Source organism: Notolepis coatsorum, assembly GCF_963971535.1.
Source record: "Notolepis coatsorum genome assembly, chromosome: 4".
NCBI classification, from domain to species: Eukaryota; Metazoa; Chordata; class Actinopteri; order Aulopiformes; family Paralepididae; genus Notolepis; species Notolepis coatsorum.
This window is the reverse complement of record NC_140168.1, coordinates 135,634,429-135,706,517: the sequence shown is the minus strand read 5'-3', so window position 1 is coordinate 135,706,517 and position 72,089 is coordinate 135,634,429. Positions and strand designations below refer to the sequence as shown.

The 72,089-nt window shown below is 46.6% G+C and overlaps 1 protein-coding gene across 1 annotated transcript; it reads left to right on the top strand.

The window, feature by feature from the left end:
* Nucleotides 1-23,411: 23,411 nt before the first annotated feature.
* LOC311226704 (zinc finger protein RFP-like) lies at nt 23,412-54,494 on the top strand (the record flags this gene model as incomplete). Its single annotated transcript, XM_084312116.1, has 4 exons — nt 23,412-23,483; nt 45,440-45,498; nt 52,886-53,037; nt 54,046-54,494. The coding sequence occupies 4 exons, from the start codon at nt 23,412-23,414 to the stop codon at nt 54,492-54,494; spliced, it is 732 nt and encodes a 243-aa protein (XP_084168242.1).
* Nucleotides 54,495-72,089: the final 17,595 nt, after the last annotated feature.

Genomic DNA, 72,089 nt, shown 5'->3' with positions numbered 1-72,089 from the left:
GGAGTAACTTTGCTTTAGCTCTACATTATTTGCATTATTTTATAATACAACAAATCATTACATTTCATAACATGAGACTTTATAAACAGTGAACTTGTGTGCTCATTGTAATCAGCCTTATAAATGCTCCGAATGGCCGCTTTTGCAGTAAGACTATTGGATTTACAGTATTTTTAAATGTCAACCCCCATACTTCCACACAGTGATAATGTAAGGAAGTATAAGTGAGCAGTAAATTATATACAAGGCCTTAGTTTAAGTCGCTTTCACACAGGGGTTTGGTCCGGACTATCGGACCAGAATTCGATAGTCCGGTTTTTCGGGTTTGTGTGAATGCGCGTCGAACTCGGTCCGCGGACCAAACACACGAACTCTGGTCCGCCTGAAAACGTAGGTCTCGGTTCGTTTCATCGGACCAAACGCGGACCAAACGTAGGAAGTCACCTGAGAAACCATCTATTATTACCGCGGCGCGGCATTCACTGCAAAACAAGCACACTGCATCTATCTATCTATCTATCTACTGTGCATCTTGGGGTAGAAGGAAGAAAAAAAACACAGCTGTTATTATTATTAATATTACCGCGGCGCGGCATTCACTGCAAAACAAGCACACTGCATTGTTATGTCATAATAAGAATGAGTAATGGACACTTTAGTACCAGCGTCTGTCTTTATTCACTTCCATACCAAGAGCTAACTTGCTCAGTCATCCACTCCACCTGGTGTGTCACGCCGGGGCACATCCAGCCCGGTGTAACCCATGCTCTAGGTTAGAGCTCCACCTACAGGCCTAATGGAGACACCACATATCCTTCTCAATAAGACAACACTTACATGGCTGGTTATAACAGTAACTTAGAATCCATTAAGGCTAAACAGTAAAGAACATTTCAAAGTGTGTAGGCTACTCTTACCTTTCTTAAGTTATAACTAAGATAGAGTCCATTAAAGCTAAACAGTAAAAAGAACATTTACTCTACCGTTCTTATTCCTGCCTATGAAAAACAGAATAAACATTTGTATACATATTTCAATTCTATGCATTACTAGCATTCAAGTCTGCCACAATTATAATTAACCAGAACTGTTAACTCTTTCACCTTTCAGCATTACTAATATCAATATTACATAACACTTTTCTCAGTGGCTCATCACAAAGTCCTGAGTCCACACAGGTGCTCGTCTCGGCCTGGCCTGTCTTACAGGTTCTGTGTGTGTGTCAGAAGGTGGCACTGCTGTAATGTCACCATCCAAAGGCGACCCCTCGCCGTCCCCCTCTCCTCTCCAAAGAGAGACCGGTGCCAGATGGGAAGCATTCCAACAGCGTCCATCAGCCAGCATGTAGGTGTGCGGCCCTTTCTGTCCCACCACCTTGAGTGGCTTAGAGAACTTGCACTGAGTCTTAGGAAGAATGCCAGGTTTCTTAACCCGAACGTATGAGCCACATGGGAATGACACACTCTTCGCCCCTCGCCTTTGATCCGTGTACGCCTTGCTTCTGTCCTGTTGCACGGCTACTCTGGCGGCTATGTCCTCCGACGAGTGTGGTGTGGCTTGTGGAATCTGAAATCCAGCCACATGGAGTTTGGTGCGCATAGGCTTACCATGCAACAGTTCTGCTGGTGAGTGCTGTGTCGCAGAGTGAGGAGTAGACCGGTAGGCCTGTAAGAAGTCTGTTGTAAACTCCTTCCATTGCTTGCCTTCCAGCGAGGCCGTCTGCAAGCTGTCTTTCAAACTGCGGTTAAAGCGTTCTATTTCCCCATTTGCCCGTGGATAATACACAGATGACTTCCTGTGCACTATGCCCCTGTCTTGGAGAAACGCCTCAAACTCCCGAGACACAAACTGAGAGCCATTGTCAGAGACGAGCTCTTTCGGATTGCCCTCTCTGCTGAAAACTGTAGATAGGAATATTGTCACAGTCCGTGATGTAACCTGTGGCACAAAAGCTATCTCAGGCCACTTACTGTAGTAGTCTATTAGTGTGATTGCAAAGCGACAGTCCAGGGGCGCTTTATCAAAGGGCCCCACCACGTCAATTGCCAGTTTCTCCCAAGCCCCCGTAGGATAGGGCACAGGCTGCAGTGGAGAGGTGCGTGTGACTGCTGACTTGTCATGTGACTGACATGTGTTGCATGCTTTGATAGCCGACTCAACCTGGGCATCCATGCCAGGCCACCAGTATACTTCTCTGAGTCTCTGTTTTGTCCTCACGATTCCCTCGTGAGTGTCGTGAGCCAGGGAGATCAGTTTGGGCTGTAGACTCTCTGGGACGAGCAGTCTATATGGGCCTCGCACGACACAGTCATCGTGTAGAGAGAGTTCGTTCTGTAGTTTGAAGAACATCCGTAGGTCCGGGTCTAGATCCTTTTCGGATTTAGGCCATCTGGAGGTGAGTATCTCACGTAGTTTCAGTTGCACCGGGCAGGCAGTGCATGCAGCTTTGAACTCCGCCGCCGTGATAGCTGAGAGATTAGAGACAAGGGCTACCACTTCCACGTCCTCCTCCTGGCTAGGTTCTGAGCCGGGTAGTGGGAGACGGGACAGGCAGTCCGCAGTGACGTTTTCTCTGCCGGGCTTGTACTGAATATCATAGCAGAATGACATTAGCCTAGCGGACCACCTGGCCACGCGCATGCCCGCTCTACCTCGACCTTTTGAAGAGAGCAGTGTGGTCAGGGGACTGTGGTCTGTCCGTAGTGTGAAGTGTCTTCCCCACAGGTATGTCCTCCACTTTTCCGTTGCCCACACACAGCCCAGCGCCTCTTTTTCCACAGTAGAATATTTTCTCTCTGCCTGGGACAGCGTGCGGGAGGCGAACGCCACAGTCCTTTCTGAGGCGTCCAGATGCATCTGGGTGAGGACGGCGCCCAGACCGTAGTCCGATGTGTCTGTAGTGACGACCGTGGGCAGCTCAGGGTCAAAGAGTGAGAGTGCAGGACTATCAACTATGAGTCCTTTAACTGCCTCAAAACTCTGCTGAGCCTCAGGAGTCCAGTCGAATGTTGCTGACCCTCGGAGCAGCGCTCGCAGCGGCTCCACGACAACGGCGTAGTCTGGGATGAATTTTGAATACCACCCTGTGAGCCCCAGGAATGACCTCAGCCTGATGAGATCTGTAGGTGGGGGTATCTCAGACACAGCAGCAGCGTGAGATGCGTCAGGTTGTAGTCCTTTTGCTGACACTGTGTGCCCCAGGAAAGTCAGCTCTGTTTTCCTGACGTGACACTTGGAGTAGTTGAGCTTGAGCCCCGCGTCGTCTATGCGTCGCAGTTCCTGTCGTGCTCCTCCACTGATGTACCTGTGACAATGATGTCATCGAGATAGCACTGGACCCCCGACAGACCTTTAAGGATTATTGACATCATCCGTTGGAAACAGCTGGGTGCCAATGCCAGTCCGTACGGCACTCTCTTAAAGCGAAACAGTCCATCATGAGTAATGAATGTCGTCAAGCTACGGCTGTCCTCGTGTAGTGTAACCTGGTGATAAGCACTCTGAAGGTCTAATGTCGAAAACAGTGTCGCGCCCCTCAATTCTGTAAACAGTTCCTCCATGTGGGGTAGTGGAAACCCATCTATGACTACTGCCTTATTTGGCTCCATCAGGTCCACACAGAGGCGTAATTCTGCGTTTTTCTTTGTAGTAACGACTATGGGTGAGATCCATTCAGATGCCTCTACAGGCTCGATTATGTCCTGCTCTACCAGTCTCTTTATCTCCTGGGATACAGCTGCTCTAACTGAGAATGGCAACCTACGTAGTGGTTGTTGTACAGGTCTGACCTCTGGACGTATTTTCACCCTATGTGTGAATGCCTTTGCACACCCAAGTGTATTTTTCTCAACACTGGTCGCAACTGAATTTGTCTGGTTGTACTGAGCTGACGTGACCTTGCCGTCTAGTATCTGCATCTGTAACGCAGTAAACAGGTCCCTCCCTAACACTGGAGACCCATTCTGCACAATGTACATTTCTGCATCAGTGCAGCGGTCACCAAAAGCTACACTAGCCTTCAAGCATCCATGAACGGGGATTGCATTACCTCCGTAGCTGACTAGACTTAGCTTTGGTGTTGTAAGAGATGCATTAGGGAATAATTGCATGTAACTCGCTCTGGGCAAAATAGACACAGCTGAACCTGTATCTAGCATGAGCTCAATGTCCTGACCGTCACATTCATCTGTGCTAACCTGCACTGTACACACTATCTTTTCAACCGAACGTGCACCATCTACCATGCACAATACAGTCACTTCAGGTACAGTCTCAGACTCGGTTACCTCACTCACTCTGTTAGAACCCCGACACACTTTTGAAAAATGTCCCTTCTTTTTACACGTGTTGCACAGTGCATCCCTAGCAGGGCATCCATCAAAGCTGGCGATGTGTTGAGGAGAGCCACATCTGTAACATGTCTTACCCTGCATAGACTGTGTAGGCAAGGGTAGCGGTGACGCATTAAAATTACCCCGCTGTGACTTGTACTGTCGCGAGCGTGAAAACTGGACCGTCTCTACCGTGCTCTCCGGCTGTCCCTGAAGCACGACTTTTGCCTCCGACACCGCAGTTTCAATCTGAGCAGCGATCATTACAGCCTTGGTCAGTGTCAGTGGAACTCCCAGTAGTAATCGCTTCCTGATGCGTGCTGAGTTGGTCTTTTCGACCAGCTGGTCCCGGATCATTTCCTCTTCCATCTCCCCGAACTCACAAGTTGTAGCTAGCTCTTTTAGAGAGGCAACGTACTGGTCCGTGCTCTCGCCATTGCGTTGGCTACGTTGACGAAAACGGTAGCGCTCCGCCACTACATTAACTTTCCGTGTAAAGAACTTTCTAATAACTGATAAAGCTGTGGCGTACTTATCATCTGCCACAGTCATTGTATAGAAAAGTCTCTGTCCTTCCACTCCCAAACAATGGACGAGCAGGGCACGCTTGCGCGCGTCAGGTAGCTCCTTCTCGGACATGGCTAGTAGGTAATTATCGAACGAGCGGATCCATGCCGTGAATGGAATGGCTGGCTCTCCGCCGTTTTGAAGAAAAGGTGCCGGTTGGCTGAGGTTCAACATCGGCATCGTCGTCGCCAATATGTTATGTCGTAATAAGAATGAGTAATGGACACTTTAGTACCAGCGTCTGTCTTTATTCACTTCCATACCAAGAGCTAACTTGCTCAGTCATCCACTCCACCTAGTGTGTCACGCCGGGGCACATCCAGCCCGGTGTAACCCATGCTCTAGGTTAGAGCTCCGCCTACAGGCCTAATGGAGACACCACATGCATCTATCTATCTATCTATCTATCTACTGTGCATCTTGGGGTAGAAGGAAGAAAAAAAACACAGCTGTTATTATTATTAATATTACCGCGGCACGGCATTCACTGCAAAACAAGCACACTGTGTAAACATGTCTCGTGGACAGACTTGGGGGGCAGAAGACCAAATAAAACAGCTGCTTGTGGGGAATGTGGGCACTCACAAAAACAACGAGGTGTACAAGTTGTTTAGCGAGAGGATGGCGGTAATGGGAATTATAATCGAACGATGGATCAATGCCACGTCTCTGCTACTATCACGCTTCACGCAGTTTGTGTTGACGCGCATTTCACTTCCTGAAAGGGAGGGATATTCACTCTCCATTGTGTCCAATAGCCGAGCGCCCTTTTCGACCGCGTGACATTGTTCAGAAAGTTCGGTGCGCCTGACAAATTGCTATGTGAACGCAGGCGAACCAAATGAAGAATACAACAATGTTGCAACTTCACCACCAGAACCGCACAGAGTCCACCAAAACTATATGTGAAAGTATATCCTTACATTTATACAGAATGTATGAAGAACTGCATGGTTTGTTCTGAGAAAGGACTGATCGACAACGTTCTCATCCTTTAGGACATATAGACGTCTTGTACGTGTGACTAATCAGTGTGTCAAATATCACTGCTCTCCAGTGAAAACCTCTTATCTCCAAAAGGAGTCAACTTTTCAAAGAATTAAGTCAAACAGAACGACAGCAAGGTATTTCTGAAGTTCAACAGTGGATTCTGAAAGCATTCCAAGGTACCTGGGGTCATGAAACTCACTTACAACACAGAGAACCTCGTAAAGAAAAAAAAGCAAACATGACCTAAATTGGAGACTCAAGGTTTTCGCCCCGACAGCAGCAATATTCATGTTCTTTCCTAAAGCATCAGTCCGCTGAGTATAACCGGCTGACCGACCCCTCCGCAGAGCGCCAGAGAGGCAGCCATGCGCTGAGGCATCACCAGAGAGCACAGGGTGGTAAGGGCCCTGTCAGCATTCTAACTTAGCTCCAGCTTTTATTTATCTTTACAGCTTTAAGAGTGAGACCTCTTGACTCAGTGTTTAGCAGCAGTGCGCTGAACTGTCTCTTTACAGCTTTAAGAGTGAGGCCCGGGCGCGTGTAGTCTTTTACCAACAAACTTGCAGTTCCGCGTTCGGGTTCTGCAATTTGATTGGCCACTGACGTCGGGTTATGCGATCTGATTGGCCACTGACGTAAGCTCTCTACGCCCAAACAGCGCGTTACACTAGTTCTGCCTCCTCTAACCTCTAACAGCCTGCAAGCATTATCCAATTCATATCAATCGAAATAACGTATTGTTTTCATCTCTATATTAACGTGATTCCATCAACACAACATAAATGTTCAAAACACAACAAGACAGTTTGCATCACTTCACCGCACTACCGGTAGAATAAGTGCCGAGAACCGTGGGAAGTGATGCAAACTGTCTTGTTGTGTTTTGAACATTTATGTTGTGTTGATGGAATCACGTTAATATAGAGATGAAAACGTTATTTCGATTGATATGAATTGGATAATGCTTGCAGGCTGTTAGAGGTTAGAGGAGGCAGAACTAGCATAACGCGCTGTTTGGGCGTAGAGAGAGCGTACGTCAGTGGCCAATCAGATCGCAGAACCCGAACGCGGAACTGCAAGTTTGTTGGTAAAAGACTACACGCGGCCCGGGCGCGTCTATTCGAATACCAACCGGTTCATGCTTCCGCGTTCGCGTTTTGCGAATCTGATTGGCCACTACTGTTTCTGGTGCGATCTGATTGGCCACGGACGTTTCTGGTCATGTGACATGTGCGCCCAATCGCGTGACATGCCCATTTCCGCCTCGACCAGCAGCAAACTACCTAACGCCTAGTTTATCACTGGTTAAGCTTAGCCGACTCTTTCGAATTTAATTTTAAATTTTTTTATTATCTTTTTCCCCCTCTTTTTCCGATTTTTCTCCCATCCCACTGTTAGTCGTTATGCCAATTCCCAACCCCCTTCCTGGTTGTTGCGCACCCCCCCCCTACTGTTGGTCCGAGAGGCCGGAGACTGTCACATGCTTTCCTCCGACACATGTGCAACAAGCCGGCAGCCAGCCTGGCAGCGCAGATTCTCACTAGGAGAGTGTAATGTGTGGAAGGTCGCACTACCTCTCTCCAGATCCTACCCTCGCTGTGCAGGCGCCACGACCGAACTGTAGGGGTCGCTGTCCACAACGCCCAGGACCCACCCACGGCTTCCCTCCCCCTAACTCAGCCAAACGAGTTAGTATAGCGATCAGCCCATGCCAAGGCAATGCTGACTCTCCGGGAGTTGAGACCGCAGCCTCTTGCATTGGTGACGAGCACAATCTCTGCTACGCCACATGACCGCCTTTCGAAGTTGGTTATGGTTAGAGTTTGGAATCAGGGCTGGCGTTCTATCTCCCTGCTCTAAGACAAACTCTAAGCTTAACCAACTTCGAAAGAGTGCCTAAGCTTAACCGGCGAAAGAACTTGCTGTCACACGATTTGTGCTACCAGAAACATCAGTGGCCAATCAGAGCGCAAAACGCGAACGTGGAAGCATGAACCGGTTGGTATTCGAATAGACGCGGCCCGGGCAGACCAGACGCGATTCAAGGCGGACGGACGGGCGACCGCCGCTTCACTTCCGCTCCCACGTTAACGGACGTAGCTGTGCACACTGGCCGCAAGCGGGCGCGCAACTCGCGGGGCGGAATCGATCATTTCCGCTTTGGTTGGATTCGAGGCGGCGCGCAGAGGCATGCGCCAGGCGCATTTTCACTGAAATACACTCACTATCTGCATTATTACCACACATATAGATGTTGTTCAACCAGCTAATGTGTCTGTATCTTTCCCAATACAAATAAACCATATTACTATACTTAGTAGTACCCCGCCCAACCCCCCCTGTCTGTCTGTCTGTTTGTTTGTCTATCTGTCTGTATATCTGCTTGTCTGTCTGTCTGTTTGTTCAAGCCAAACCATTGATAATGTAGTTTTAGTGGCGTAGGAATCCGTCTGAAGAACTATATATATAACTATATACTGATATCAAATAATAACCTACAATGTTGCATAATAATAATAATAATAATAATAATAATAATAGCAGGATATAGCAGTCATTAAGTCAATCCACCTTGTCACCTATATAACCTACTAATAATGACAAACGTTTTATTTACACGTTTTATTTGTTTCCTAACAGCTAATTATGGTAATTATAATTATTATTATTATTATTGAACAGCAACCAGTAGGCTTGATATCAGTGTATTATTGTAGCAGCTAATAGATATATAGGTTAAATAGGTCCTTGTCACAGCTTTTCACAACCTGTCTGATCAGTGGGCCTAGAATCTCTGAAGGAACACTATCATGAAGCAAGTCATCATACAATAACATAACAAATAAACATAAACACACAATCTAGTTTGTTAGAATTCAAGATAGAATTATTAATGCAAAAAAAAGGTGGGCCTACAGAAAACCTGAGCATCTATGTCTATGACTTTGTCTAAATACTTCTGGAAATGATCCCTGCACAAGACTAATTCTCTATGACCACAATCACAAGAATTCACTACAGTATCATATCAGTCCAAATCTGGATAACTTTTATTTATTTATTTTGGTCATGGCCTACTGGCATTTTTTTTTAAATGATAAATAAATAATAATAATTCAATAATTAAAAATAAAATAATAATAATAATAATAATAATAATAATAATAATAATAATAATAATAATAAATATAAATAGCCTGTATTCTATAGGCATGTTGTGTAGGCCCTAACCAAAAATCACAACAACCCCCTCCCCCCCATGCCTGGCCTGACACGTGAAAGTTCAATAGATAGAGAGAGAGAGAGAGAGAGAGAGAGAGAGAGAGGGGGGGGAGATAAAGCGAGAGAGAGAGAGAGAGAGAGAGAGAGAGAGAGAGAGAGAGAGAGAGAGAGAGAGAGAGAGAGAGAGAGCTCGTGCTTCTGCTACTTTGGAATTCCTTATAGGCTCGCGCTGCAGTCTGTGGTCCGCCCGCTCTGAAGTCGGACTCGGTGTGCCAGGCCACGCGCGCGATCTCGCACGGAACCCGTGCGTGACTTCGTGCGCGTCTGGTCTGCCTGCGGCGTGAGACCTCTTGACTCAGTGTTGAGCAGCAGTACACTGAACTGTCTCTTTACAGCTTTAAGAGTGAGACCTCTTGACTCAGTGTTGAGCAGCAGTACGCTGAACTGTCTCTTTACAGCTTTAAGAGTGAGACCTCTTGTTCCACCCAGACGGCCATGTTGGAAGGAGAACTACACAAACATTCCGTGCGAGGCCTCTATTACATTTGAACATGTTCTCCATTTTAAATGGCGGACCTTCAAATCCCAGTTAGGTGTCTTGTGATTGGGCAGCCCACCTGAAAAAGGGGGCAGTATCTACGGAGTAAAATAAACAAAAGGAAAAAAGCTACTAAGCAGCTCCTCAGTCTCCGCCCCCGGTTACGACCCTTTCGGAAATAGTCTCTTGTCATGTTTAGGTTTCCTGTCGACAAACACTGCAACAGAAACAAACTCAGGCCCATTTACAATGTTTATGTTGTCAAGTTTGAAAAGGTCGTTATATATAATGTTGGATTGTGCTTCTGTCCAGAAAAAATAGAGGAATCAATACAGCACAGGGCGCAGTCAAAAGATCAAATGCAATATCGCCCTAGTAATTCATCCATATGGCCAAGTTTTGTCTAACCCAGAACCAGAACCAGATCGGTTCTTGTTTCTATCTGGGGATGGCAGAATATTTAAATGAACACGCCAACATTATAGGAAATGTGTTTACCGTCTTCTCCAGATTCAGACGATGAGATAGATGCCAATTTCCTCTCTGTGTGTTCAGTAGAAAGCTAGCCGACTGCAAGCTAGCCTCTTATCAAGCGGCCAGAAAAGGGGATTTTTTTTTTAAACTTGAGGACTGCATACTTTTTTTGCAAACCAAAATACTATACTTTATATTTATAGCACATGCATGCGCCTGGTCTCACTCAAGTTTTTCTGTAGTAGTTAGTAGTCCAGAGGTAGTATTTCGCCAGAAGGTGGTATGGCTTACAAATTATTTTCCTTTTGAAAGTCCACACATGTGTGTTTTTGATTTATCTGTAAACAAAGACCGAAAATAAAACTATTCATTCATTCACGTAGTACATATCCAAATTTCATAAAGATCCATTCAGAAATGAGTGATTTTCATTCAAATGTAGCACCCTGAATATGTGGCTATTATTCAGAAGTGCTGACTTGCCTTTTATCTCCCCTTGGTGCACCAAGACATATTAACTAGTTTCCATTGATATTCCCTCGAACAATGACGCTGGTTTCTCCTTCTCTCACCGGCTGGAATATGGATTATAAACAGTAAACTGGATCATATTCTATCCACCCAGTGCTTCCTGTGGGGCTAGTTGGCGGTACCAGCAGGGGGCGGCGGTGGCAGGCGGAGCGTACGAGAGAGACGGAGAAGGAAGCAAGTCAACGGGAACGAAGTGAGGAGGGCCAGCCTCTTCGGCATTGAACGTGAACCGAGAAGGACGTGTGTCGTTGAGCCCCGTTGTGGACCACACGGGTGAACGTATTGAACTTGAGTATATTACGGGTTATATCAGAAATATAAGCGTAGTAGCGTGTTGCATGTCCCCACTGAACAACCCTAGTGATACTACGAGTTATTCTAGAAGACAAGCGGTATAGCCAAGTGTTGGCTTATGTTAAATATATCCCCTCCAGTGAGGTGCCCAGCCAGCGTCGCTTGAAGAGGACCGGTGTTTAGAGGCACCCTGCGTCATTGTATGTTGCGGCTAGCAGGAGGGCTGTCTGGGACCCACAGAGTAGCTTCAGTTAAGGTAGGGCCAGATTATTGTTGCGCGTCGACCCAGCACCGGCCGTCAACCGCCTGTCTTCGCCGGCGTTCGGCATCTGCTCTGCACCGGCTGTCTTCAGCCCAGCACGGGAGTTCGTCCCGTCCAGCAGAGGTCGCCATCACCCAGCACGCGCTCTCAGCCCGCTACTGCTCCCTCTGCTCCAGCCCCACTTTCTAGCGCCCGCGACGAGAGCGTTCGACGCCATCTTATCACCCGGACAGTGGTGGTGCGGCGAGGCCGCCATCTTGGTTGAGATTAGAGCTTCGGTGCTCAGGATCTTATTGCACAGTACACAGTGTGATGTGGCCTACGGGTGAAGCTAATGTTGCTAACTACTGTTCATAGGGGTACCCCATAAACATTACATGCCGGCATTAGTATAGGACTTTTGTTTTGGTAAAGTGGGCCCATCTTTTTCATTTCCTTTGAGTGTGATAACGTGTTTGTTCTTTAATAATAATTTCCCATCTAATTAACCCTTCCCCTGCGGGAAGGTTACTGACCAGTGGTATCATAAGTAAAGCCTTAGAGAGGTACTATCCTTACCATATAATTAAAGACTGAGAGAGGTATTATCCCTGGTACTAACCCAGACGTGGGTGATGAGTCAAGCACATTGGTGTATTATATAAGTGTCTAGAAGGTATTGAGTTACAACTTGGGTAATGGTAAGATTCCATTCTATTTAAACCATTGTCATTAAATCTTTGTAACTGAACAGTACAATTAACTATAAAGAATTAGTGGGAGTTCTGTGTGCGTGTCCCTTCCTGAGCCTATAAACAACTGTTTTGGTGTGGGTAACGTAATACCATTAACCCCTTCCTATCCAACTCTTCCCTTTTTACTGTAAGGTTTCTATGTCACTGAGGGAGGGTACTGCTTGCGGGGGGAACTATTTACAATTCAGTCACTAGGTGTGGGAGGGTTAAAGGAGTAATTGGGGGAAGTGAGAGCGAGTTGGGGAGTACTGCTGACCGCCCTGGAAGGGAGAGGAAGACCAGAGTACCAGACCAGGTTGGTAAATCCCGGGCCCCATCCACTCCCACTGCCGGCCTCCAGTTGACGCACCAGACCCAAAGACAAAGGTGCAGTCAGACGGAGCTCTACTGTGTCTCGCTACCCAGTGGCTGTGCACACCCGTTCCCACGAAGCAGGGATAATCCACCCTGCTACATTTGGCGTCACGAACAGGATCAACATCCTACTCCACTCCCTCGTACGTGACGACCAAGAGACCTAAGATGTCGGAGATCGACGCCCCGAAGCCGGAGGTCAGAGCCGGGTCGTCCCAGGCGGAGCGACGAGATGACCCACCGGCCCTTCTCAAGGAGGAAGGAGGGGAAGCTGAGACGATGCGGACCTTGGCCGCACAAGTGGAGTTCCTACGGGGTCAACTCCAAGACCAGGCGGGCGCCCTGGACCACCAGCACGAACACCTGGAGCAGGCCAGACGCCAAGAGTCGCTTGCCTTGGCGCAGGCCATGATCCAACAGCTCCCTCCAGCGCCCCTCCCGGTGGTGTACGTCCAACGAGAGCGGAAGTGCAGCGAGTTTGGAGGTGAAAAAGAGAGGGGGGAACTGCCTGTGGAAGACTGGATCCAGGCAATGAGGACCCATCTCCGTGCCAGTCGAGTGCCCGCGGAGGAACAAGCAGAGGTCGTACAGCTCCACCTCAAAGGCTAGCCGAAGCAGATGGTACGCTTCCTGACGGAGGGAACCGTCCCCGACACGGAAGCCTTGTTCTCGCTACTCGAGGAAACCTATGGGGACAAGGTCCCGGTCAGCGTTCGCCTGGGGGAGTTATTTGACCGAAGACAGGCCGCCGGCGAGACTGTGCGCCAGTTCGCTTATGACCTGCAGGAGAGGATCCGTCGCCAGTGGCGGACTGGCCATCGGGACGTTCGGGACGAATCCCGATGGGCCGGGACCAAAGTGGGCTGGTCCAAAAAAAAAAAAAAAAAAAATATATACTTTTTTTTTTTTTTTTTTTTTTTACTTTTTTACTTTTTTTTTTTGGGCCAGTGTGTGGGCCAGTGTGTGGGCCACTAATGTGGGCCGATGTGTGGGCCAGTGTGTGGGCCAGTGTGTGGGCCAGTGTGTGAGTCGGTGTGTGGGCCACTAATGTGGGCCAGTGTGTGGGCCGGTGTGTGGGCCAGTGTGTGAGTCGGTGTGTGGGCCACTAATGTGGGCCAGTGTGTGGGCCAGTGTGTGGGCCACTAATGTGGGCCGATGTGTGGGCCAGTGTGTGGGCCAGTGTGTGGGCCAGTGTGTGAGTCGGTGTGTGGGCCACTAATGTGGGCCAGTGTGTGGGCCAGTGTGTGGGCCGGTGTGTGGGCCAGTATGTGGGCCAGTGTGTGGGCCGGTGTGTGGGCCAGTATGTGGGCCAGTCTGTGGGCCGGTGTGTGGGCCAGTGTGTGAGTCGGTATGTGGGCCACTAATGTGGGCCAGTGTGTGGGCCGGTGTGTGGGCCAGTATGTGGGCCGGTGTGTGGGCCAGTGTGTGAGTCGGTATGTGGGCCACTAATGTGGGCCAGTGTGTGGGCCGGTGTGTGGGCCAGTATGTGGGCCGGTGTGTGGGCCGGTGTGTGGGCCAGTATGTGGGCCAGTGTGTGGGCCGGTGTGTGGGCCAGTGTGTGGGCCAGTGTGTGGGCCACTAATGTGAGCCGGTGTAGTGTGTGGGCCAGTGTGTGGGCCATATGTGGGCCGGTGTGTGGGCCATTATGTGGGCCGGTGTGTGGGCCGGCAATAAAACAATAAACAAGTTGCATAAACTAAATCAGATTAAAAATGATCACAGTTCTGGTTTGCCTTAAGATGCAGTTTAAGATGGGTCTTGAACATGGAGTATGTAGGGCACTCTATAATCACAACTGGAAGGCTATTCCAGTAGTTACCACTTTTAACAGAGAACACAGTTTTTGCAATGGTAGTATACCGAAAAGGCACCTTACAGTCCCCTCTACTGATGGCCCTGGTGGTAATGCCAGTGTCTGCTTTCTGTTGGATGAACTCATTCAATGGGGGAGGGGCAAGTCCATGCAGAACCTTGTACATGAAGCAAGTATATTTGAAAACTTGGAAATTCTCGAAACTTAGCATGTTATGTTTTTCTAAAACATTACAGTGATGAAATTAAATTGGTTTCCTATCAAATACTTTTATGGCTTTTTTGTAGAGTAATTATATTGGTGTAAGAGTAGTGACATATAAAAGAGACCAGTTGATAAAACAGTAGGCCTACTCGATGTGTGATAAAATCATTGAATGCAGAAACATCCTTGCAGCATTAACTGGCAGGCAGGGCCTGATCTGCCTGAAGTTTTCGATGTTAAACTTGACTGTTTGTCACTTTCTTCACATGACTTTTTGAAGGTCAATGTAGAGTCCAATGTGACCCCAAGATACTTGAATTAATGTACAATGTCCAGCTCCGCCTCTCCCAGAAACACATTAGAGTGAGTGACCTCTACTGGTGACTTTGTGAACATCATACACACTGTTTTCTTGGTGTTAAGTGAAAGACATGCTTTTGTTAGCCAGTCTTGAATGAGACATGAGACATCAGTGAATGAGATTCACGTTTCCTCCCAACCGCGAGTAGGCCTAGAAGCGCAGAAATGGAGAATGCAAAAAAAGAAAGGGTGGAGCTGAAAAAGCTAGAATTAAAAAACTAAAATTGCTAGTAAAAGACGCAGAACAATGTTCTAAAATTACAGACATGTTTACCCGCTGCTGCTGCTAATGATGATGAAGTTCAAGTGGAAGGAACCAACAGTAACATGACAGGTGCATGCAGTAGCCTAGTGCATATTCTACTGTTGGTGTCTGCCGGTTCATGAGGGCTAGCTAGCCTATACTAGCTCTTGCAGTGATTTCAGTCATTCTATTACAAGACAATGTGCTTTCCGTATTCCTGATTCCTTACAGCACGTGGACGTAAATAGTTGTGACTCGTGACGTTTTTTCTCTGACTAAAAGTTTAGTTAGCAATGTTAGGACTAGTGCCCACCACAGCATCAGAAGCTAAAGTGCTAACCTAGAGAGCCAATCAGAACCTAGGACGGGCTGCAAATTAATCGGCTACTAATAGTATAATAGTAAATACTAAAATAAAATACTATTATGTTCCCTTCCAAATTTTCATGTTGATATAATATTGGTAATCTAATTGATTGAATTGATTAGTTGCCATTTTACATGCTTAAATAAGATGTACCTTAGAATTCCCAACTGTTAGCCATGTTCTCGATCTGTATATGATTAGTCTCATCTACATGTTTGTAAATAACCACAGCTAACTAGCTTAAGCTAACAACTAGGTCAACTACTACCCCGTAGTTAAACATATGTGATTGCATATAACAGCTAACTGCTACAGCTAAGTTGGTAGTTAGCCTATTCCATTAATGTTGAATGTATTTATGAAGGTTGTTGATGGTGGTTGGCGCTGATTAGCAGACATGATTCCGTCAGTCTGCCACAGGGCAGCTGTGTTTGCTGATGCTGCTCACAACCACCAGTAGTGTATGACTGTGTGAGTGTGAATGCTTGATGGTTTCTGTGAAGCGCTTTGTGGAACAATGCTGATATACAGTTAAGAATGAGTAATTCGCTTTTGGTTTTTAAGAAAAATTTGTAAAGCTATTTTTGAAAACTACAGGGGTGAATAATACTGTTTTCTTTTGCTATTTTCTTTTAGAATACTGTTTTGGAGTCTTAATTTTTTTAATTTTTGTTTTTTTTTATCCACTTTTTCTCCCATTTTCTACATTTTCTCCCATCCCAATTTCGTATCATCCAATTCAACCCTCCCCTGTCACGAACGCTGTTTCTTGCCTCCCACAAGCCGGCTGCAATGTGGACTAAGTCATACATAGCACAAGTCCCCTCCGGTACTTGAGGTAACAGCAGTCGCATCTTTTCACCTGCGCAGCTCGATCTCTCAGTGGCGAGGAGTAACGCGTGGGAGGCTCACGCTGCCCCCGACACTTCCTGATTCTACTGCGCAGGCACACCAACCGACATGTAGGAGTCGCTGTCCACAACGCCCAATCCCCACCCATCAGTTTCCCACCCCCTAATACGGCCAATGTGTATTAGTATGAACGACCAGCTAAACTGAAAGCAATGTGGGCCCAGCGTCTCCAGTATTTGTGGCGAGCGCCTTGCCCACTACGCCACGTAGCCGCCAATTTTTTAAATTTTTGTTAAGAATATAGGACAGGCATATATAAGCATTATGCTTCAGTCTGTACCTTTTCAGTCACTGTAAAATCAAATATTGTTAAATGATGGGGTATATTGTATTGTGTGAGATGATGACTGAATAAACTACTACTACTACTACTACTACTACTACTACTACTACTACTACTACTACTACTACTACTACTACTACTACTACTACTACTACTACTACTTTGGGTGTTTTTAAAAGGCTGAAAAACGCTGTATGAATTCAAGCCATTATTATTGATTGCTGATGTTCTTCTTATGCAGTTGACTCTGAGGAAAGAGAGAGCGCCCAATCCAGCACAGCTGACCCTGAGGGGAGAGAGAGCGCCCAGTCCAGCACAGCTGACCCTGAGGGGAGAGAGAGAGCCCAGTCCAGACAGACGGACAGACAGACAGACACACAGAGAGAGAGACAGAGAGAGAGAGACACAGAGAGAGAGACACACAGAGAGAGGGAGAGACAGAGAGAGAGAGAGAGAGAGAGAGAGAGAGAGAGAGAGAGAGAGAGAGAGAGAGAGAGAGAGAGAGAGAGAGAGACAGGCTCTTGGAATGGGTGTCTGGGAGGAAGTGGGGGGTCTTTCGATGTTGATTAAACGGCAAGCAACTAATGTCATGAGTGCCAAATTAAAGGACAATAAATCCAATCTAACTGAAATTGTGTAGCACAGACCTTTCTATTAGGGATGCTCGATATTGGCTTTTTTACCGATACCGATATACCGATATTGTCCAACTCTTAATTTCCGATACCGATATCAACCGATATCAACCGATACCGATATATGCAGGGTTTCCCGCCCCAAGAAATGGAATAATTTCAGGTAATTAACATTACATATCTCTTGTTGTGGAATTAACACAACATTATGCATACTTTTGACAATAAATAAAATCAGAATTGGTTCTTACTTGCTTGCCTGGGTAAATAAAGGTTATAGAAATGTAAATAAAATATTATTTCTTTAAAACCGATACCGATATTTTTCGATATCACATTTTAATGCCGATATCGGCCGATAATATCGGTAGGCCGATAATATCGGACATCCCTACTTTCTATGGATCAAAACCTCAATATTATTATGGTGTAGTTAATACTTCATGTATCCTTAATCCCTAGGCTAATGAGGCACTAAGATGTTAGTAAAAAAAAAACATATGCCAATGACGGGAAGTAACGGTATATGTATGTGTGTGTCTGTGTGTGTGTGTGTGTGTGCACTGTGCATGAGTGCACATCTAGGGGCGGTGTGTAGATTTGGTCTCCCTGATGTTGACTCCTTAGCCACAGCCTTGGGTTGTTTAATACTGGACAAGTGTTTCATAACGCCCGTTGTGTGGGCCGGTTTCGGGGGCGGTGCGTGGGCCGGTGCGTGGGCCGGTGTGTGGGCTGGCGCGTCTGAATGTCCCGGGCTGAATTTGTGTCCCAGTCCGCCACTGTCCGTCGCATACAACGTCGGGCGCCTACACAGGTCACCGACGCCGCCGCCCTGCTGCAGGAGCGGTTCGTGGTGGGCCTCAGAGACGAGGCCCTGAGGCGAGAAATGCGGAAGTACATGAGGGAGGACAGGACGCGGCCGTTTCCCCAGGTGCTGAAGGCGGCGATCGATTGGTCGGAGGACGAGCTGGTCCTCCCCTCCGACAAGGGTCCCCCCCGGGGGTTAGTCCACGCCGCGGCCGCGGAGGGACGAGAGGCCCCGCTGAGCGTAGACACGCTGCATGAAGCTATTAAGCAGCTCAAGGCAGGACAGGAGCGGCTGGGTGCGCGCCAGGAGCAACTATTCCAGGCCTTCCAACAGGAGCGCGACGCGCCCCAGAGAGGCGCCACCGGACGGCGACGCCGAGACGACGCGACCGCCGCTACGCGGGAACCACCCCGCCAAGACGAAGAGGGCAGGCTGATCTGCTATGCCTGCAATCAGCCGGGCCACATCAGCAGGGATTGCCCCCGCTCAGCCAGTGGGCCACGCCCAGCCTCTACTCCCACCCCCGAAGCTCCGGGCCCGTCAGGGTACCGATCCGGACCACGAAGGGCAGTCGATGCCGTAGTAACAGGAGCCGCCGACTCAGCCGCGGAGGGCACCGAGACGCAAGACGTGCACAGGGAGTGCCTCACGCTAGACGTCCAGATCGACGGGGTCGAGACCCGCTGCCTCTTCGACACAGGCGCCGAGGTCACCACCATGAACGAGAGCCACTTCCGAAGACACTTCCCGCGGTCGAGGTTGACCCCCTCCAACTGGATCACCCTCATCGCCGCCAACGGGTTGGAGATCCCAGTGGTGGGGGGTCTCTACGCTGAGGTGAAGTGCCTGGATATGACATTTACGGGGAAATGCATATTCATACTAAAAGACGATCCCGCCCGAGTGGCCCCAGGAGACACCGTCCAGGGACTTCTGGGCATGAACGTGCTCGGCGGAGTAGACGGCCTGTTCAAGGGGATCAAGGGGATGCACCTGGCGAGCCGAAGACGCGTTGACGCTAGAAGCATCGCCATCCGCCGTGTGGTCGCCGCCATGGCCCAAGAAGCCCGAGAGTGTACCGCCCCGGGAAGAATGGGGTACGTCAAGGTGGCCGGCAGGGAGCCGGTGGTCATTCCCCCGCACAGCGAAGTGATCGTCTCAGGCCGCTGTGAGACGACGGCGGGGATGCGGCGTCCCGTGATGCTAGAGAACACGCCGAGTGCCAACCTGCCCCCCGGACTACTGGTGGCGAACGTGGTGGCATACGCCCGACAGGGAAGAGTGCCTGTGCGGGTGTTGAACCCGAGCGACGTCGAGATGGTGCTCAGACCCCGGTCCAGGCTGGCGGAGCTCCACTGCCCCCGTCAGGTACGGCCTAAGGAGAGGGTGACCGTGGAGGAAGTAGACGGAGGCGTCCGAGTGATGGCGATTGAGGCTCGAGACAGCCCGCCCTCGGCGGTGGTGGACGGGAGGACCCGAGGACTCGCCGTGCCCGTACAGGCGAACCTTCAGGATCTCACACCGGCCCAAGTGAGCCGACTAAATCAAGTATTGGAGAAACACAAGGCGGTGTTCTCCGTAGACGACGGGGACTATGGTTACACGACCACGGTCACTCACTACGTCCCCACCGGTAACGCACCCCCGGTCAAGCAATGGCACCGCCGAATACCGCCACACGTGTTCCAAGAGGTAAAGCGGCACGTACAAGACCTGATGGACCAGGGTGTTCTGGTAGAGAGCTGCAGTCCGTGGGTGTCTCCAGCCGTGATCGTCATAAAGAAGGACGGCTCCGTGCAGTTCTGCTGTGACTACCGCCACCTCAATAACGTGACGCACCGGGATGCGTACCCCCTACCTCGTATCAAGGAGTCCCTAGACGCCTTGGGGCAGGCCAAGATCTTCTCCTCGCTCGACCTCACCGCCGGCTACTTCCAGGTGGCGGTGAAAGAAGAAGATCAAGAGAAGACGGCCGTCACGACGCCCTTCGGCCTCTACCAGTGGACCCGTATGCCCTTTGGGCTGTGTAACGCACCAGCGACATTCCAGCGGTTGATGACCGCCGTGCTGGGGGACCTGGCCTTCGACGTCCTACTTGTCTATCTAGACCAGTGGTTCCCAAAGTCGGGGTCGCGACCCAAAGGTGGGCCGCGAGCAGCCACGGGTGGGCCGCGAGATGATTAAAAAAAAATAAAAAAATAAAATTAAAATTAAACATTTTTTTTTTTTTTTTTTTTTTTTATGTCACTGAACTTAGAAGCAGGCCAGGACAGTGTTTCTAGTTGTATTCTAAAATTCTATTCTATTGTATTCTAAAATGTGACTATATGGTTTTATATTAACTTAAAGGGGAACTATTTTACTATTTCTTTCACTATTTGGGCACTTTTACACAATTCCTGTGAGTTTATGGAACACCTCTGTAATTATATATTTTTTTTAATTCATTGTTTTGTATTTCTAATCAAGTACTCAAAAACAGCATTTTTCTACCTCAAGATCTCGAGCCGTTTTGAGCCTGGCCACCTAAACCACTGCGCCGCGGCGCCGGCGCCTGAACATTAACATGCAGCGGTGTCTTTCTGACATCACAAATCATCACATTTTCAGATGACTCAGTTCAGTGAGGGTGAATATTGTGAGAGGAGAATTGGAAGAATGCGCCAATATGAGCATTAGAGACATAGATCATATTAATATAAGTCCACATAGCTAGGAAACAATGCTAAACACTGAAAAAGGCCATTTATAAGATAGTTCCCCTTTAATAAATAAACAAAAACGAAAAATCTACTTATTTCAACGAACATTTCAAACTAAATAACAGATTATGCACATAAAACGCTGAAAACAACCGAAGCAACAATAGTATTTTAATGAGGCTATTATTATTATCATTATTATTTTGCAACAAGTTAGCCCTCTCATAAATAGCACATATAAATGAATAACTAACTTGAACTAACTTAATAGGATTGAAGCGATATTTGGCTTGGCAAAAAAATAAAAATAAAAAAGCCCGACGATGTGCATTGGGCCGCGGCTCTCTGACGCCTTATTTTCTGGGCCCTGGCCTGAAAAGTTTGGGAACCCCTGATCTAGACGACGTCTTGGTGTTCGCCAGTGACTTCGAGAGCCACTGTCAGAAGTTGGACCTGGTGTTTGGACGGCTTCGGGAGCATGGGCTCAAACTCAAGCCCCGGAAGTGCTTCCTTCTGAAGACAGAGGTCAAGTTCCTGGGACACATCGTCTCCGCAGCCGGCATACAGGTCGACACCGACAAAGTGAAGGCGTTGGAGGACTGGCCGGCGCCACGCTCAGCGAAGGAAGTGAGGCAGGTCATCGGGACCTGTCCTATTATCGGCGGTTCGTGCCCCGCTTCGCCCAGGTGGCCCAGCCACTGCACGCCCTGATGGGGAAAAAAAAAGGGGTTCGCCAAAAACCGGCCCGAGGCCTTCAAGTGAACTCCGCAGTGTCAGACGGCCTTCGACCATCTGCGGGAGTGCCTCTTGACGCCTCCGGTGCTGGCCTACCCCGACCTCCAGCTCCCCTTCATAGTGACCACGGACGGGACTGGGAGCGGTACTAAGTCAGAAACAAGAGGGCGTGGAGCGAGTCATCGCCTTTGCGAGCCGAGGTCTGCGTGGGTCCGAAAGGAATGACCAAAATTATAGTGCGTTCAAGCTGGAGCTCCTCGCCCTGAAGTGGGCAATCACTGAGAAGTTCAGAGACCTCTTGATGTACTCCCAGTTCACCGTGATCACCGACCACAACCCGCTGAGGTACCTCGGCACGGCCAACCTGGGAGCAGTGGAGCAGCGCTGGAACGCTCAGCTCGCGGAGTACGACTTCGTGGTGCAATACAAACCTGGCCGACTCAACCAGAACGCCGATGCCCTGTCTCGCATGCCGATGCGGTCAGAGCCTGAAGTGGAAGACACCGAGAAAGACTTCCTAACGATACCCGCGACCGGCACTCACACGCGTCAGGGTCTACAGGAGCGGACCGCCCCATTGTGCGCCCCTGCCCCAGTCGCCCGCGATGGCTACGTCGTGGTCCCAGCGGAGGAAGTACGGGCCCTGCTAGGTCCCGAGAGACCGACAGAGACGTGGGAGGTCCCGAGTGTCAGCGCACGACAGATAGCGGCGCAGAAGGGGAACAGCGGGTATGACTGGGCGGAAATGCGGCAGCTGCAGGCGGACAACATGAGGATGGGGGACACTACGGGGGACGAGGGACGGTGGATCTGATGAGGCGAAGTTATTACTGGATCGGAATGGCAGAGGAGGTGAAGAAATGGGTGCAGCAATGCAAGCGATGTGCATTAGCCCGGGACGTTTTCCCTAAAGCCCAGGCCCTGATGACCTGGACGTGACGGCACCCATGGAGGTCCTTGCCATGGACTTTACCGTGTTGGAAAGGTCGGTGGGTGGCTACGAGAACGTACTGGTGCTGACTGATATGTTCACCAGATTCACTATTGCCATACCGACCAAGGATCAGACTGCGAAGACCACCGCCGCCGCCATCATCAAGTACTGGTTCGTGTATTACGGCTGCCCTGCCCGACTCCATGCCGAGCAAGGGTGAAATTTCTAGTCGAGCGTCATCAAGGAGCTCTGCCGACTGTACGGAATTGCCAAGAGCCGCACCACGCCTTACCATCCTCAGGGGAATGGGCAATGTGAGAGGTTCAATCGGACTATGCATGACATGCTGCATAGTCTGCCCGCAGAGAAGAAGCGGGACTGGAAGGAGCACCTACCCGAGTTGGTACTTACGTACAACTGCCACGTGCACTCCTCCACGGGATACTCCCCCTTCTACCTGCTCTTCGGAAGAGACGCTAGGATGCCCCGAGATGTCCTGGGGGGCAGAGACGTCATTGAGGAGGGGGCGGAGGACCTGGACGAGTGGGTACAGGGTCACCACGAGCGACTAAAGGCCGCTGCGGAGGCCGCCGAGGCCACGGCGAAGCAGGCGTCTCATCGACGCAAGAGGATTTACGACAGGAAGAGCAGAGGTGCACTCTTGCGGGCCGGAGACCAGGTCCTGATACGCGACCACCGAATCCGGGGCCATAATAAGATACAGGACAAGTGGGAGCCTACGTCTTATGTGGTGGTTAAGCAGAGCCACGAAGGGACGCCCGTGTTCACGGTCAGGCCCGAAGCAGGGGGTCCAGAAAGGACCGTGCATCGAGACCAGCTCAAGACCTGTCCCTTCCCGGCCTCCGACCCGAAAGTGCGGGCGAGGGCCCCTCGACAGATCCCTGTGGCACCGCGTAGCTCGTCCGAATCAGACATCGGAGATGCTTTCGAGTGCCGTCGGGAACCGCATCCTAGGGCGTGTAACCACCCCAGGCCCTTGCGGGACGCCCCTGAAGAGGCAGCGGACGCCGAGTCAGAGGTGGAGTCGACCCCCTCGGGAGAGGATGGGGAGGACGGCGGAGACGGAGTCGAAGAGGAGGCCGCTGGCGGTCCACCGATGGCCCCAGAGGGCGAGGCTGTGGTCGATGACCCGCCGACGGGCACTGAAGAATCCGACATGGAGTCGGAGGTGGGGGAAGTGGAACCCACCCGGCCCCAGAGGAGCACCAGAGGTCGGCTACCCGCTCTGTATCGCCAGGACTACGTGCTCAAGAGTGTGTTTGTTGAACAGTGTTTCCAATTCATGAAGGAGTGTGTGAAACTGTTGGCATAATGTGTGACTGTCGATCTATGGGTGAAACTGTTGGTCTCAGGACCGTTTTCATGCATGCGTTGGTTGGTGTTTCATTGAATAAACTTACAGAGGACTTAGCAAGTTCAAAGTGGGGGGAAATGTGCTGACTTGCCTTTTATCTCCCCTTGGTGCACCAAGACATATTAACTAGTTTCCATTGATATTCCCTCGAACAATGACGCGGGTTTCTCCTTCTCTTACCGGCTGGAATATGGATTATAAACAGTAAACTGGATCATATTCTATCCACCCAGTGCTTCCTGTGGGGCTAGTTGGCGGTACCAGCAGGGGGCGGCAGTGGCAGGCGGAGCGTACGAGAGAGACGGAGAAGGAAGCAAGTCAACAGGAACGGAAGTGAGGAGGGCCAGCCTCTTTGGCGTTGAACGTGAACCGAGAAGGACGTGTGTCGTTGAGCCCCGTTGTGGACCACACGGGTGAACGTATTGAACTTGAGTATATTACGGGTTATATCAGAAATATAAGCGTAGTAGCGTGTTGCATGTCCCCACTAAACAACCCTAGTGATACTACGAGTTATTCTAGAAGACAAGCGGTATAGCCAAGTGTTGGCTTATGTTAAAGATATCCCCTCCAGTGAGGTGCCCAGCCAGCGTGGCTTGAAGAGGACCGGTGTTTAGAGGCACCCTGCGTCATTGTATGTTGCGGCTAGCAGGAGGGCTGTCTGGGACCCACAGAGTAGCTTCAGTTAAGGTAGGGCCAGATTATTGTCGCGCGTCGACCCAGCACCGGCCGTCAACCGCCTGTCTTCGCCGGCGTTCGGCATCTGCTCTGCACCGGCTGTCTTCAGCCCAGCACGGGAGTTTGTCCCGTCCAGCAGAGGTCGCCATCACCCAGCACGCGCTCTCAGCCCGCTACTGCTCCCTCTGCTCCAGCCCCGCTTGCTAGCGCCCGCAACGAGAGCGTTCAACGCCATCTTATCACCCGGACAGTGGTGGTGCGGCGAGGCCACCATCTTGGTTGAGTACATTAGAGCTTCGGTGCTCAGGATCTTATTGCACAGTACACAGTGTGATGCGGCCTACGGGTGAAGCTAACGTTGCTAACTACAGTTCATAGGGGTACCCCATAAACATTACATGCCGGCATTAGTATAGGACTTTTGTTTTGGTAAAGTGGGCCCACCTTTTTCATTTCCTTTGAGTGTGATAACATGTTTGTTCTTTAATAATAATTTCCCATCTAATTAACCCTTCCCCTGCGGGAAGGTTATTGACCAGTGGTATCATAAGTAAAGCCTTAGAGAGGTACTATCCTTACCATATAATTAAAGCCTGAGAGGGGTATTATCCCTGGTACTAACCCAGACGTGGGTGATGAGTCAAGCACATTGGTGTATTATATAAGTGTCTAGAAGGTATTGAGTTACAACTTGGGTAATGGTAAGATTCCATTCTATTTAAACCATTGCCATTAAATCTTTGTAACTGAACAGTACAATTAACTATAAAGAATTAGTGGGAGTTCTGTGTGCGTGTCCCTTCCTGAGCCTATAAACAACTGTTTTGGTGTGGGTAACATTAATACCATTAACCCCTTCCTATCCAACTCTTCCCTTTTTACTGTAAGGTTTCTAATGTCACTGAGGGAGGGTACTGCTTGCGGGGGGAACTATTTACAATTCAATTTATTTACAATTCAGTCACTAGGTGTGGGAGGGTTAAAGGAGTAATTGGGGGAAGTGAGAGCGAGTTGGGGAGTACTGCTGACCGCCCTGGAAGGGAGAGGAAGACCAGAGTACCAGACCAGGTTGGTAAATCCCGGGCCCCATCCACTCCCACTGCCAGCCTCCAGTTGACGCTCCAGACCCAAAGACGAAGGTGCAGTCAGACAGAGCTCTACTGTGTCTCGCTACCCAGTGGCTGTGCACACCCGTTCCCACGAAGCAGGGATAATCCACCCTGCTACACATACATTCATGATTTTGATTCATACATCCCCACGTGGTGTTTCATTGGAAAGCCACACTCATTGGCTACAACAATCCACAATAATTTTCGAGATCGGATCTAGATTGACGGAGCTACTGCGCCAAGAGTCGAGAGTGGTATTTTGCGCAATACTGTGCACAAGCCTCAAATACCGGCATGTAACTCGAGAACCTCTGAACGGATTTAGTCAGATTTCATCGCTATCGACAGGCAACAAATAAGCCTTCAATTCGATATATATATTGTATTACAAAATATGCACAACCGAGCCACTAGGGGTCACCAAAGTGCCGGTGGGCAAATCGTCCTAAAAACGTCCCATATGCGGGTCGGCGCATGCTAAGAGGCTGGCCTAGCTTGGCACAAATGAATGGAAGCAGATACGGATCAGCTAGCCTAGCTTAAAAGACATTTTTAAGGTGTTTTTGGCCATCAGCGCTAGGCTAGCTGGTCCGTATCCACTACCATTAATTTGTGCTAAGCTAGGCTAGCTTGCAGCCGGATAGCTTTCTACTGAATGCACAGAGAGGAAATTGGTATCTTTGTTTTTGTATGACTCTGGATGAATGAATGAATGAAAACTTTATTTAACAGATTGCAGAATGGGTACAATACAGTACGGCTCAATACATACAATTGTTAAGGGGATGCAGACCTGAGAAAGACGTTAGTCTTGTTTCCATCAGGGTCCCCCATTTTCAATTCATATAGACATTTATGACATACACAACATACATGACATTTATGGCATAGGGACATATAGGTATTTAGTACTGATACATTTGTGACATAAACGGTATTCAAATATACAGTACTGTTACCCCTAGATCCTGACAGAGTATATACATATGATGGGGAGGGGACTGTACATTTGGAGGGGGTGGGTGGGTGGGAGAGAAATATACATACGGCGGGGAGGGGATATATACATGCGGTGGGGAGGAGACTGTCTATTAGGAGGTGGTGGGGGTTTTGGGCATTTACGGTGGCCAGTTTCGAATTGCAGCCTCCCGTAGGTGCTCTTTAAGAGCGGTTTTGAATGTGGGCAGGGATTCACATTCCTTTACAGCTTTGGGTAGGGCGTTCCACATTGTTGTGGCATAATTGCGAAACGTGTTTAGTCCCTTGTTTGAGCCGAATCTGGGTTTAACATGATTTGTTGAGCTTCCTCTGGTGTAGTGGTTGTGGTATTCACTGACCTTTGGGAAGTATTTTGACATGTACATGGGCACCCCGGTCGTATAGTGTATCTTGTAGACCAGGCCCATTGCAAGTTGCTGTACTCTGTCGTCTACTCTAAGCCATCCTAGGTTGTCAAAGTGGGCAGGGGTGAGGTGGGTTCTGGGGTTCAGGTCAAGTAGTAGTCTGACCAGTTTGTTTTGTGATGTTTGTAATTTTGTTTTAAGCGCCTGAAGTATCTTTCTTGGCTTCATTCATCTCTATCTAAATGATCGTATAGTTTTCTATTATCACCCTTCTCCTGCATTGGTTAGGTAGTTCTCAGATGTTCGGTTCAAGTGAGGGGAGACGGACAACGTGGTCAAAATCAACTGCGGTGTTTATTAATACCACAGCTTAGGAATCAACAAGTACATCGTCTCTTTGGTTCAATCTAATTGTCTCTTTCATTCAATCTAATCGTCTCTCGGTGCTGTTCGCTGTCTCAGGTTGTCCATGGCAACAACGAGTCCTCTCTTAGTGGTTTGCTGGTCTGGTTGTCAAGGCAACCTGGTCTCCGTGAGTATCGGTGCTCAGCAGAGAGCGCTCGTTTTTCGTATCGGCGGAGTCTGCTATGAACCTCGGCTCGGTCATCTGGTCTCAAATGGCTCTCTGTGTCATCGGCTCTTCAGTAGCCGGCTTGGCGAGTCTCAGGCTCGGCTCTCGAGTTCTGTGTGGCTCGCCTCTCAGGGGTCCGTCCCCTGTGTGTCTCCGGGTCTGTGTCAGCGCTTCCCCAGGTCCCTTCTGGTGTGAATCGTGTCTCCTTCGTGTTGCCATCAGCCCTTTTTATCAGAGGAAGAGAGAGAGAGAGAGAGAGGGGGAGAGAGAGAGAGAGAGCATCCCTGCCTGCCTATTCACGTCCATACGCTTTCCTTATTTGGCCATATTCCAGCAGGAACTTGTCTGCGGGTCTGGTGACAACACGTTACACAATTTCTTCTGCTGACACAACCGTTTGGGTCTGGTGACAACGGTTTTCACAGTTTGAATCTGCTGACACTTTACTTGATGAGGGGATCCGTTTCACTGAGAAATACATCATCATGCTTGTGACAAAAATGTTTACCTAGTGTAGATAAGAACCAGACTACTTTCAGACAGCCCAGACAACAAACCCTATATATCCGTCCTTTAATAGAACACTTTATTTACTGATTAAATAATGTGACCAATATTTGTATAGTTTTACCTTCTAGTATTTAAGAGTTTCTATTCTTTATTGTGACTAAGTTATTCTAATTGTTCTAAGAGTTATGCCTACATGTAACTTTATTAGTTTTCTCTATAATCTTGAGGTCTAAAAACCGTCTAGTCTAACTATTAGAGTTAATGTGTACCTGGTGGCCTTCTACTGTGTAAGGGGAGATTTCCAAATAGTCTGTGTCACCTTTCTGACCTCTGGGTCTTCGTCAGCAGCTGCCGTGTTGTAACCTGAAATTCCTTCCTTAGGGTAAATATGACCTTTTTTGATCTCAACGGTTATTCTGAGTTTGGTTCCTGTTTCAACGATAATGATTTCCTCTCTTGTCAGTTGGAGGTGGCCTAAACCACAGCTGCTAACCAACCAGTGGAATGTGCATTAACATCATAAACAGTCTTTTGCCCTCCAGATTGTCCTCCATTTGGCTGAGTGCAGGGTGATCTCCCTCTCAAGCCTAGGGTCACAAAAATAACTCACATGGGGATATCTAAATGGCCCTTCTATCAATCAGCATTTTGTCTTTCTAATCATTACCTTGTACATTTCAGTTGGCTATGTTCATGTTTTCATTTAGAAATATACGACAATCCACCCTTAGGGGGTTTAATAACCCACTATACAACCTTAATTTTCTAAATTAAACATGTTAAAAATCATAATCATAATTTTTGCTAATATTTTCTAAAATTTTCAAAAAAAATCCAAAATTGACCCAAATCGAACTACAAAACCCCTTTCCATCTGTACAGTTACAAAATCATCATTTCACCTACCTCTTCTTCTTGCACAGTTATACACATTTATCAGTTATTATTACGACATCCAGTCTAAGAAAGCTGTTCCTGTTTTTACAAGAAACACTCTTTCAATAATAGCTTTGTTGTTTAGACTATTTTTTATCCGTGTAATTAGCTTAAATGTCTATTTTGTGTAATGGACTCTGCAAGAAAAGATTAATACATCACACCACTAAAAGATTAACTCTCTAAACATTTGAGGGAAATTCAAACAAGCAACATAAATTATTTCTTCTCCTTGAAAAGACCACTGAGGCCTCAATTATCCTTCGCTTTCATCCCTGTCAGTTATCCCTATTCCAACCTCCTAAGGCCTTTACTGCTAACTCGTTTTTGACCGTTTTCTTCTTGTTGTATCTTGTGCTAATCACCGCCTCTTCTTCGTTGTATGCAGGTCTCGGTACTGCTCCGATTCTCCACAGAAGGAAACGATTTTCCCTCTGTCCTTTTTGCATTTTGGATTATTATTTACAAAACACACAATAGATTGGAAACATTTATTTTCGCAGATACATTCTCTACTGTTCTGCATTCTGACAATACATTTTTCTCCAAATTATTTATCTATGTATTTCACAGCTTCTTAAGTTATTTATTCAATCAAATCAACTTTGTCTCATTTCTTTTTGTGCTGTACTGTTTTACTAGATATGCAATATCTCAAGATCAACACAACTACCACTTCCACCCTTGACAGTGGAATAACCATTATTTCACTTTCAAATACCTTGTTTCCCGACAGCTCCTCGGTCCGGACAGTCAGCTCTAGACGAGGCCAATCACCAACAGAACCTACGTGCATGGTCAACAAACCACAGTCCCTTTAAACACACATCACACACACTCCGCCAGCTTTCAACAAGCCGGTGCAGAGCCTCCCATAAGTCAATCATCAAATTCACATGTCTGCACTCTACACGAACACTAACTGGCCAAATTGCGACCAAAAACCTACAGAGCTTCCTACAGACAGAGAAATGTTCCCCCAACCCTTACCATAACCCAAAAAGTGACACAACCGCCCAGATTCTACATCTGGACTCTTAATGAGCGGAAAACAAACCATGAACCAGCTCCCGTCCATTCCCAGTTTCCAGCTCATTATCTCAGACCTCCTACCAGTCTCGCTGTGTCACCACCACCTGCTATCCCTGACCGGCGAGAGAACTCCCCCAGCCAGCCAGTTCCTATAACTATTAGAGTACCAAACAAAAACAAACAAATTAACAAACAAAAAATTGTGAGCGCCTACATGCTACACACCCATCAAACAGAACTTAGAAATCCAAAAAGAAATAAAATAAGTAATGAAATAATAATTGTCGTGTTTTATATTTTTTTTTTTTTTTTTTTTTTTTTTCCTTAATTCAACTTTGACCACCCTTTGATCAAGTATTGTAATCACTACTATAAATAGTCCTTTGTTTCTAACTCTGTCTAATATTATATGTTCCATTTTTCCTGTCTAAAACCATAAATTTTGTTAGTTTAGATTAACCCATGCAATTTTCCCAGTTACTTCATCCCTCTATAGCCCCAACTTACCCTGGTTAGTCTTCCAAACCATTTTAGTAACTCGCACACCTAATCAAACCTTATCTATGTATCCTCATCTCTATCCTTATTCTAATCAGTCTCATTTTCCATTTTAATTTATCAATAACTCTATTTACTCGAGCACCCAAAAGGCTGTTTTTCCGCTTTGCTCTTAATTAACCGATGACCTATGCAGACACCTCCTCTGAAAATGTCCCAACTCTCCACATTTCCAGCAACTCTGTTTTCTGATGGACTCTCGCTTCTATCGGACTTTTGCTGAGCCCTCCACCCTTTGTCACATGACCGAGCGAAATGGCCAACCTCCCCACAATCCCAGCACACAGCCGACGCCGGCCATCCCAGGGGTTCCAGTTTACCACGACTCCCACAGTCTCTCTGCTGGCATCCCACAGTCCTCGCCAGGTCCACCCCTCTCCTGTCCTCTGGTCGCATGTCCTGTTGCCTGGAGGAGAGAGGGGCATACCTGTCCTTTTCTGCTGCCTCTCCTCGGGCCTTCTCTTGTTGGGAGGGGCCTGGAAACTCACCCCTCCTGCGGTTCCGTTCACCCTGTCGCGGCCCAGTTCCCTGTCCGGGCAACAGAGCACAGGGCATTCTTTGATCACAGCGGCCTAGGTCAGACGCCCGAAGCATGATCTCAACAGCTGTCGCTTCTAGCAGCGCAGCCTTTCTTGCCAGTTCTCGTTCCAATCTCTGAGTCTCGTGTGCGGCTTGACCGATCTCCAGCTGTGTCTTCATCAGATCCCGATGAACTGCCTCGTGTTGTTCGAACGCTGTCACAAACGCTCTCTGTTGTCTATAGTATGCTGCCTCTTCCCCCATCTCAGCACTGGCGGTTTGACGTCCCATCGCTGGGCTCCGCCTCTCATCTTGGCTTTGGTGCTGAGGGCAGGGTGGACATGGGAAACGGGTGGGCTGTAGAAACTGTTCGTGTATTCCATACCTGCTGTCGGTCTCAGTTCCAGCCATCCGGCCAGAGTGGACTTCGTGGGACTGCTGTAACCTCAGTCTCTTTTTCTGCCCCTTGGTTAAACCGCAGTCGCCTGCAATGGACACTCCAGCTTGAATCGGTTCTGGTTGGAGTAACACCGTTGTCACTGGTTCACTCCCCTGTATTGGAACCAAAGTCAACATTTCAAGTCCTTCTGTCGTACTGGTCACATGAGAGAAGTCCCAATCAATCAGATCATCACTGGTAAAGTCTATCTGGGAAATGTCTGCAGAGGCTCTCGGCCTTCTCCCCCCCAATGGCCTGATCACTAAAGCCCTTTTCCATATTGTCGTTGTTGTTATTCTATTATTATTGCATCTATCGCTTCAGTTATTCCTATTAATGTTCCACTAAGGTGAACTTCCTATGTTACTGTCATTCACTTCACTCTTTCAAACACTCCTGTAACACCGTTTGAAAAAACAAGTTCCTCTGTCTTTCACTATTTCCACTTACTTGAGTTAAAACACTCACACTGTCAAAATTGTACTGTGCAGACAAGGATTGATAACTGGCTTATCATTCATACTTATACCAAGGCTCATTACAGCCGTTTTCCCTAGATGGTTACGGAAGTCGTTAGAGCTCCTGTCCGGCCGAGCACCTGTACAGAAAGAAAGCAAAAACATCCAGACTTAATACAGTGGCATTTCCCTATTATCTCCACTCTTCGTTATGCATTGGAAATGTCGGGCAACACTATACTAAAATATTTAGAGAGACACAGTGTGATTTGTTTGAAAAAATAACGATACAGCTTATCTTGTTTTTTGTCCGTTCCTTCAACAGGAACACTGGAGGTTTCCAATCCCCTGTGTGCTCTCTCCACCTGATTTTCTGGGAAATATAATCATTAGTCCCCTTCCTATCCATTGTCTAATAATCCTTTGTAAACCTGGTCCTTCATCTGATTCTAACCTCTCTTTGCTTGATGAATCTGTTTATCCTAATCTTATTTCTTACTTTAAAATGCCCGATTAGCGTATCGACTAAATGTATTATTCGCTTTTGCTTCACACTCCTCATACAACCTTCGCTTTCATTCACACTCCTCATACAACATCCATTACCCCCCACAACACTTAATAAAAATTAATTAGTGTTGCTACTGCTACCAACCACCAATCAGGGAAAACAATAAACTTTTAGCAACTTAGATCACTAAAACCCTGACCGACACATAGTACAGCTGGCCACGTTAATAAATTCATGGACACTCACACTATGCCACCTGCAATATTCACCCAGTTCCCTGAATACACAAAGAACCGTCAACTCACAGCCCAAAGCGTCCTCCCTTCAGTTTCGAACCTGAACGGAAACACCCCAAGCCTTATCACACCAAGAATATCACAAATCATCCTACCACCACCTGCACCCAGACAGGCCAGCCCCCATCCGGTATCTACTTCACATACACAATAACAACGCAGTTCAAACAAACCTACAAACCCACAACCCACAACATACGCCGCAATCTAGGGATGGAGAAATACAAGGAGAGACAGAGGGGGGGCGAAGGGAAAAGAAAAAAGGAGGGAGGGATACAGGGATACAGGGAATAAGGGGAGGAAGGGGGGGGGGGGGCACACAATGCAACATTAACTATTACCAAACCCGTCTAAATCAACCTTAACTTTAATCAGACCAAAAGAATGACCATGAATATTCTATTCATCCTTATGTAATCCTATTTTAGCAAGTAACATTATTCTAATATAACCAATATAACCAATTTTAATATAACCAATACTCCACGCCCATGATGAATTGAAAATGGGGGACCCTGATGTAAACAAGACGAAAGTCTTTCTCTGGTCTGCATCCCCCTAACAATTGTGTGTACTGAGCTGTACCGTATTGTACCCATTCTACAATCTGTTAATAAAAATGTTCAATCAATCAATCAATCAGGCAATCTATCCTAAACAAAACTCCCTTTGTGCACCCGTCATCTCACAAAGTTAAGCTGGGAGACAGGGATGGAGCGGAGGGGGGCGGGGGTGGAGGAGGGAGGGAGGGAGGGAGGGAAGGAGGGAGAGAGGGAGGGAGGGAGGGAGGGAGAGAGAGAGGGAGGGAGGGAGGGAGGGACAGGGAGGGAGGGAGGGAAGGAGGAAGGGGAGAGTGTGAACGAGGGAGGAAGAGACAGAGGAAAAAAGGGGGGGGGGGGTTTCACGCAACCAAAGTCACAAACAAACTCACACATCTATCCCATACTATCCCACCAGCGCCATTACCCCTGGCCCATAACAAATACAGACCTATAATCAAACCAGTAAACACACCCATCATCAACAACAGAAAAAACCGATAAAAAGAACTCACAAATTCCCACAGATTGCCGCGCTTCAAAACCTATAATAATCACAACTGTTCTCTATTGTTTACTGCACCTCGTTCCACCTGTAAAGGTGAAACTATAAAAGAGGCAACAGCGCCCTCCGCTGGAACGCCTCGTCCATCACCAACGCACCACAGCACTCACCACTTCCTGTAGGAGGCGCCCACGCCTCCCCCGCAAGCGCGTCATTACGTAACCATACCAAGACGCGAACTCGACGTTCCACCTCGACGTTCCACAAAACAACAATTCCCAGAATCCTCTACACCGGAAGTCCCTGTCCTCCGCCCCTCTAAGATCCCGCGCCAGCAAAGAGTAGCAACACGCGAGATCCTCCGAGAGTTCAATCATGCTATATTGTTAGCACAGGTAGCTTAGCATCTTAGCTTCGTTAGCTCAGTACCGCTAGCACCAGCTTAGCCTAGCACCCAACATCACTCATCCCAAACGGCCCCCTCTCCTGTTGATCCGAGCGGCACAACACATCGCAACGTTTACACAACCCCTGCTATACCTCCTAACAACCTTAACCCTATCTAGCCCCCGTTCACAGAACATATATCCTTATCTTTATCCCAGTACGCTCGCCCGATTGGCCCCGCCTGACTGAAATACACAGTATATTAAACGCACCCCAAGCTCCGACGCTCCCAGCGACGTCATCAGCTCCAAAATCCCCGTTTTCTTTGATCGTTACTACATTACTTTTAGACTTCCACACCACCGTTTTGAAAAATTCCAACGCACACTACACATCATCTAGGTTCCATCACACTTGCCATTCATTCAATTCACTCGACAACGCAACACAGCGACTGTAACTGAGGGGTACAATTCCCTGACTGTATTACTAGATATGATACTTACTACCACTACCTTTGTACTTAATATTCGGCCACCCAGTACACGGCATAAATATATTATGATGAACACTGTCACGTAGATGAAACGGATCCAACACAAATGTACGAATTAGAAATAGGTCTTTATTTCTACACAGCGATGGTGTGTAGAGCAAGCACTTAATCAAATCAATCACATTTATGAATGGAAATAGTATGCACTTTTATGGCAAGAGTATTCGTCGGTATATCAATAGAGAATGTCCAATCTCTGAAGGCGCAGGTGGTACATATACGACCTGGAATAGTTTAAGGAATAACAGCAATGATACTTTAATGATTATATACTGGATACACTAGAGGGGGTTAATCCGGTCGCTTGTAAGCCGACAGGAGTAGGAAGGGGGGGGGGGTAGAATCCGACTGCCTCATCCGGCCAAGGGTATCCCAGGTGAACCCACTGTAGTGCCGTTCAATGTGCCGGCGATCCTTGGACCACAGATGAAAGCAGGTGGACTCTTTGTGGGCCGGCGTCATCCGGTCCACGGAGGAGAGACGTGAAGCGACCTCGTCTTGCAGAGCGTCTCCTCACCTTGCGTCCTCTCCAGGGGGGGGGGTTCCAACACACGGCAGTGTCGGGGGTCTTTATCCATGGAATAATCAATGTGTACAAAGCATAATCCGTGCCTGGGAAGGCGGGCTGTCGTCGGTAGAATATACAGGTCCACTCGCTCGTCGGCTCTGGGGCTCCTCGGGTGCAGCTTCACGTAGGGTCAACCACCCTGGGTAAGCAGCCAGTTCTCTGCCCGAAACGATGGGGTACTGACTACGGTAGTATTCTCACCGCACGAAGCACTATATATTAACAGACTATTATTAGCTTAATAGACTACGTCCAACTCGACGATATAGTGCCAAATATGACTATTCAAATATTAATATACACGATGTCTCAATACCGATGGTAGACGAACTTGGCCTTACTCCCACACGTGGCGTCGCGGGGAGGCTTTACGTCTGTGACTCTATTGGAGGGTAAGAAACTGGACTGAAAAGGAAGTCCTACTTTAGTAGCGCAGTATATATACGCACTATGAACAAATAGTCCCATTAGTGGTGCGGTAGCCAGATTCCTACGCGGAACTAGGACTTGTTCGTACATGTGGAGCGGTACGTTTGAACTGGGTCTGAGGGGTATGGCAGCCTGGCACCAAGGTCTCGACCAATAGTAGAATGGAGACTATTATGGGATGTTCAGTAGGCCAGAATGGATATTCAATGCATATTGTACAAGGAATATACAAGGGATATCAGGGAATATTAGAGAATATACAAATACAATTAAATATATATATATAATAAATATATATATTCGGTTTAATCTGGCCCTTCACAACAGCCACCCCCTGATTGGTCCCAGACCTAATCAGTTAAACAGAGACAGATTAATCGCGTTGTCTATTTACACATAAGGGTTTGCTGTAGGGGTCAGTCAACTTCACAAAGTCATAGGGTTGTAGGGTCATGGTCATCATCGATTGTGTCTGGGAGTCGAGGCAGTTCTATGAGCCTCGCCACGGGACGGGTGTAAGTGCGACCCTGGACGAGCACTTCAGCTGCTCGGACCTTGCCGTCGGCACCGGTGATCACTTTGCTTACGCTGCCGGCCGGCCACATAGCTCTGGGCAGTGATTGATCAATAATCATGACGACTGTTCCTTCTGTCAAATTGTCTCTCTCCTTTACCCACTTCTGGCGGGTCTGTAGAGACGGTAGGTAGTGCAGTAGGAAACTGTTCCAAAACTTGTCGGCTAATACTTGGCTGTACCTCCACATTCGTCGGCCGTTCGCTTCTTCAGGCCGGTACATTGTCTGGGGTAATGCAGGATCTAGCCGCCCCATCAGGAGTGTGTTGGGGGTAACTGGGTCGATATCCGCCACATCACTGGAGACATATCCGAGGGGCTTCGAGTTAAGTACTCCCTCAATCTCCGTGAGGACTGTCATTAGGACTTCTTCCGCCACAGTCTGGGCCCCAAGTACTGCGTACAGGGCTGTCTTTATGGAGCGCACTTCTCGTTCCCAAGTGCCACCGAAGTGGGGTGCGTTTGGGGGGTTGAATTGGAAATCAACCTGTGCTGGAGCGAGGTGGGTCTTAAGTTCTGGGCCCATAGCTTGGAAGCTCTCTCTCAGCTCTCTTTCGCCGCCTTTGAAGTTTGTCCCATGATCGGACAATAGGGTAGACGGTCTTCCTTTCCGTGATGTGAATCTACGGAAGGCCATAAGGAATGAGTCTGTGCTCATGGTCGGGAGAAGCTCGATGTGTATCGCTCTGGTGGTCATGCATTTGAATACAATACCCCACCGCTTCTCGGTTCCTCTTCCTTTCTTTATGTGCAGCGGGCCAAAGCAGTCCATACCCGTTGAGTGGAATGGCTTGTCACCGATTCGGAGGCGACATGGAGGAAGGTCAGCCATCCTTGGTATGCTGGGCTGCGCGCGCCACTTGCGGCAGTCTAGACATGTTCGCTGGAAGCGTCGTACCGCCTCTCTTCCTTGTAGGATCCAGTAACGACGTCTGATTTCCGCGAAGACTCTTTCTGCGGATGTACATCCTCATCGTATTTCTTTATAATCAGCTCTGTGACCTTGTGTCGGCTGTTCAATACGATCGGGTATTTAATGTCATCCGGTAGATTGGGGGCTCTGCGTAGGCGACCACCCACTCTGATGAGGGTATGAGCGTCGCTCTCGGGGGCCAGATGAATTAATCTGCTGTCGGATGGGACGGGCTTTCCTCCCTGTAGACAGGCCAATTCATCGGGGAACGAGTCTCTCTGGGCTCGCTGCAGTAGAAGCAATTCTGCTTCCTCGTAGTTAGCTGCTGACATATCAGCGGGGGACTTGCACTCCGGGTGGTACCGCAGGAATGTTCTTTGTTGTGCACTCTCTATGGACGTGCAATCGTCTATGTTAGGGTCGGTGGAGGCTACGGTGCTCAATCCACAGAACACAGACTTCTTATTTTCCACCTCCTCTGGACTTGCTTCCCTCGGGATAGGCATGGGCCACTGTCCTTCCGGGAGTCTTAGGAATGCGGGGCCGTCACTGTAGACATTGCGACGGGTGAGGTCATCCAGGGGCATCCCCCGGGTGATGACGTCAGCTGGGTTCTGTTTTGTATCAACGTAGCGCCACTCTGTTTCTCCGGTTAACTCTTCGGTTAAGTCTTGAATCTCGGTGACTCTGACTCCCACGAAGACTTTGTACTTGCATGAGTCCGATTTGATCCAGGCGAGTACCGTCGTGGAATCTGACCACAGGATTGTTCTAGACACCGGTATGGTGAGCTCACGTTGGATGAGCGTGGCTAGGTGCGCTCCGGCTAGGGCTGCGCAGAGCTCTAGACGTGGGATAGATTGTTGCTTGCGTGGGGCTATTCTCGAGCGGGCGAGGACAAATGCTGTGTAGATCTCTCCCCCCTGGTCTTGGGCCCGCAAGTAGGCTACTGATCCGTATGCGACCTCTGAGGCGTCACTGAAGACGTGTAAGTCCATTTTACATGTCTCTGGCCTCACCGTGGGTGGGAAGTAGCTTCGGCGCATATTAACGCCTGGGAGTGAGTGGAGCTCCATCTCCCACTCTCTCCAGGTGGATGCAAGGTGTGCGGGAATGGGGTCGTCCCAGCCCTGGTCCTTGTCCCACAATACTCGTACAATCATTTTTGCCCTGGTGGTGTACGGTAGAATACATCCTAGCGGGTCATATTGTCGGGCGAGTGTTGTGTACACACTCCGTCTGGTGGTCGGCGCCGCCGCCGGCCTTCCCTGCTCCGTAGTCAGGGGCTTGTGTCTGTAGTGAAGCGAATCTGTTTTGAATCGCCACACCAATCACAGGGTCATCTCCTGGGCTTCTCCCGGGATTGTGGCCATCCAGGTCTCGCTGCTGGCTGCCTTGTCCTCGGAGGAGAGGCTGCGCAGTACTTGCGGATCGCTGCTGGCCCACTGCCTGAGATCAAAGCCGCCTTTGATCAATGAGGCGCGGAGTTTAATCAGGAGAGCCTCGGCTTCTTCTTGGGTTGAAAGGCTTTGTAGACAGTTGTCTACGTAGAAGCTGTTCTTTACGCTGTGTCGGACCTCTTCGTCCGCTGCTGGGTCCTCTGCTACATGTTTCTGTAGTGCAAATGTAGCACAGCAGGGGCTGCACGTCGTTCCGAAGGGGAGGACTTCCCATTGGTAGATGGCTGGGTGCTCATCTCCTGGCTTCTCTCTCCATAGGAACCGTAACAGGGGCTTGTCCGCCTCTACTAATCTCACCTGCAGGAACATTCCTTTAATGTCCCCGCTGATGGCCACCTTTTCCTGGCGGAAGCGGAGTAGAACGCCGAGTAGGGAGGGGCCGAGTGTGGGACCGGGCAGTAACTCTTTATTCAGATTTTGGGATCCGATCTGGTAGCTGCAGTTAAATACTATGCGGTCTTTACCGTTGTGATGGACCTTGTGGTGAGGCACGTACCACGATTCAGTGGTCTGGTCAGCCTCTTTAATGTCCATCTTTGTGACGTGTCCCGCTGTGATGAGCTTCTCAATCTCAGCGCGGTATACACTCTCTTGGGCGGGGTTCTTGGCTAAGCGCCGCTCCGTGTTCAGCAGGTACCGTTCTGTGGCGGCTGTCTTGGCGTGGAAAGTAGGCATTCCTTCTCGCCGCAGGAGTGGCGTGGCGTATCTCAACACGCCGTTGACCGGGACTCTCTTGGTCCCTGTCTCGAGGAGGTGAATGGCGTAAATGTCATCTTTAGAGCGAATGTCTTTCTTTCCGTTCTTAAAGGGCATTTGTTCCAAGGTCCATAGCCGCTCTACGTGTTGCAGGAGTGCGGTTTCTCCCTCTGTGACTCGGGAGTGGAGACATCTAGTGGCTGTACTTCGGTTGAGAGATTTGGCGAGCGGGCCTTGGAGAGTCCATCCCAAACGGGTCTCGACTGCTGCAGGACAGCCTCGGGGTCCGGTATGAACCCGGTCTATCGGGACAATGAGGTCTGCATGGTCGGAGCCTATCAACAGGGTCGGCATAGCATTGTCTATGAGCGGGATCGGTAACTTGCGCAGATGTGCATATTTCTCCATCAGCTTGGCGACGGGGTATGTGTACCGCGACAGTCCTATTTCTTGGCTGGTGAAAGCGTCTGCAATCTGGTACCGTCGCTCAGGCTGGCCGCTTGCTGCGATAGAGAATGAGACATTCTCGCCCTTTATCGTCTTCAAATCTCGTCTTATTGTCCGAATTGTCATTTGGGTTTCGCTTCCCCGCAGCCCTAGCTGGGCCGCAGCGGAGGCGAGCAGCAGGGTCTTCTCTGACCCGTCATCGAGGACGGCGTAAGTGTCCAGGACTTTATTCTGGTAGCTTAGTGTCACACGCACTACTTTTAGGAGTACTCGGGCTCCACTGCTGCTGGCGGGATCGATGTACATGACGCTCGCTTTGCGGCTGGATGGTGCGGGTGAAGGGCGCCGTCTGTTACTGTCGTGAAGTATGTCCAGATGGGCTCCATCGCACTTGGTGCACCTTTTCTTTAAGCGGCATTCGGCTGCCATGTGTGAGCGCGCACAGCGAAAGCAGCGCTTGTTGGACTTTATCCATTGACTGGCTTCCTCCGCGTTCAGCTTGGGGAAGGAGTCACATTGCGCTAGCCAGTGTTCTTTCTCACAGTAGGGGCACACTATCTTCCACTTCTCCGTTCTGGAGGGGGTACTGTGGCTCCTGCTGCTCGGTACTGACTCCGATTGGTGCATCACAGTCACCAATCTTCTTCCATCATTTAGTCGTCTGGTTCCTTCTCTGGAGCCAGGGGTGCTCCGTCCGAATGTATCTAGCCGTAGGCTGCTGACTTCTCTCGCCAGGAAGTCTGCTAGATCGAGGAGGTTCGGTTCGGGGCCATTCGGGTCTCTGTGGTCCCTCTGCCGCCTAAAGCGCTCCTGACGAGCGGGCGGCAGCTTCTCCAGAATCCTTTCCACATTTGAGTTGGCGTAAAGTTCATGCCTCCCCTTCTCTCTTTGCGCTCCCAACATCCCTACCAGGGACTGCACTCTGATGGACAGGTCGTCCAGTGCTCGATTGTCTATTGCTGGGGGTAAGCGGTCGATGTGTCGGATCTCCTGGATCACGTAATCCCATATGCGCCCATACCTCTGGTCCAATGCTACCAGCGCTGCGGTGTATGGGGTGGTGGAAGTCGCGTAGGCGAGCACTATATTATGTGCGCGGGGCACCTTTAAGTGCTTCAGTAGGATGGCGTATTTGTGGCGTTCATCCAATACATCCACCAACATGGTCTCCAGACACATGCGGAGTTCTGTATACTGGGCCCGGTTCTCTTGGGTGAAGTCGGGTACCATAGGCGTGCCAATGTATGACGCTGACTGTGGATACATCGGCGAGCGTTGGGGGAGAGGCCTCCTAGGCGAGTCTCCTCCCGCTCCTTGGTATGGGCTGGTACCGGCAGTGTACCATGGCCCGCTTGTCCAGGTGCTGTTCCTCGGTGCGGGTCGTGCGTCGTGCTCACCCGTGTATAGAGTCGGGGGTCTGTAGCGCAGCTCCGCGGGAGTATAGCCTGGGCTGTACCGGACCTCCTGGTCCGGTAGAGTACTGTGCTGTCTTCGGGCGTGGTTCTCCTCCTCTTCCTGGTCGTCTTCAGTTAGGTCATCCAGTGCTTGTAGTCTCTAGTTTAGCCTCTCCACAGGATATGCTGCTCCTTCCCGGTTGCTAGGTCTCGCTTGGACCGGTGGGGGGAGGTGGTCTGTGGGGGGTATAGACCTCGTCTGTTGGTCAAGTTCAGGGTTGTTTACTCGGCTAGGGGATGCCGCCCTGGAGGTGTGTCTAGACGAGTTCCTGGAGCCTCTGGCGGAGGGAGAGGGTGTTGTCCGTCTGATCAGCTGTTCTATTAGTTGCGACTGCTGTCTGTCGCGCGCTGCGTCCCGTTGAGCACCGGCTCGTTCTCGGGCCACATTCTCTTCCATCTGAATGCGTCTTATTTCTAGACGTATCTGCTCGTGTTCGCTTCGCTGCTGGATCTGCAGTCGGTCGCGTTCAGCAGCGGCGTTCAGGCTGATGAGGAAGGCCTGCTGTAGGGTCCTCTCTGCCTCGCTGGGAGAAGGCGGTTGTATAGGGGAGCTTTCCCTCGGGGTACTCCTTGCGGAGCCTTGGAGCTCTATCTCCACGGTGCTCTCCCCGTCTTCTTCCGTGCCGAGTTCTCTCTCGGTAGCGTTGTATTCCTCCCGGGACTCATCGGGGACTACTTCTTCAGTACTGGCGGGGTGTGAAGTCATGTCTGGTTCCCACTGGTCCCCACCGTGAACTTGGTCAGTTACATTAGAGCCCGTAGGGGCCTCTATGGTCGGGGTAGTCTGGGCGTTGGGGTTAGACATACTTTTACTTTCTAGTTTTACCGCGTTTACTGTTAGTAGAAGACTAGGTTGTTGACTGACAGCGTAGGCCTCTAAGTACTGAGGGAGCCGTCGTTCGCGCTGCGGGCGTTGGTTAGGAGGATCGTTTCGTGGAGTGTTCATCATAGGCCATTTCAATATTAATAACACTATATTAATATTACACTAATTACCCTCCGGCTCGAAGGACCAATTGTAACTGAGGGGTACAATTCCCTGACTGTATTACTAGATATGATACTTACTACCACTACCTTTGTACTTAATATTCGGCCACCCAGTACACGGCATAAATATATTATGATGAACACTGTCACGTAGATGAAACGGATCCAACACAAATGTACGAATTAGAAATAGGTCTTTATTTCTACACAGCGATGGTGTGTAGAGCAAGCACTTAATCAAATCAATCACATTTATGAATGGAAATAGTATGCACTTTTATGGCAAGAGTATTCGTCGGTATATCAATAGAGAATGTCCAATCTCTGAAGGCGCAGGTGGTACATATACGACCTGGAATAGTTTAAGGAATAACAGCAATGATACTTTAATGATTATATACTGGATACACTAGAGGGGGTTAATCCGGTCGCTTGTAAGCCGACAGGAGTAGGAAGGGGGGGGGGGGTAGAATCCGACTGCCTCATCCGGCCAAGGGTATCCCAGGTGAACCCACTGTAGTGCCGTTCAATGCGCCGGCGATCCTTGGACCACAGATGAAAGCAGGTGGACTCTTTGTGGGCCGGCGTCATCCGGTCCACGGAGGAGAGACGTGAAGCGACCTCGTCTTGCAGAGCGTCTCCTCACCTTGCGTCCTCTCCAGGGGGGGGGGTTCCAACACACGGCAGTGTCGGGGGTCTTTATCCATGGAATAATCAATGTGTACAAAGCATAATCCGTGCCTGGGAAGGCGGGCTGTCGTCGGTAGAATAATCCGGTATACAGGTCCACTCGCTCGTCGGCTCTGGGGCTCCTCGGGTGCAGCTTCACGTAGGGTCAACCACCCTGGGTAAGCAGCCAGTTCTCTGCCCGAAACGATGGGGTACTGACTACGGTAGTATTCTCACCGCACGAAGCACTATATATTAACAGACTATTATTAGCTTAATAGACTACGTCCAACTCGACGATATAGTGCCAAATATGACTATTCAAATATTAATATACACGATGTCTCAATACCGATGGTAGGCGAACTTGGCCTTACTCCCACACGTGGCGTCGCGGGGAGGCTTTACGTCTGTGACTCTATTGGAGGGTAAGAAACTGGACTGAAAAGGAAGTCCTACTTTAGTAGCGCAGTATATATACGCACTATGAACAAAATTAGTGGTGCGGTAGCCAGATTCCTACGCGGAACTAGGACTTGTTCGTACATGTGGAGCGGTACGTTTGAACTGGGTCTGAGGGGTATGGCAGCCTGGCACCAAGGTCTCGACCAATAGTAGAATGGAGACTATTATGGGATGTTCAGTAGGCCAGAATGGATATTCAATGCATATTGTACAAGGAATATACAAGGGATATCAGGGAATATTAGAGAATATACAAATACAATTAAATATATATAATAAATATATATATTCGGTTTAATCTGGCCCTTCACAACAGCGACCACACGCTAGTCCCGTCGCGCCAGCTAACACTGGCAGCTAAACAAACGTCTCTCTCCTTCCGGACAGGGGTGCGGTTTCTCCTGCTGCCGCCTTGGCCACCAGTGTTTATAATAATACAAAAAAAATACCTTGGCATTCACTCAGAGCTCCTAACATTCATCCATTCAAACACATATACTTAGCAAAATAATGTCCCATTCATAAGCATACCATTCATTTGTACACATTCCTTCCAAACGCATTCCCTCGCTTCTTTCACACAATATTCTCCTATGTTCTAATCACCTGTGCAGTATCTACTTCCAAAGTGCTTCATATATCTACTGAGTCCGCGTTGCTATACCCCTGAGAAACCCCACTCCATTCATGTATAGTAGCCCGTGAAGAGTTTTAATAGCGCCCCTTGTTGGCTTGTATCGGAGTGTTATATGGCCAAATCGTGTGTTCGACCGTGTCCCCGCTACCCGTAGAGCCCCTTGTCGGCTTGATTTCCTCTACATTCCCTCATTCCTCCACGCGGCTGATGTTCTTCAGATATCGACCTTAGCCAATCTGAGCCTAAATGACGTCGGACTAGAAGTGGTAATTCGCTTATGGAACGTCTTCCAAAGTCCATTACTCCGTCGCACCGATTCTAAGTGTGGTTTCTACAGCATCCTAGCCCGAACCCTAACCTCTTCTCATCTCCCTGTTCTCTGTCTCTCTTCGCGGAACCAGGCTACCCCTGTACTTCACCACGGTTCTCTTATTCTACTCTTTAAGATCTGACTACTCCTCTTTACCCTTTAATGAACCACTACGTCACGCACAGTCCCACTTCCCGCTATCTGTGACTAATCTCCATTCTACTGCTCCTACGCCGGTCCCCTCAAATATCTTACCTAATCCCTAGCCTATCCCCTAAACTGATATAACTAAATACAGACATCTATTTCCTCTCCTCACTTGGCCTTGTACCAACTATAGGCATCCTAACTGAACATCCCCTAACCCCTACGCTTCCTAAGTGCAGTGCCGGTGTGTGGCTGAGACCAGAGCCAGGTTTTGAACCCTGGACCCCGGTACTCCTCCAACACCAACATAACCTGATCCATCTCATTTCTACCTAATACAATAGCAACCCCAAAATGCGAGACTGCTTCGACCATTACCAATCTTAATCGCCATTAATACTACTTACCTATCCCCACTGGTCACGGTCGAAATGGTGACGATCCTCAGTCCTCAGTCGTAGAGAGCATCGATGAGGGGGAGAGAACCCCTCTGTGTCCTTGAGAAGTGGCCGCCGTCGTTGTCAACCGGTTCTGGTCGAATGCAGCACGGGTCACGGACCAATTGAAGTATCTTTCTTGGCTTCATTCATCTCTATCTAAATGATCGTATAGTTTTCTATTATCACCCTTCTCCTGCATTGGTTAGGTAGTTCTCAGATGTTCGGTTCAAGTGAGGGGAGACGGACAACGTGGTCAAAATCAACTGCGGTGTTTATTAATACCACAGCTTAGGAATCAACAAGTACATCGTCTCTTTGGTTCAATCTAATTGTCTCTTTCATTCAATCTAATCGTCTCTCGGTGCTGTTCGCTGTCTCAGGTTGTCCATGGCAACAACGAGTCCTCTCTTAGTGGTTTGCTGGTCTGGTTGTCAAGGCAACCTGGTCTCCGTGAGTATCGGTGCTCAGCAGAGAGCGCTCGTTTTTCGTATCGGCGGAGTCTGCTATGAACCTCGGCTCGGTCATCTGGTCTCAAATGGCTCTCTGTGTCATCGGCTCTTCAGTAGCCGGCTTGGCGAGTCTCAGGCTCGGCTCTCGAGTTCTGTGTGGCTCGCCTCTCAGGGGTCCGTCCCCTGTGTGTCTCCGGGTCTGTGTCAGCGCTTCCCCAGGTCCCTTCTGGTGTGAGTCGTGTCTCCTTCGTGTTGCCATCAGCCCTTTTTATCAGAGGAAGAGAGAGAGAGAGAGAGAGGGGGAGAGAGAGAGAGAGAGCGTCCCTGCCTGCCTATTCACGTCCATACGCTTTCCTTATTTGGCCATATTCCAGCAGGAACTTGTCTGCGGGTCTGGTGACAACACGTTACACAATTTCTTCTGCTGACACAACCGTTTGGGTCTGGTGACAACGGTTTTCACAGTTTGAATCTGCTGACACTTTACTTGATGAGGGGATCCGTTTCACTGAGAAATACATCATCATGCTTGTGACAAAAATGTTTACCTAGTGTAGATAAGAACCAGACTACTTTCAGACAGCCCAGACAACAAACCCTATATATCCGTCCTTTAATAGAACACTTTATTTACTGATTAAATAATGTGACCAATATTTGTATAGTTTTACCTTCTAGTATTTAAGAGTTTCTATTCTTTATTGTGACTAAGTTATTCTAATTGTTCTAAGAGTTATGCCTACATGTAACTTTATTAGTTTTCTCTATATCCTTGAGGTCTAAAAACCGTCTAGTCTAACTATTAGAGTTAATGTGTACCTGGTGGCCTTCTACTGTGTAAGGGGAGATTTCCAAATAGTCTGTGTCACCTTTCTGACCTCTGGGTCTTCGTCAGCAGCTGCCGTGTTGTAACCTGAAATTCCTTCCTTAGGGTAAATATGACCTTTTTTGATCTCAACGGTTATTCTGAGTTTGGTTCCTGTTTTCCACGATAATGATTTCCTCTCTTGTCAGTTGGAGGTGGCCTAAACCACAGCTGCTAACCAACCAGTGGAATGTGCATTAACATCATAAACAGTCTTTTGCCCTCCAGATTGTCCTCCATTTGGCTGAGTGCGGGGTGATCTCCCTCTCAAGCCTAGGGTCACAAAAATAACTCACATGGGGATATCTAAATGGCCCTTCTATCAATCAGCATTTTGTCTTTCTAATCATTACCTTGTACATTTCAGTTGGCTATGTTCATGTTTTCATTTAGAAATATACGACACGCCTTTGAGGTGCTTTGGTACAATGAGGTGCACGCATAGTCATAGTACCCTTGAATGAGTGCTCCTGCCAGAGTCTTCAGGGTATTCTTGTTTACCAGAGAGGAGATCCGGTACAAGAATCTAGTTCGTTGGTTGACTTTTTTTATTACATTGGATGCCATTTTGTCACAGGAAAGATTTGCCTCTAGGATGGAACCCAGGTAGGTAATTTCGTCTTTCCTTGTGACAATATTGTCACCCACTGTAACTGAGAAGCCATCGGTCTTGCTGAGTTTGTTATTTGAACCAAAGAGAATGGACTCTGTTTTGCCCATGTGTAATGATAGTTTGTTATCAGCGAGCCATATGCAGATTTTGCCTAGTTCCGAGCTGAGGGTTTTTTCAACCTGCAACTTGTTCTTGTCAGAGACCAGCAGGGCTGAGTCGTCCGCAAACAGGAACAAGTTGCAGTCACAGGCTGACGACATGTCATTTGCATAAATTAGGAAGAGTAGCGGTCCTAGTATGCTTCCTTGGACAGATTCATGATGAAGAAGACGGTAAGCACCCATAATGTTGGCGTGTTCCCTTAAAGGGGCCAGCTCAGGTTGTCTTATATTATGATAAATAGCCTAAACACTAAATAACGTTGCTCAAAACAGCCACAGTAGCGTTATCCATCGCATATTGTGCTGCTGCACGTTGGAGATGTTTGAAGCAACTTTAATCCAGTAATTTCTTAACCTCTTAACACCAATGTTATACATACACATTCCATTTCTAAATCACATCCTCTCTGAAAATAAGTCTGAGGCCACTTGACTTCCACCAAGCTGTTTTAATTGATAGTTGTTTTAATTATATCTAATAACAACAGTTATACAGTACCGTCAGTTGTTTTAATGATATAATATCACAGTACTGTGTTGTTTTAATGATATAACCACAGTACCGTGTTGTTTTAATGATATAATAAAAATCGCTCATTTGATTGATCCATCGTGTATACAGTAAAACACATATTCCCCGCGGCTCCGAGGCTCCAGAGTGAAGCTGGTAGACCCCGGTTACATGAGTGAGAAGTAAAATGTGGAGTGCAGGTTTTTTTTTCCCATTCATTTTCATTGAGTCCAATCCAAAAGGGTGATTTACCATCTGGGAGACGATAGGGGGCGCTTTTTTTTCACATCTGAGCGCCTGGGGTGACTGGATCTCCAACGGTAGACTCGCTTGATGCAATATGATTTCAGATCACTAATTTTAAAAAAAACGAATAAAACGAATATTCTCGTGATGGGCATTCAACCCGCGGGGGGTAAACCCGAGAAATCTCGGGCGTGGCATGCAAAGTGTTAAGAGTGAGACCTCTTGACTCAGTGTTGAGCAGCAGTACGCTGAACTGTCTCTTTACAGCTTTAAGAGTGAGACCTCTTGTTCCACCCAGACGGCCATGTTGGAAGGAGAACTACACAAACATTCCATGCGAGGCCTCTATTACATTTGAACATGTTCTCCATTTTAAATGGCGGAGCTTCAAATCCCAGTTAGGTGTCTTGTGATTCAATAGTATCCAGCTGCAGAACCAAAGAACCACCACAGTAGCGGCGGGCTGAGGGACCGGCGGGCTGAGGGACCGGCGGGCTGAGGGCCCTCGCTTCCATTGGCTGATTTGGGTCACGTGATTTGGGTCACGTGACCGTCCCACCCAATGGCTGAGGTCCGGCGGGCTGAGGACGCTCGCTTCCATTGGCTGATTTGGGTCACGTGATTTGGGTCACGTGACCATCCCACCCAATGGCTGAGGTCCGGCGGGCTGAGGCCCCTCGCTTCCATTGGCTGATTTGGGTCACGTGATTTGGGTCTAACCAAAACACTGAACAGATGTAAACAAAATGGGGGCATCTTTGGACACCCCTGCGGCGTGTCCTTTGTGTAGTTATGCATATTGGGACCCGATCACGTTGAAGTGCAAGCATCGTTTCTGCAAGCGCTGTATTGGAGACATGTGGAGTGACTCCACGACCGGTCCGTATTATTGTCCCGAGTGGCGGTGCAATACCTCGTACAAGACGCTGCCCTTTCAAGTCAAGTCAAGAGTTTTTTTTTAGCGGAACGCAACACGGCTGTCCGCGTCTGGACCCCTCGCCCTCGCTGCACCGCAGGTATGTCAGAGCTTCAATTGGTCATTCAAAACTAAATTAAAAGATAAACATGTTTACCACATGCCCCCCCACCCACCCAACCTCCTCCAATGTACAGTTTCCCCATCCCACCTACCCAACCTCCTTCAATGTACAGTTTCTTCCCCCTCAAATGTATACTCTCTTTTTTAGACCCTTTTTGTATCACAAACAGTACTGTATTTGAAAATCTGGTATGTCATAAATGTATAGATGTAGCAGTACTGTCTATCTGTATGTTGTGTGTGTCATATGATGAATTGAAAATGGAGGACCCTGATGGAAACAAGACGAAAGTCTTTCTCAGGTCTGCATCCTCTTAACAATTGTATGTATTGAGCTGTACTGTACTGTACCCATTCTGCAATCTGTTAATACACTTTTCAATTCAATTCAATTCAACCAGGACTCAGATATGACCAATATATCTGGATCAGCCTGTGCTACCAGTATTCTAAGATGGTCCAACTTCTGGTGCTGAAGGAGACTTCTAATGTTCAGGTGAATCAATCCCAACCCTTTCCTTTCTTTAAAGGTATGTGGATTATTTAGAGAAAGTGGTGTGGAATCTGACTCACGTGATAAAGAAATAGAAGACTGTAAAGTGACCGATATTAAGTTAGAGTGATTTACAGTATGCCAATGTGTTGGGTAATGATCATGAACCCTATCAGAAATCATGACTTCTATATTAAAAGTAATAGGTGGTAGAGGGAGATCAGACAGAGTAAAAGCAGACAACATAATAACAGACGTGTTGGAGAAGGAGTGATCAGCAGGACCCATAATAGGATGCTCCTCAAAATGACCAGGAGAAGATTCTAGTGCAGGGTCATGCTGAGGTGTATATCAATCTGAGTTAAAAGCAATGTACTGGATATAATTCCGTGTAAGCTGTTGAATGCCCTTTAGACTGGGATGCAGGCCATCCAGTTTATAGAGGTCATTTCTGGTCCAAAAGTAATCAAAGTTACTAATAAATCCATGTGCTGTTGCAGTACAAAATGATTTTAGCCATTCGTGGAGGCAAAAAATACGACTAAAATGTTCTGAACTTTTTGAGGGAGCTGGGATAGGACCAGAGAACACACAGGTTCTACCCAGGCTCTGTATCGTCATTGCAAGAGAATCCAGCTGGTCACGGAGATCAACAGATTGACCACGCATGACATTATTAGTACCAACATGGATAATCAGTGTGTGAGCTGAGGGATGGAGGTCAGTTAGCACTGGAATCAATTCTGTAATATCAGAAACCTTACTGCCTGGGAGACAGAAAGTGACAGCACCTGGAAGTTCAACAGATCTGACAATGGAGTCGCCAATGATCAGAATTTCAGGTTGGCCATTCCTGCAGCCCCCGTGTAAACAGAGAGTTTGGGGTGAAGAAGAGCCTGACTGTTAGCTACACCAGCCACCAGGGCGGTGTCTGGAGCAGTAGTTGTATGCGGTTCACCTGGGCAGGAAGACGGCCGCGAATCATCACCGGTGATGTCATTATCGCTGGCCACAGTGTCCAGAGGTGTGTTGTGTTGATGAGAGGAACGTTGAAGGCCGGCAGGAGAGATCCCAGAGTGGAAGACAACAGGAGGAGAGCAGCGCCGACGGCGCTTCCCGATGGACACAGGGGACGTCAGGGAAAACCGTCTCTTCCTCACCGAGCTGGAGAAGTTCGCTCCAGAGAAATCCACTGCAGGCTGCTCCAAAAAAGCCGGACAGACAGTCGACGCGCCTGTGGAAGCTAGCTCTGTTAGCCCTTCAAGTGGAGCATACTGGTTGTATAGCAGAAACGGGTCATCATCCACGACTGGAGAGAACAGGGGGAGCGATACCCTCCTCCCTTTACCCTGCTTTACTACACGTGACCATGGAAGAGGAAGCGCAGTAGAAGAAGGGTTTTCCAGGAGATCCAACCGGGAGACGAGCAGAGCCTTTTGCTGGATGATGTCGTCCAGGAGGCACTCAATAGTACGGAGACCGCGCCTGAGACTGGATAACTCGGTTTCCACTGTGGTGAGTGTTGACATCTTGTAAAATAGCTTTTCATTCTGAATCTCACCGTATACAACAGTGTACACGACGGTCCAATAGCTATCCTAGCCACCAGGCTAAAGGCAAGCCTAGCTAGGCTAGCAAGAGCCGGTAGTGTTTAGCTGTAGCTATGACAACCACAACAAGCCCCGCTAGTTTCGATCACGACAAGTCGGAGTCACATAAAACCAGTAAAACGATAAAAGCAATAAAGTCACAATGATCAGTTAAGATCAATGGCTAAAATGTTTAAAAAAAAATAACGTAAAAGAAAACAGCCAAGGAAGTTTGGAAGACACAGAGCCTCACAAAACACGTCCGTTCACGTCCGTTGTGATGCCATAGTGATGTGAAAAACTTGAGGGTGAAGGAAGGGGTGACTGAAGAAAGAGAGGATGATGAGGAGTGCGCAGTGGATAGAGAGGGGGATGAAGAGGAGCGTGTGGAGGACGTGAGGGGAAAAGGAGGGGGAGTGAAGTAGGCCCGTGCTGTGATTATGACAGGAAATAACGCGTCATGAAAGCATTGTAGTACTACCTAGCTCACGTCAGCTGCTGAAAATATTATTTGCGAAAAATATAAATATTTTATATATTTGTGATTATATCTCACGGTTCGAACAAACCTGAACGTTATTGCCATAAAATAGAACATAGTTTGTTTCTTGACCTTTCTGTGAACGTCTAGGGGAAAATGGCGGAGCTATTTACATTATAAAAAAGTAACTCTACTTACAGTAGATTTCATTCAGAATTTGCTGCCCTGTAACGGGCGCCGGGTGGTACTAAATCCAGATTGAATTGCCATTGGAAAGAGGAGATTTGGCCCGATTCATAGACACAATATTTCTGACATTGTGAATTAGGTGTGTAACGGTACACAAAAACCCCGGTTCGATACGTACCTCGGTTTTGAAGTCACGGTTCGGTACAGTGGGGGAAAGTTTGGCTTTCCATGTTCCACTCAGGGGTGATGTAGTGTGCAGTAACTAATTGTACTTGTAGGGCTGTCAACGAATATTCTATATTGAAATTAATAATTGATTTGTTAAATAAAAAATAAAAAAATAATTATATTAGATTGTGAAAAAAACAGCCCCCGGTGGGCGGTTGTTAGTGGTTAACATACCGTTGTATTCGTTCGGTACACAGCCGTACTGAACGGTTCGGTACGGATACGCGTACCTTTACACCCCTATTGTGAATACATTCCCTGAGGTCCATAGATGTCCCTAGATACCAATAACATACAAATGGACCTTGTAGAAGTGGAGCAATCTTCCATTTACTTGGGTATGTACTTTTAGGCACATTTTCTGAAAATATGGCTAGGGCTTAAGAGCTTAAAGGGATGGTTGTGAGTTTTGGAACGCTAGCCCCGTTTCTTACTAACCAATGGATGATGTTGATCGGTAGAATACTTTCTTAGTACACTCCATGCTTGTCCTTGTGCTAGCTCCAGATAGTTGGCTACGAACCAATACAAAGTCGATGGGGTCACGCTCCTGCCTGTGCAAACCGAATGAGGCTTGTTGAAATGTACTTTGTGTGCACTCTGTGACGTAAATGTCAGCAACCTCTGTCAATTCTGCATTGGACTGTGGCTAGTATGAGGAACAGCATGGATTGCGCTGAGAAAGGACTCTTACTGAACATTATTGGTTAGTAGCAAATAGGGTTAGGTTAAGCTAGGGTTCTAAAAATCATAACTCATTTTAAACTGTAAAATAGAAATCGATTTATAATATGAAACATTTAAATGGTTGAAAGTGGTGCCTTCTAAGTGCCTTCTAATCTAGCTTCAGGAGACGGCCTTTACGAATACTCACTTCATCTAAGCTCTTGCATTCTGCTGCTTTTTGAAACCACACAGGCCCCTAATCCTCCAGTATTGCACATATCTTTGGTGATCAACGGACATTCTTTCGCCACAATATTAGCTTTGTGAACCACAGTTACTAAAATGGTAATTGCAGTCAACCTAAAGGTTGGCCCGGCCCATGGGGACATTAACGTGTGTTGTCGGGCCTTACAAATAAATTTGATTTAATTTTGATACAGACGGACGGGCATATTACTGTAGCTGTGGTGGTGCGTTGTACTCCTTACGGGAGAGGTCGTTCATATGAGTCTTCTGGCCTCTACTCCCTCCTCCTAGGGTTGGTGACATCATGGGCAGCTCTGTTGAGGAGCTGGAGGCTCCCAAGGACGTGGACCGTGCCCGACTGACCTGCCTGAAGGAGTGGACTGAGAAGCGGCTGGACACGGTGGTCATCTCTCTACCGGAGAGAGACCCCTACAAACTGCTGTGTGAGTGGCCTGGTTTTCAAATGAACGCCTGATGAGGGCATACTGCACTGTGGTACAACAGTATTATATTTTAAAACGCTCACATTTGTATCACTTGTCGAGTGAACTCTATTAAAAAATGTATTAGGAGGCGGCTGAGTGGCGCAGTGGGCAAGGCGCTCGCCACTAACGCAGGATATGCTGGTATCGAGCCCAGCTCTCTGCGTTGCTACTAACACAATTGGCAGTGTTAGAGGGTGGGAAAGCCGGTGGGTGGGGATTGGACGTTGTGGACAGCGACTCCTACAGGTCGGTTGGGTGACGCCGGTGTGGCGGAAACAGGAGGTATCGGGGGCAGCGTGAGCCTCCCACGTGTTACTCCTCGCCACTGAGAGTTCGAGCTGCTGCGGTGAAAAGATGTGACCGGCTGCCTCCTCGTGTACCGGAGGGGACACGTGATGCAAGGCTTCTATCCTCACTACAGCCGACCAGTGGGAAGCATAGTCTAGCAACGTTCAAGACAGGGGAGGGAAGAATTGGAAACACGAAATTGGGATGGGAGAAAAATAGAAAATGGGGAGAAAAAGTGGACAAAAAAATTTATTAGGACAGTGTTGTTTTTTTTAAAGGGCCAAACTGAATAAATCACAGAGGACTGAGGTGAATTAGGGATGAATTGGGGATGAATGAGATCGTTTAAATTAGGGATCATCAACTGGTATGAATTAGGGATGCATGATATATCGGTGACCATATCAGTATTGGCTGATATCTGTGATTTTAATTTTATTTACAGAGAGTGATCCGGGAAAGAGAAAAAAAACGATATCAGCGAATCATTTATATATAAGATGAGATATTCCTTTATTGAGATATTCCTTTATGGATTAATGTTATACCAAATAACTCTATATACTTGCTGTTTGGTAATTTCTAGTTGGAACTAAAAGCATTCTCTAATCTCTAGGCATCTGTTTTCCCACAAACTGTTTATGTATTTTTTTAAATTATTTATTTTATTTTTTACAGATGGGACCATCCCCTCCTTGGACGCAGACACGGCCCACCCCAAGCTGGTGCTGTCTGAGGACAACAGGAGAGCGGTCTACAGTGAGGTCCAGCAGGCCTACCCGGAGCACGGGGCTCGATTCAGCGCCTTCCCCCAGGTGCTGGCCTCCCGTGCCCTGGGGGGCGGCCGATGGTACTGGGAGGTGGAGGGCTCTTTGGGTAAAGGCCGCTGGCGGGTGGGTCTGTGTGAGGATGAGATCGGGAGAAAGGGCCAGAAGGACAGCTGTCGTCTGGGCTTCAACCCACACTCCTGGTGCCTGGGCGGCGAGAGGGGGAAAGTGGAGGCCCTGCACGATAAAGTGGCCGTCCCCGTGGCTACGGAGGGGCTGGAGAAAGTGGGAGTGTTCCTGGACTTTGATCAGAGCATCCTGTCATTCTATGTATGTCTGGGAGTGTTCGCATTGCATTAATTTATTTTGCAAATAATTTACTATTTCATCTTATCTCATTTTATATTTAAAATTACTGCTACTACTTATTGTTATCATTCTTGTTTTCATTGTTGTGCACTGTTGAGTCTGAGCTCGAAATACAAAAATGTCATTACATGCGTTGTGTATTTGACAAGTAAAGAACTTGAACTCATTTTATGCCTGTCTTTTTATTTATTTTTTTACTGCTGTTTTTATGTTTTTATTAAGGATCCCCATTAGCTGGTGCCATGGCTCCCAGCTAGTCTTCCTGGGGTCCACACAACACAATACATAAAACAGTTCTGTTTCATAGTGGATCCGCTCGGCATCACTCTAGCACTGTCCTCGCACACGTGCACGCGCACTGAATAAAGACCACAATGTACCTTTATATCCCAATATTTGTCTGACCACACCTCTATCAGCTCACCTACATAAGCAGTTGTGTGGTCACCTGCTCTCCTCCTTTCTCGCTTTCACCACAAGGAAGTGCCTCGGTAGATCCCCACTTGACGTGAATGTGATAGTAGGAGAAGAGTTGGAAAACAAGAGATACGTTGACATCATATCTTTATTTTCTCTCTCACTATATTCGAGAAAATACGGCGATATTGTCTTCGTACTGGAGTGTCTGGAAGATGATGATCATTCTAAAAATCCTCCACCGGTTTTCGTATTGGGAGCACGCCGCTGCATGCCTCCCAACTGCAGTTCCTTGCTGTGGCTGGTTGCGGTAAAACCTTTCAGCGGCAGCTGGACTCTAGGACGCGCCGCTGTTGTGAGGAGCGGTGGGTTCCAGGTTGGTGAGTGATGTTTTGCTTGCGAGCTCCACTTGTCTGTTAGTGCTATGGGGGCTAGCTGACAATGTTTACGAACACCGGCCCCAGATTAAGGGTCCTTTGTTCAAGCCTCTTAGGCAATGGCAGAGGACCTTGGTCTGAAGCCCATTATAGTTAAGTAGTGGGCCATGACCAGTAACACTGGTGATCCCTGTGTTTTCTGGATGAGTGGATGTTTCTCTGTCACCGTGAGGCCCCGTCTTTCATATACAAATGAGAGTATTCCCTCACGAGGAAATATGGGCATGGATGTTCGTTAGTGGAAGATCTGTGTTCAAGTCAGCTACAGCCCATGGGAATTGTGCTGGCCCCGCCGGGTGTTGGTAAAATCACCGTTGTAAAACTGTGTTAACATTTCGTTTCTCTTCTCTCTTAAACAGTGAGGAGGGTTTCAGAACGGCGGCCTGTCTGAGTGATTGTTATATCATTGTGTACAAGTTCAGGTGATAGCTGCTTAGCTTACGTGCTAGTGGTGGCCTACTGTTAGCCAATCAGCTGTTAGCTGCGGCGCTAGCCTGTTGTGATCACTAGGCTAGGAAACGTTAGCTTGCGTGCTAGTTGTGGCCTACCTAGGCTAGGCTAGGAAACGTTAGCTTGCTGCTATCGGCCGAGGGCGGCCGTTAGCTTAATGCTACACTGTTGAACGTGCTTTGATTATAACATGTTTTAAACACTCTTGACTACGACGTCATCTTTGACAGAGGATGTTCGTCGAACCTGCCCTGAGCCAGGACGGCAAGGACTGCGTCAACAAGGGGGACCGTAGCGGCGGGATGGAGCGGCGACGCTGCCCAGGTCGACAACACAGAACGGCTGTGTTTACTACGGTGCCTTGTTAGAGACTGCAGTTTCGCTTGATCTGCGCTCAAGGTAGGCAAGGTCTGACCAGACCTTGAGCACTTCTTCTTGCTTTCCCTTCTAAATGTTTTGTAAATAACGATGTTTTCCAAAACGAGTGTTGCTGCACTTTAGGATACGATGCGAGTTATGTGTGAATTGTCTTGTCACTGGTATTTAGCTTCTCCATGCAAATCGGGTTGTTTGTTACCGATGTGAAAATGATCTGGTTTGTTGTGTTGAGAAACATCATGTGTGTTTATGTACTGTGTACTCACAACTAAGGGGGTTAAACTAACCTATAAAGCTATGCTTAGTGACATATGAGTAAAGAATGATTCTTTTCTCAGCCTGTAATGACAATGAACAGTGTGTTCACATATTAACAGGTTTACCTGTTCAACTGGCCGTATTAAGGGTAAAGTAGGAGGGTTGTGTTTCCCCCCGGTTCCCTGGGGACTTCTTCATCCTCCTCTCAAAACTGCTTGAGGAACTTTATTTTCCTAAAGGAAAAGATTGTTTGGTCGCTTTTCGTGTGTGCTCTGTAGAGTGTTTTTGCCATTTTTTGTAGGTGATGATGGGTTGTGTGTGTCATGTGACCTACAACTGGGTTGGGCTGGCCACAGAAACACATGTATAAGTTTGGTACCGGGGCTCTTGGAGAGCCCTCTCTATTCTGTGTTTTTTCCTTAGTAAAAATCAGATAGCAGGTTAGCACATGCGCTGTGTGAAGCTGTTAGACGCTTCATGGAGCTGACTATGACTGTGTCATACTCTCTTTTTGTCATTACATCGTATCATGGGTGTGGGGTCGTAAAGGGGTGAACTGGTAACCTTTCCTCCCCCTTTTTTCTGTTGGTCAGGGGTAAACCCACCTGTCCTTCAAGGTTCCTGTCACGTTGCGGTTCGGCACGTTACAGGGTGAGGGGGGGGGGGGGGGGAGTTTCCTGGTCCCACGCCCTGGAATATTGGGCGTGTGCACCGCAGAAATTCCCCCGCCATAGAGTACGTCACTCTGTTGGTAGGACTTCTGTGTGCTGTTCAGGTCCATATGATGGATCTGTTTCGGGGGGTGGTCAGGGCTCCTCCTCACGAAGCTCCTATTCTGTGAGTTGGGACTCTCCTTCCATGTGAGGGAGCCTCCTCAGAGTACAGAGCCTCCTCCTCAGATTGATAAGGTGAGTGGAACCTCAAGAAGGAGTCTTACTCTATTGTGTGTGTATTCGATTCAATTCGATTATTGAGTGTGTATGGGTTCAGTGCCTCCTCCCCGGAGAGCCCTAAAACCAATCTTTTACATGGCTCAAGGTGCAATATATTCTTTTCAATCTGTACAGCTCGCGTGGGAAGTCTCTCTGGGGATTTCCGTCTCCTCTCTATGGGAGGGTGGTGGGATGTAAAAATGTAAACAATTTTTACCCCCGGCTGTGTACACTGGGATACATACTGTTGGTGCTTCCTTCTTTTCTTTTAAAAAGAGTTGGAGTTAGGAAGTATCACACCCCTCTTGTCGTTCCCCTGGGCGCCTTGGGGATTCAATGACAGGTCTAAATAGCCTGTTCATTGATGTGGTTGTGTCCCGACGCATGCATAGTGCTAGCTCGGGGTGTTCTGTAATCAGGCGATTGACTGGCACGCCTTGGTTGCTTGGGGTTAAAACGGCGTTTTTATAAAGCAACTGGGATGGAGGTTTTTTCCTCTTCCGACGACCTGTTTTGGTTGTCGACGGATTCTCGTTCATATCTGGGGGATGATGACGGAATGGATCTGAACATATGTAGAGGGGTCTCACGCCCTGGGGGTGGGCCACCGGGCGCGGTTCGCCCCGAACGTCTGGGTGGCGCCTTCTTTTCATGTTTAAGATCAACACGCATATCTGCCCCTTCTCCTGGAGTAGGCATGTCGGCGTGGTTAGGGCACGGGACTGGTTCTGGTCACGCTGGTCCGGATCAGTTGAACCCGTTGTCCGCCGGGGATGCAGATCTGCTGTTCTGGTACCCTAGGGACTTGGGCTTTTTTCAGGGGAAAAATGCCAGGTCGGTCCGGGTGTCACAGGGTTAAGCGCTATGGAGACCCTGGTTGGGTACATTTTTTACTCAGCACTGTCGTAATGGCTTACGGCCTTGCCAACCTGTACACGCTCGATCTCGTCAGATCTCGGCCGCTACGCAGGTTGGTCCTGGTTAGTACTTGGTTGGGAGACCGCCTGGGAATACCAAGTACGGTGTGCTTGGGGCTGGTTCTCCATTCTTTTCGCTCCTCTCTCACGCATGGCGAAGAGGGGCCTGTTGGGGTGGTCTTTGACCTCCTCTGGTGACCCTGTGCTTCCCGTATCGCCGGACCCGGTCCGAAGTAATGTTTCGTCGACCCGTAGGCCTGGGTTAACCCTTTTTTGGAAACTGAAACACTTGTACTGCGGTATAGCCGGTGTATACCCGCAGGTGTGTTTTGGAGTTTTTTCTTGAGGGGTTATAGGAACAACCACCGCATTGGGTAACACCAAGGTGGTTGATTCCCTGGTGTGTTGGAGCAGTGTCAACTCCCGGGTTACCCGGTTGAGGGTGCCCCTGCACGTTCATGACGTCTGCCAATCGTGTCAGCCTTCTCTGCCTCAACCCCTCTGGGTGGGTTTTTTTTAAATGGAGGCTTGGTCATGCAACAACGCCAGCATACGCCCCTTCCGCCGGGGCGGCTGTGTTCAGCTGTCCCCTCTGGCGCCTGTCTCGTCCGCAGTCTCCAGGCTCGGGTTAACAGCCTGTTGCCTGGTTTTTCCCCGGTGCGCTGCCTGCTTCCGTTGGTTAACCTTTTTTGTGTGCTTACGGCCATGCTGACTGCCTGTTCTGCAGGGTCAGTGTGCCAGGCGGTGGACTATTGGGGGGACAGGGCCCGCTCGGCTGAGGGGCCTTTGTCCGAATACGCTGGCGATGTGGGGGGCGGGGTCACTAAGTGCCCACCTGGTGGGGTCTTGATGCTGGCATCATGGACTTCTCCGGGCCCCCGTTCCAGGGGGTCCAGTCCCTTTGGTGGGTCTGGGCCTTCCTTCGCGCTCCGCTGCTACGGCCTTGCCACGGGGTTGGGTTTGCCCTTGACCCCGTGTTTCTGGGGGCAGTAACGAGGTTGTTCCCTCCGTTCGTTCCCGGGTGGCATGCGGGTTGTGCGTGTGTGTAGTCGTGGGGTCAGGCCACGGTCTGCTCACCCTGTGCGTTGAGTTGCTTGGGTGCCTCTTCGCACGGTCGGGTCCGTCGCCCTCCCGGGAAACCTCTAATAGGGGGGGTTCCCTCCATTAGGGGGGGTCGGGGGGGCTCGGCCCTCCCTGTTCTGATGGTTGTGGGGGGCTTTCAGCGGGGTGTATTTGTCGGCCGGTGGCTCCGCTCGGCCTCCCTTTGTGCTAGAATGATGCCGAGCGGATCCACTATGAAACAGAACGATAGGTTATGACTATAACCAAGTTCTGTCAATAGTGGTGACGCTCGGCATCCGACGCCGCTGCAGCCCTTGATCTCACCTTGTGGTGAAAGCTTGGGAAGGAGGAGAGCAGGTGACCACACACCTGCTTATGTAGGTGAGCTGATAGGGGTGTGGTCAGACAAATATTGGGATATAAAGGTACATTGTGGTCTTTATTCAGTGCGCGTGCACGTGTGCGAGGACAGTGCTAGAGTGATGCCGAGCGTCACCACTATTGACAGAACTTGGTTATAGTCATAACCTATCGTTAATGCATAGATCAATACAAAAGATAAAAACAAGGATTTAGTATATAGCAAATAAGATACTTTCACAGATGCTATAGATAGAAATAAAAAACTAAACAATTAACTAAAAACATACAATAAATATCCATTTTTAAAGATACAAAATGAGAACTTGTAGGCTAATAGGCAAAAACCCATACACAAATGCAATACACATTAAGGCAACAGCTGTAATTGAGATTTGAGTTTCTTTTTAAAAATCGATTTACTAAAAGTGTAGAGATAACTAGGTAGGTTGTTCCAGAGTGTTATGCACCTATAAATAAAAGACCGCTTTAAAGCATTGGTTCTAGGACGAGGGAGTACAAACTGACCATTTCTGGCCCCTCTTGTATTATGGTATTGTATAGAGCTTCTGTAAACAAGTTGCTCAAACACAAAATATGGAGTCTTGCTGTTAATGACTGATTTACACAATACAAGTGAGTTAGACGATAACCTTTTTTCAACTGTGAGCCAGGAGAGACCAGCATGCATACGGTTAACATTGGACCTTAGTGAGCAACCCAAAGCCAACCGTGCTGCCCTGTTCTGGACTACCTGTAGTCTCCTGATCTCACCTTTGGTGGCAGATGACCAGATCACTGAACAATAATCAACATGACACAGGACTAGACTCTGAATAATCTGACGTAGAAGAGGACGATAAACAAAAGAAGCACATTTTCTAACAATGCCTAAAGCTCTTCCCATCTTTGAGACAATGTTAGTGATGTGGTTTGACCAAGATAGAGTACTATCCAGTGTCACTCCAAGGAGCTTAATGCTTTCAACTTGCTTAACTATGGAGTTACATGAATTTAAAATAAGCTTTGGGTTACAAGACAACCCATGCCTCGATCCAAACACCATGCTTTTTGTCTTAGAGATGTTCAGTAAAAGCCTGTTAGCTACTATCCAATCATTCACATCATTAAGTTCTCTGCTCAGGACTTCATTAAGCATACCATTTGATGGAGAAGCATAATACAGGGTGGAATCATCTGTATATTGGACCAATTTGGCCCACGGTAGGTCATTGGTGAACACTGAGTAGAGCAGAGGCCCTAGGGAGCTCCCCTGTACACTCCAAACTTCTACTACTAGATAGGCTGCCATTCAAATAAACCTGCTGAGATCTGGATCACAGATAACTGCATCCACATCAAAGCCAGGGGATTAAAACCATAACATTTAAGTTTATCAATCAAGAGAGAATGGTCAAGCACATCAAATGCAGCACTGAAATCTAAAAACACAGCTCCCACTATCATGGAGTTATCAATAGCTCTGAGCCAGTCGTCAGTCATCTGAACTAGAGCAGTCGATGTGGAGTGACCAGTTCTGTATGCATGTTGAGACTCTGTAGCCAGACTGTTAAACTGAAAATATTCTTGGATTTGTGCAAAAACACACTTTTCCATGATTTTGCTTAAAACTGGTAAAATGCTTATAGGTCTGGAGTTGCCCTCATTAAAAACAGATTTGGAGTCTTTGGGTAAAGGAGTAACCTTAGCCTCCTTCCATCTCTTTGGACATAGTCCCACTTGTATACATCTATTAATGATATTAAATGATATTAAACACACTGGACTTGCTATGATCGTAGCAGTAATTCTCAATAATTTACTATCCAAGTTGTCTGTGCCAGCTAACTTGCTGTCAGGTAGAGCCTGGAGTAACCTTTCAATATCACTAACCTCAACCTGTTTAAAATCTAATTTACACCCTTTATCTTTCATTATGATATTTTTTATTTTTTTTTATTTTTTTAACTTTATTTTTTAGCGTTTATCGCTTTCCTGGTCAAGCATGACCGACAGTTGCAGGGTGAAACGGGAGAGAGAGCAGGGGGAGACATTCGGCAAATGACGGCGGGTCCGGGAATCGAACTCGGAGTCAACCAGATCCGTGACGCAGCACGGAGTCCCGCGCGAGCGCGGTAACATGGTGTGCTACTGGAGCACCCCATTATGATATTCTTAATTATGTCATTTGATTTTGTATTGTTTGAGATGTGCATTCCCTGCCTGAGCTGAGATATCTTACTTACATAAAAATCATTAAAATGGTTGGCAATATCACATGGTTTGGTTAGGACAATTCCATGACTCAACAAAAGGTGTACAGACATTGGATTTTCTACCCATAATTTGATTTAAAACATTCCATAGATTTTTACCATCATTTCTCACATCATATAACCATTGTTTAAAATATTCCCTTTTTCTCACCTTATTTAACTTTGTGACTTGATTACTTACGTAAGGAACGGTACTTTTGTCTGTCATCTGCAGAACTGGAACACACTGATTTTTTGGCTATGTCTCTCTCATTCATTAAAATTCATTAAAAGCTACTATCTATCCATGGGGCTGATTTGTTTCTGACTGTGAACTTTTTTAAAGGAGCATGTTTATCTGCTACACTCATGTACCTCAACATAAATAAGTCCAGTGCAACCTCTGGGTCATCCTCACAACATACCTCCTCCCAGTTTATACCCAACATTTCATTAATAAAACCTACTACATTAAAACTCTTATATGACCGTGAGACAATAATTTTTGCTTTGGCTTTTGGGACCTTCGTCATTCTGGAGACTGCTATGATGTTGTGGTCACTGAAACCTACAGGAACAGACACTGCCTTTGAGCATTGGCCTGGCACGTTTGTATAAATATGATCAATACATGTAGATGAAATTCTACCATCCTTATCTATACTTATTCTAGTGGGAAGATTGACAACATTATTATTATACATGAACTGCTTGTTTTTTTTCATCTGTTTATTACTTGTTTTTTATTATTATTTATTTTCAATTTATGTTCGAAATAAATAAACTCATTCATTCAAGATAGAATAGAATAATTGTCATTGCACAGTGTTGAAGTGCCACGAAGTGACCCTTTTTGTATTTTGACATCCTGTTCTCTCTCTCTGTCTTATGTCCCTTGTATGATGTAATATATTAAGCATTATAAAGGATTAAATATAAGTAGGTATTATAAGCTTGATAACAGGACGAGTAGGCCTCTGATATGACGGATGTCTTTTTGTATTCTTCCCCTACTTATGTAACCTGTATAACTATATACACTATAACTATACTACAATTAATGGAATATACACTAAAAAATTGATAGAAAAAAACCTTTTGATAATGATGGGTGTTTGAGGAATGTGTGCTTCCCTCCACGACCTTGAAGATTCCACTCCGAGGACCCGCGAGGAGGGAATGTGCACGGTTAAAACTCTTTGCAGTCCTGAGGCAGAGGGAGAACCTCTGTATGATGTTTAAAACATATCAACCAATGCTTAAATATGTGTATGGTATATGTCTGTATTGTACATGTATATATATATATGTATATATCTGTATATATATATATATATATATATATATATATATATATATATATATATATATATATATATATATATATATATATATATATATATATATATATATATATATATATATATATATATATATATCTGTATATATATATATATATATATATATATATATATATATATATATATATATATATATATATATATATATATATATATATATATATATATATATATATATATATATATATATATATATATATATATAGGCGTACAGGCTATTCCAATTGAAGGCCGGGACTCGTGCAGAGGCAGATGGATTCCTAGGGGCTTTCCACAGCCATAAGAAATCTATTACTTTCTTAGTTACAGTAACGGCTGGAAAAGGGAGGAGTGGTCATTTTTATGTATCGTGTGTTGGTTGGTTGATAGAATGACATCACTGTATTTAGACCAATAGTAAGAGGTCTTGATATGATGCAGAACCTGGCTATATAAAGCTCTGCTCGCTTGCTCCGATTTAGATTTTAGATTTTTCACTTTGAGAGTTTTTATAGCCCCAGGCAATGTTTAGCAGTGTATGGAACATAGCCTGGGAATTTTTGAGTAAACCTCCCTAGGAAGAATACTCTTTAGATTTTGAAGAGCTATGCTAAGCTCTTAGCTAAATCTTTTAAATGATAGCGACCAAGAGAGTTTTTGCTATGCTATGCTAGAGAGAGATGTTTTGTTTTATACTTATTTTTACTGGATTGGACATTTTCAAGACAGAATCTTTGTAACTTACTTTTTCTAATTAAAACAACTTTGTTAAAATACTTTTTACCAATTCGTGGACTGCTTTCATTGAGCTGCTTTATCACAATGTGTCACAACGCTGGCCTCGCCCTGCTCTCATCTGAGGTAACTCGGTATAGCTATATTCTGGAAGCCATGCAGATCAAATCAATTGCTGGTTACTGCTTTTAGCTAAAGTTATATAAAGGATATAATATGTATATATATATATCACTGTTTGTTGTTTGCGAGCGCCGGTATCTCTGTGTTCGACGGGCTCCATTGGGTTTGTGGGAAACTGAGAGTCTAGCCACTGCAGGGCCTGACGATCGGGCCACGGATTGATGGACCTGTCGAACTGATAAGAGGTTATGGGGCTTGCAAATGATGATTATTAGTGTTATTGCGCTAATATTACACTATTGGCAGTAGTAATACTTATTAAAAGAGTAGTAATATCATCAGGCTTACAAATGATTAGCATTACAGGCTTTTCCTAAAAAATTATGATAATGGTGATGATAATGATAATGATAATATAATTACTATTATTATAGGCAAAGAGTTCTCCCAGACATACATTCGGTTTATTACAAACAAAGAAGAGGTTAACAACTCTTCTACGCTTATATTTCATATCAACTGGATATAACTAACTAGTGACTATGAAGTAAGCGTGATTAGAAATAGTAATTGACCCGAGAACTTGGCGAGTTTAGCACCTCGCTGGGGGATATCGGGCGGCCACAAGGCTCTATCTCGAGTAGGTGATTTGAGATAGATAGAGACATCCCGTAGGCTTTCAACACACAGTATAGAACGAAATTTCAGGGGAGCTCCCACAGACCGTAGTACAATATATACATACATGAACAACACATATAACACTGTACATAACAGAATATTTTAAATAAAGTGCATGATGAGTGGTAACAGTGATTATCAAGTCCAGGTAAGTGCATGGTGCACGTGAGGGGACAGTCAATGAGCGTTTAACAGTCTGACTGCTTGGGGGAAAAAGCTGTTCTTAAATCTTGAACTCTTGGCATGTATGGACCAGTATCTCCTCCCTGGGGGAAGGAGCTGAAAGAGGTGATGTGCTGGGTGAGACTGGTCCTTGATGATACACTTGGAGCGGTGGAGGCAGCGGGAGGTGAAGACGGAGGTGATGTTTGGTAGAGGAGTCCCGACGATCCTGCCTGCCGCCTTCACCACCCTCTGTAGAGCCTCTTGCTCTGCCTTTGTGCAGATGGAGAACCACACAGACACACCGTAGCACACTCTCTATAGTTACTGTCTGTACAATACTGCTGTAGGCCTATAATACTTATGTAAATAAGTAAGGCAATTGAAATATATCTGCAGTACAGCTCAATACACACAATTGTTAAGGGGATGCAGACCAGAGAAAAACGTCCGTCTTGTTTACATCAGGGTCCCCCATTTTCAATTCATCATAAATTTACAGTTCCCTCCCCCTTGTATATATTTACTGTATGTCACAAATGTAACAGTACTGCATGGTCTGCATCCCCTTAACAATTGTGTGTATTGAGCTGTACTGCATTCTGCAATCTGTTAATAAAGTTTTCAATCAATCAATCAATCAATCAATCAATCCGGGCCAGTGACGGTCACTGTATCACACCTCTCACACCTATCACACCTCTCACACCGATCCCACCTATCACACCTATCACACCGATCCCACCGATCCCACCTATCACACCTATCACACCTATCACACCTCTCACACCTATCACACCTATCACACCGAGCCCACCTATCACACCTATCACACCTATCACACCTATCACACTTCTCACACCGATCCCACCTATCACACCGATCCCACCACTCACACCGATCCCACCTATCACACCGATCCCACCTATCACACCTATCACACCGATCCCACCTATCACACCTATCACACCTATCACACCTATCACACCGATCCCACCTATCACACCTATCACACCTATCACACCTATCACACCTATCACACCTCTCACACCGATCCCACCTATCACACCTATCACACCGATCACACCTATCACACCTATCACACCGATCACACCGATCCCACCTATCACACCTATCACACCTATCACAACTCTCACACCTATCACACCTCTCACACCTATCACACCTATCACACCTCTATACCCATTCTGCAATCTGTTAATAAAGTTTTCAATCAATCAATCAATCAATCAATCCGGGCCTGTGACATAACTGTACCCATTCTGCAATCTGTTAATAAAGTTTTCAATCAATCAATCAATCAATCAATCGGTCACTGTACCCATTCTACAATCTGTTAATAAAGTTTTCAATCAATCAATCAATCGGTCACTGTACCCATTCTACAATCTGTTAATAAAGTTTTCAATCAATCAATCAATCAATAAATCAATCCGGGCCTGTGACATCACTGTACCCATTCTGCAATCTGTTAATAAAGTTTTCAATCAATCAATCAATCAATCAATCAATCCGGGCCTGTGACGTCACTGTACCCATTCTGCAATCTGTTAATAAAGTTTTCAATCAATCAATCAATCAATCAATGAATCCGGGCCTGTGACGTCACTGTACCCATTCTGCAATCTGTTAATACAGTTTTCAATCAATCAATCAATCAATCAATCCGGGCCTGTGACGTCACTGTACCCATTCTGCAATCTGTTAATAAAGGTATCAATCAATCAATCAATCTGGGCCTGTGACGTCACTGTACCCATTCTGCAATCAGTTAATAAAGTTTTCAATCAATCAATCAATCAATCGGTCACTGTACCCATTCTACAATCTGTTAATAAAGTTTTCAATCAATCAATCAATCAATCAATCAATAAATCCGGGCCTGTGACGTCACTGTACCCATTCTGCAATATGTTAATAAAGTTTTCAATCAATCAATCAATCAATCGGTCACTGTACCCATTCTACAATCTGTTAATAAAGTTTTCAATCAATCAATCCGGGCCTGTGACGTCACTGTACCCATTCTGCAATCTGTTAATAAAGTTTTCAATCAATCAATCAATCAATCAATCCGGGCCTGTGACGTCACTGTACCCATTCTGCAATCTGTTAATAAAGTTTTCAATCAATCAATCAATCCGGGCCTGTGACGTCACTGTACCCATTCTGCAATCTGTTAATAAAGTTTTCAATCAATCAATCAATCAATCAATCCGGGCCTGTGACGTCACTGTACCCATTCTGCAATCTGTTAATAAAGTTTTCAATCAATCAATCAATCGGTCACTGTACCCATTCTACAATCTGTTAATAAAGTTTTCAATCAATCAATCAATCAATCCGGGCCTGTGACGTCACTGTACCCATTCTGCAATCTGTTAATAAAGTTTTCAATCAATCAATCAATCAATCGGTCACTGTACCCATTCTACAATCTGTTAATAAAGTTTTCAATCAATCAATCAATCAATCAATCAATCAATCAATCAATCGGTCACTGTACCCATTCTGCAATCTGTTAATAAAGTTTTCAATCAATCAATCAATCAATCGGTCACTGTACCCATTCTGCAATCTGTTAATAAAGTTTTCAATCAATCAATCAATCAATCAATAAATCCGGGCCTGTGACGTCACTGTACCCATTCTGCAATATGTTAATAAAGTTTTCAATCAATCAATCAATCAATCGGTCACTGTACCCATTCTACAATCTGTTAATAAAGTTTTCAATCAATCAATCCGGGCCTGTGACGTCACTGTACCCATTCTGCAATCTGTTAATAAAGTTTTCAATCAATCAATCAATCAATCAATCCGGGCCTGTGACGTCACTGTACCCATTCTGCAATCTGTTAATAAAGTTTTCAATCAATCAATCAATCCGGGCCTGTGACGTCACTGTACCCATTCTGCAATCTGTTAATAAAGTTTTCAATCAATCAATCAATCAATCCGGGCCTGTGACGTCACTGTACCCATTCTGCAATCTGTTAATAAAGTTTTCAATCAATCAATCAATCAATCCGGGCCTGTGACGTCACTGTACCCATTCTGCAATCTGTTAATAAAGTTTTCAATCAATCAATCAATCCCGGCCTGTGACGTCACTGTACCCATTCTGCAATCTGTTAATAAAGTTTTCAATCAATCAATCAATCAATCAATCCGGGCCTGTGACGTCACTGTACCCATTCTGCAATCTGTTAATAAAGTTTTCAATCAATCAATCAATCCGGGCCTGTGACGTCACTGTACCCATTCTGCAATCTGTTAATAAAGTTTTCAATCAATCAATCAATCGGTCACTGTACCCATTCTACAATCTGTTAATAAAGTTTTCAATCAATCAATCAATCAATCAATCCGGGCCTGTGACGTCACTGTACCCATTCTGCAATCTGTTAATAAAGTTTTCAATCAATCAATCAATCAATCAATCGGTCACTGTACCCATTCTACAATCTGTTAATAAAGTTTTCAATCAATCAATCAGATCAATCAATCAATCGGTCACTGTACCCATTCTACAATCTGTTAATAATGTTTTCAATCAATCAATCAATCCGGGCCTGTGACGTCACTGTACCCATTCTGCAAACTGTTAATAAAGTTTTCAATCAATCAATCAATCAATCAATCAATCCGGGCCTGTGACGTCACTGTACCCATTCTGCAATCTGTTAATAAAGTTTTCAATCAATCAATCAATCAATCAATCAATCCGGGCATGTGACGTCACTGTACCCATTCTGCAATCTGTTAATAAAGTTTTCAATCAATCAATCAATCAATCAATCCGGGCCTGTGACGTCACTGTACCCATTCTGCAATCTGTTAATAAAGTTTTCAATCAATCAATCAATCGGTCACTGTACCCATTCTACAATCTGTTAATAAAGTTTTCAATCAATCAATCAATCCGGGCCTGTGACATCATTGTACCCATTCTGCAATCTGTTAATAAAGTTTTCAATCAATCAATCAATCGGTCACTGTACCCATTCTACAATCTGTTAATAAAGTTTTCAATTAATCAATCAATCAATCAATCAATCGGTCACTGTACCCATTCTACAATCTGTTAATAAAGTTTTCAATCAATCAATCAATCAATCAATCCGGGCCTGTGACGTCACTGTACCCATTCTGCAATATGTTAATAAAGTTTTCAATCAATCAATCAATCAATCGGTCACTGTACCCATTCTACAATCTGTTAATAAAGTTTTCAATCAATCAATCCGGGCCTGTGACGTCACTGTACCCATTCTGCAATCTGTTAATAAAGTTTTCAATCAATCAATCAATCAATCCGGGCCTGTGACGTCACTGTACCCATTCTGCAATCTGTTAATAAAGTTTTCAATCAATCAATCAATCCGGGCCTGTGACGTCACTGTACCCATTCTGCAATCTGTTAATAAAGTTTTCAATCAATCAATCAATCAATCCGGGCCTGTGACGTCACTGTACCCATTCTGCAATCTGTTAATAAAGTTTTCAATCAATCAATCAATCAATCCGGGCCTGTGACGTCACTGTACCCATTCTGCAATCTGTTAATAAAGTTTTCAATCAATCAATCAATCTCGGCCTGTGACGTCACTGTACCCATTCTGCAATCTGTTAATAAAGTTTTCAATCAATCAATCAATCAATCAATCCGGGCCTGTGACGTCACTGTACCCATTCTGCAATCTGTTAATAAAGTTTTCAATCAATCAATCAATCCGGGCCTGTGACGTCACTGTACCCATTCTGCAATCTGTTAATAAAGTTTTCAATCAATCAATCAATCGGTCACTGTACCCATTCTACAATCTGTTAATAAAGTTTTCAATCAATCAATCAATCAATCAATCCGGGCCTGTGACGTCACTGTACCCATTCTGCAATCTGTTAATAAAGTTTTCAATCAATCAATCAATCAATCAATCGGTCACTGTACCCATTCTACAATCTGTTAATAAAGTTTTCAATCAATCAATCAGATCAATCAATCAATCGGTCACTGTACCCATTCTACAATCTGTTAATAATGTTTTCAATCAATCAATCAATCCGGGCCTGTGACGTCACTGTACCCATTCTGCAAACTGTTAATAAAGTTTTCAATCAATCAATCAATCAATCAATCAATCCGGGCCTGTGACGTCACTGTACCCATTCTGCAATCTGTTAATAAAGTTTTCAATCAATCAATCAATCAATCAATCCGGGCATGTGACGTCACTGTACCCATTCTGCAATCTGTTAATAAAGTTTTCAATCAATCAATCAATCAATCCGGGCCTGTGACGTCACTGTACCCATTCTGCAATCTGTTAATAAAGTTTTCAATCAATCAATCAATCGGTCACTGTACCCATTCTACAATCTGTTAATAAAGTTTTCAATCAATCAATCAATCCGGGCCTGTGACATCATTGTACCCATTCTGCAATCTGTTAATAAAGTTTTCAATCAATCAATCAATCGGTCACTGTACCCATTCTACAATCTGTTAATAAAGTTTTCAATTAATCAATCAATCAATCAATCAATCGGTCACTGTACCCATTCTACAATCTGTTAATAAAGTTTTCAATCAATCAATCAATCAATCAATCAATCCGGGCCTGTGACGTCACTGTACCCATTCTGCAATCTGTTAATAAAGTTTTCAATCAATCAATCAATCAATCCGGGCCTGTGACGTCACTCTACCCATTCTGCAATCTGTTAATAAAGTTTTCAATCAATCAATCAATCCCGGCCTGTGACGTCACTGTACCCATTCTGCAATCTGTTAATAAAGTTTTCAATCAATCAATCAATCAATCAATCCGGGCCTGTGACGTCACTGTACCCATTCTGCAATCTGTTAATAAAGTTTTCAATCAATCAATCAATCCGGGCCTGTGACGTCACTGTACCCATTCTGCAATCTGTTAATAAAGTTTTCAATCAATCAATCAATCAATCAATCAATCAATCGGTCACTGTACCCATTCTACAATCTGTTAATAAAGTTTTCAATCAATCAATCAATCAATCCGGGCCTGTGACGTCACTGTACCCATTCTGCAATCTGTTAATAAAGTTTTCAATCAATCAATCAATCGGTCACTGTACCCATTCTACAATCTGTTAATAAAGTTTTCAATCAATCAATCAATCAATCCGGGCCTGTGACGTCACTGTACCCATTCTGCAATCTGTTAATAAAGTTTTCAATCAATCAATCAATCAATCAATCGGTCACTGTACCCATTCTACAATCTGTTAATAAAGTTTTCAATCAATCAATCAGATCAATCAATAAATCGGTCACTGTACCCATTCTACAATCTGTTAATAAAGTTTTCAATCAATCAATCAATCAATCCGGGCATGTGACGTCACTGTACCCATTCTGCAATCTGTTAATAAAGTTTTCAATCAATCAATCAATCAATCAATCCGGGCCTGTGACGTCACTGTACCCATTCTGCAATCTGTTAATAAAGTTTTCAATCAATCAATCAATCGGTCACTGTACCCATTCTACAATCTGTTAATAAAGTTTTCAATCAATCAATCAATCCGGGCCTGTGACATCATTGTACCCATTCTGCAATCTGTTAATAAAGTTTTCAATCAATCAATCAATCGGTCACTGTACCCATTCTACAATCTGTTAATAAAGTTTTCAATTAATCAATCAATCAATCAATCAATCGGTCACTGTACCCATTCTACAATCTGTTAATAAAGTTTTCAATCAATCAATCAATCAATCAATCCGGGCCTGTGACGTCACTGTACCCATTCTGCAATCTGTTAATAAAGTTTTCAATCAATCAATCAATCAATCCGGGCCTGTGACGTCACTCTACCCATTCTGCAATCTGTTAATAAAGTTTTCAATCAATCAATCAATCCCGGCCTGTGACGTCACTGTACCCATTCTGCAATCTGTTAATAAAGTTTTCAATCAATCAATCAATCAATCAATCCGGGCCTGTGACGTCACTGTACCCATTCTGCCATCTGTTAATAAAGTTTTCAATCAATCAATCAATCCGGGCCTG